This window comes from Bubalus kerabau, chromosome 23, assembly GCF_029407905.1.
Source record: "Bubalus kerabau isolate K-KA32 ecotype Philippines breed swamp buffalo chromosome 23, PCC_UOA_SB_1v2, whole genome shotgun sequence".
NCBI classification, from domain to species: Eukaryota; Metazoa; Chordata; class Mammalia; order Artiodactyla; family Bovidae; genus Bubalus; species Bubalus kerabau.
The window spans coordinates 37,561,504-37,612,069 of NC_073646.1; the positions used below are offsets into that span (position 1 = coordinate 37,561,504).

Here is a 50,566-nt window from a genome sequence, read left to right on the forward strand (position 1 = left end):
TTCCCTTCTTACAGACACAGTGTATTTATAAGATTCAGTCAGGACTTCCAGGCAGTTACCAGATTCCTTTTCCTGGGCTGAGTCACTCATTCCCACCCTGAGTCACTGGGAGTACTGGATGCTGCTCATTACAGGCCACCCAGACTCTGGATGATCTCCCTGGGCCAAACTCAAGCTTATTCACCTGGGAGTTTGTACATCCTGGGAGGTAGGAGGGCCAGTCTATGATGGGGTGCAGAAGGCTGGTTCTGCTCCCAACTGGGATCCACTCGGATTACAAATCTGTCTCAGGTTCCCTGTGGGATTGGGCTCCACAGAAACCACATCTTCAACTCAGCTTTCCCTTCTGCCCCACTCAGGTCCCTGCATCCCTTTACTTGAGATCACTCTCCGTATTTGTGCCAGAACCCTCATATCAGGTTCTGCTTTTAAGGAAGCCAACCTAAGACAGTGACCGAGTCCAGGCTAATGTGCGCACAGTGCCATTCAGCTGAGGGGCACAGAGGTGTTGACGTTCAGCCCAAACTCTGTGGTCTAAGTGATGTGAAGACCACATTTACCCAAAGCCACTTGTCCTCATCTGCCCAAAGCCGCTGATGAGTCTAGACTCAGCCCTGGACAGTGCTGGGATTTTAAACTTAGGAGCTCCAGCTTCAGAGGCACCCATCTCTCAGTTAAGAGTGTGGTGCTGCCTCCTTATAATAAAGTAAGACAAAGAAGACCAAGGTGAGGGATGGGGAGAGCTATATAAGCCAAAAGGTGCCCTTGGGACCACCAGCCTCAACAAATAATCACAAACTTATGGAAGAGTCTATTGAAAGATCTATTTTTATTATTCATCTCAGAGTAAATTGCCAACCTGATAATTCACACCCCCGTATCACCCACAAACAACATCTCCTATGTGACCACAATATGACCTCCAAGTCAGGAGGTTAATGCACATCACTACCAGCTAACCTCAGAGCCCCCAGGCCCCCAACTGCCCAACCATGTCCTTATAGCAGAAGGACCCAGATCCTGAGCTACATTAGGATGTCACCTCTTTGAAGTCTCCTTCATCTGCTACATGTTCAGTCCATTTCTGGTTTTCATGATGTTGCCTCCTTCAAAGATTCCAAACCAGTTACAAACCAGGAGGAGAATGCTCCCCCGCTTGGGTTTGTCTGACTCTTCAGATTTCCTGCCTCCTTGGCAGGATTATCACACAGGTGAAGTGAGTTCTTCTCACTGTGTCCCATCAGGTGAAGCGCCAGCAATTTATCCCGTTCCTGATGCTGCTATCTGATCCCTTGATGAAAGTGGTGTCTGCCAGGTTTCTCCGCTCTGATGCTCCCCTTTCCCTCTATAATTAGTGGGCATTTGGAGCAGCAGTACTTTGAAGCTATGCATTTGCTCATGAAGTTGCAATATATACATATGTACATACATACATACATATACACATGTACATACACAGCCCCCTCAGCTTGGCCCAGTGTCCTTTCAACACGTCCCCCTCAATGTTTACATTTCCCTGCTTTCCAGCCCAAGATGGTCCATCGTCATCACATACGTTTCCAACCCTGGAATCAGCCTTTTCTCTAAGGATCCCTGGTCCATTTCAGTGGAAAATGATATTTATAATCCAAGGTCTGGGCACAAGGTGTGCTTGTGGCTAAGAAGGTGTCTCTGTTTCTAACACACAGTAGTGAAAAGCAGTAGGTATTATGTGTTTCGTAGCTACACAAACATAAACACATACCTACTTGTCTCTATCTGTATCTATCTGTCATCTATCTGTATGGAAAAGCATGTATTTACCTGATGATTCAGTTTCAATCCCTGACCAACAGGGTTTCTTCTAGTTTCTCCATCTCCGAACCAGTGACTCCTTCTCCAACAGTGAGAATGTTGTCCTCCAACATCTTTTATATTTATTACTTGATCAGTCCTCCTTTATGACCCCAATCCATGATACATTCCTTTCCACTGACAATGGCCCCTCATCCTATGGGCCACCCCCACAAGTGAGCATTTTGGGTTCCTTCACCCGTGCCCGGCTGCCATCCCTGTGGACACCCTCCCCTCCCTACTCGGTCTCTGACTTAGAGCCACTGTCCTCCTTCTCTGGCCCCACCCTGACGTGTGAGGCTGCCCACCTTCTGTGGCCCACCTTTGGGTTTAGGACTGGATTGTCCAGGAAGAGACGGCAGGCAGGGGAAGGAGAGGGGAGGGAAGGGGCAGGACAGGGAAAGGAAGGGCCGTGTGCAGCTTCTGACCCCACTGAAACTGACCAGTGCGTCTAGCCTTTCTCCCCAGTCAACCATCTTTTATTCCATGTTTACTGTGTTAAGATGGATGTGAGTTGAGGGTGGAATACAAAGAGGTATGGAAAATATGTGCTCCAAAAAAAGGTAGATTTAAACTAAAAGGGTAGATTTAAAAGGTAGATTTCTAAACACTGGGCAAAGTCATAGTCAATTAACTCTTACCTATTTAATATGTTAAGGTGGAGTTTTGAAGATGGCCCCACCCACCAGCAATTGTGATAGTCAAAAAGTATCTGGTCACTGCATTCCCCAGACTGAGTTGTGCACCTCCACCCTAACGTGCACATAGGCATCAGGTGATACTCTTGTAGACAGATGCTTATTGTCTTGCTCAATATGTTTTATTCAGCATATTCAAAATAAAATTTGTGATATAAATATCATTCCAGTCCCCATTTTAATTCTTATTTTCATTAAAGTCTGTTGATAAGATTGTTGAGAGATCTTCATTCTGATCAGTGCTCAGGAGGAGTAGATAGTACTAACTGGGGTGGATGGAGAGTGTCCTATGAGAACCTGTGAAGTTGAGTATCTGGCGTTTACTAATCACCTCCTTTGTATGGCATGTAGTATATAATAATCCAGGTAGGCAGCGAGAAAGCTAAATGATTATGCAGAATCCCTACTCGCCATCAAGTATGTAGGTGAAGCCCATCTTCGTTTATTGGTTTTATCAAAGTAGATCACGTCTCTGGTGTTCTGAGATGCAGCTTCCTTCAAAATCAAAGTGAAAATCCTTAGAGAAAGTCAGGCTCCACTTGTGGTCCCAGGTCTCTGGGCACAACCTTTAGAATAACAGGTTGTTCTGGCTGCGTAAGTCCTTGAGTGTATAATTTCAGGGGGATCTGCAACAGTTAAACAAGCACATGAGACCCGATGAATGAAGCCCTGCTAACAAACAAAGAAAGAAAGCAAAGCAGACAAGACACTGCTTTCCAAACGTCGGGCACGACTTAGCGGCAACAACAACAGCAACAAAGCTTTTAGCATGATATATACTGGATTTTTTTAAACTACCAGTTCAATATGTTTAGTAGATACAAGGGCAGATAAGGGGACAGCTAAGCTGTCTGTATTTCCTTAAATGAATTTTAATAGTTTACGTCTTAGAGAGGGTTGGTTTATTTAACATATTTATAAAACATGTGGGAAGAAAGTTGCTCACAGTATTCCCTTATCATGTCCTATCAGAATTTAACTTCCACTTTTATGGAGATATAATTGATTTATAGCAGTGCCTATATTTAAGGTATACAGCATAACGATTTATTTATAGAGGTCATAAAATTATTACCATGGTAAGTTTTATTAACACTCATCATCTCATATAGGAAGAAAAGAAAAAGAAATAAATACTGTTTCCCCTGTGAGAGAAGTCTTAGGGTGCACTCACTTACATCACACAGAAATGGTAACAACAGTCACTGTGCTTTGCATGACAGCCCTGCTGCTGCTGCTAAGTCGAGTCAGTCATGTCTGACTCTGAGCGACCTCATAGACGGCAGCCCACCAGGCTCCCCCACCCCCGGGATTCTCCAGGCAAGAACACTGGAGTGGGTTGCCATTTCCTTCTCCAATGCACGAAAGTGAAAAGTGAACGTGAAGTCGCTGAGTCTTGTCCGACTCTTAGCGACCCCATGGACTGCGGCCCACCAGGCTCCTCGGTCCATGGGATTTTCCAGGCAAGAGAGCTGGAGTGGGGTGCCATTGCCTTCTCCGCAACATATGCTCTGCTGCTGCTAAGTCACTTCAGTCGTGTCCAACTCTGTGCGACCCGATAGACGGCAGCCCACCAGGCTCCCCCATCCCTGGGGTTCTCCAGGCAAGAACACTGGAGTGGGTTGCCATTTCCTTCTCCAATGCATGAAAGTGAAAAGTGAAAGTGAAGTCGCTCAGTCGTGTCCGACTCTTGGCGACCCCATGGACTGCAGCCCACCAGGCTCCTCCGTCCATGGGATTTTCCAGGCAAGAGCACTGGAGTGGGGTGCCCTCGCCTTCGCTGATGACAGCCCTAGTGCTCATTTATAACTGAAAGTTTGCACCTTTTGACCACCTTCGTTCAATTTTGCCTGCCTATCTTTGATTCTTTATGTTTATTCTGAGCTGTGTCAAGAGGGATAGTGATAACATTCATCCCTCATTCATTCCACAAAATACCTATTTGAGCACCTATTCTGTACCAGGCTTGATACAAAGTCAGGTTGGCCTGTGTTCTTTATTGATTTAAATTTTAAGTAAAAATACCGAGTATTTAAAATGTACCAGATTCTTAGGTGTTATGGCAAAATTTTTCCATCAATTTTACTATACAAGCAGTGGCTGAGACCTGCTGTCAGAAGAGCCTCTCTAAGTCCTGGTGGGGAAGAGCATCACTGAAAAGTCATGATGAAAAGTCACTGCTCTCATGATTGTGCACACACTTCCTTCCAGTGAATTTGAAACCAAATTTAAAATCTTTCTTCCATTCAGTGCATGGTGTGCAGTCCTGCCACACTAACTGCATTGGCTCCAGACAACCTTTTATAGTGGGGTCTTTATGAAGCTGCTGACTTAGCCCTCCAGGGATGATTGACAAGTAAAGGTTTCAGGTGACTCCAAAGAGATTCTCTGGCTGATAGAATAAGTTAGCCTTTGAATTGATTACATACCTAGATATATAGAGATCCATCAGTTAAAAATGGAGAAGGAAATGGCAACCCACTCCAATGTTCTTGCCTGGAGAATCCCAGGGATGGGGGAGCCTGGTGGGCTACCGTCTATGGGGTTGCAAAGAGTCGGACACAACTGAAGTGACTTAGCAGCAGCAGCAGCAGCATCAGTTAAAAAACAACTCCCAATAAAACGTTATTAATGCAGAAAGTGAATTGCTGACCTGTGTTTCTTTACAAGGTTTGAAGGAGAAGTTCTGAAGGATTCTGATGAGAGCAAGTTTTATGTTCATGATAGCAAACCTCATGCCAAGGCAGTTTCGGGGTCCAGTTCCAAAAGGCAGGTAGACGTAAGGATTTATGCTGTTCTTGTTCTTCTTACTGAACCTGGATCCACAACAGTACATGAAACAAGTGAATGAAAGAGAAAAACCAGAAGAGCTGCAGGTCTGAGGTTTTAACTTAACTCTTGGACCTGTAGCATAAGGAGATTTCTGTGGGCTGGTGACTGAACACTGCTGTGGTGAGAAAGATAAGTTCCACTCCCTGCACCCTAAGGAAGCTTTCACTCCTGTTGAGTTGAGGTATTGGTTATTTAAAGAAAACGTATCCTTAAACTCTAAATTTACATTCAGGGTGGTGACATGTTCACTCTCTGAAAGGCAGTTAGGAAATGAATCTGATTGAAGGAAACATGGGTTCCCATCTCCAAGCACACTTACGTCACTTGTGTGCTCATGGGGGAAGGAAGCAGGAGAAACACCTCTGAGTATTTAAATTGTTATATTTCAACTGCTTTCCCTCATTTCCCTTCCAATCTCCATGTGTCATTATCTCTCTACCTCTCTCTGCCATACACAAAATGCTTAGGTCAGTAGAATTCTGTTAGCATGGGATGCCAGGCTACTCCAGATAATCACTGATTTCTTTGTCTATCTGTTCCACTAGCCTATAAATTCCTTGATGGTTAGACCTCTGTTTTATAAAATTTGACTCCTCAGGATTTTAATATGTCAAGGAAAAATGCATATTTGGGGAAAGTGATAATAGCATTGTGGTTACATATATTTAAAAGAGTCCTTATTTTGTAAAACATTATGTAAATTTACAGACAATGTGACAAAATAATATGGAGATAGAAGGGCAGCAGTGTCCTGTGAATGGTGCAAACATGGGTTGATGCTTCTTAAGCAGGGAATAGACACATACAGATATACATTGTGCAGCAGAAACGAACACAACTAGCAATATACCGCAATAAAAATGTATTTCATAGGCTTGTGCCTATAGGATATACTTGTATATGCTTCAAATACACCCACACTTGTGTATATTTGTAAAATTCTCCATAATAGGCTTTTGTAAATATTTGGTTTCCCGCTCCATGGCCCAGTCCCTGACATACACAGGTAAGCACTAAATCTCTGCTTGACGGCTGAATGAATGAAAGGGAAGTACGGTGAGTGGTCTCCGTTTTTAGTTTCTGGATGCTGCAGGAGGGGGAGCTGCTGAGCTTGAGGGAGAAACAGAGTGTCCCTGGTCCAGAACAGGGGACTTGGTGGACTCTGACTCTTCTATCAACAAGTATTGTGTGTCACTACTATGGGAGAACTTGGACATCGGGGCAAACAAGACAACCCTTGGCCATCAGGGTGAAATGAAATGACAACCCATAGTCAGGGTGAAACGAAAGTCCAGATCCCAGCCAGTGCCCGAAAAGTTCATTCCAAACCTTGATCCCTGCACACTAAATGGGAGAGAATCAACTCTATCCAGAGTTCAAGCTGTGCCCAAACCAGACCTTCGCTCCTAATTCCTGAAAAGGATACTCAACAGCTCTCCAAGGAGGAAGTTTAGACATCTAGAGAGCAGAGGACTTCTCTTTGGAAAGTCACCAAATACTGAGACAGAAGGGAGCTGGCCCAGGTCTGCACCCAAGACAGAACCAGGGCCCCTGGGTGCTCCTCCATCCTCAGTGAGGCTGCTTGAACCACAGGGATGAGACCTCTGGTCTCCAGCCTGTGCTCCCACAATAGTAAGAGGAAACAGCAGCCAGTGTCTAAAAATAAGGAATGTGGGACATGTGTGAATTCAGAGAGCTAGGAGAGAATAGAGAGAAAGGCTTAAAGGAAATAAAAAGCCTATACACCTGAAATAAGACAGTAGTAAGGTAACTTATGGAATATGCATACAAACATATGCACATAGAATATTGTTTATAGTTTATTGTTAAATAAATCAAGCCGTTTAGAACTAAATAATATATAAGAATACCACCCAAAGTTTCAAAAATCTATATATGCATAGAAAACTGTCCACAAGGACATACATTATTAATGAGGCCTTATCTTACTGTATTAGTAATAAAGACAGCTAATAATTTTCTTTTTTCTAATCTAGTTTGGATAATTCAACTCAAACAATGAACACAGTTAAAGAGAAAAGTCTTTTAAACAATAAAAAGATATACAGGTAAATGGTCGCATGGCCACCCATTTGACACCTATAATAAGAGTTGTCAGAACTTGCAAGCACCAAAAAGGATGAGGTAGGTGTCTCTTCTCCAGGGTCTTGTACCTTTCGGGTCGGAACTCCTCAGGCTCTGGCCAGAGCTCTGGGTTGTTGTGAAGAACGAAGAGCGGCACCAGCACCGTTGTCCCTTTGGGAATGGTCACCCCGTGGATTTCCACATCCTTCTTACAGACCCTCTCGAGTCTCCCAGCAATTGGAAACATTCTCAGAGTTTCATTCACCACCATGTCAAGATACTCCATCTGCACCAGGGCATCATAGGTGGGAGGGGCCTTGGAAGAGAAAAACAGATTTTGATAAATTAAGATTTTGGATCAACCTTCAACTCCATCGATGCAGTCCTATTGAAATGTTAGGTGCTCCAGGGAATAATTTAAATCGATCAAGGACATTTATGGACATTTTAGTATCTATCATGTCCTTTGACCTCTCAGGGGCCCATTGAGATGTAGAATAGTGAGGACTTGGAAGATGTTGGGACAGTGCCCTAACCAGGGCTTGAAATCCTGCACATTATCATGCAGTGTATTTCTTTCTCAGGAGAACAAATGTGAGCAATAGACTAAAACCCTTACTCTTAAGTGAAATAGGCCAAAATCACTGTTTCTTTTTGAAAGTGAGGCATGTAAGGTACATGTAAGTACCAAGGAAAGAGAATGTGTAAAAGAGCAAATCCCCTATTCAACATGAAGGTTCTCAGTTGAAGGCTCCTGACTGCTCATTCTTTTCGTTATACGTATACAGTTTGCAAATACTACATTAAATGAAAACTCTGTAAATAATTTGGAGAGAAACGAATTCCTTTCTAAACCAAATCTGCAAATAAAGAATAAGACTGAGTGCTACCAGCAACACAGTTTCAGTTCTAGAGGAAATTACAAGAGAATCAGAATCCTCAACTCCACCCTCTGTTGCTGGAAGAGTCCTCTATTGTCCCTGCAGGTGTGACCAGAAGGTTTGAAGGTCTAAATAAGCCACTCCAGCCCCAGGGGCCAGCTTTCTTCATACCACAAAGACCTCCAGTTTTTGCAGATATCTGAGACTAGTGAGGGTGGTATGTGGCTGTCACGTGGGGTTATATTTAAGGGGCAACATTGTGGAGGATAGGAGTGGCTCAAGAGCCAACACCCTGGATCACAGCTTGACTTGATCACCACCAGGTACACGACTAGTGTCTGGAAGTCTTTCATCTCCCTGTCACTCAGGTATCTCATATGTTACATGGAGACGGATGGAGCTGACCCTCCATAGGGTTGTGTGGCAGAGACACTCACTGCTCACCCAGCATCCCATGTATTCCCCATATTTCCCAGGCCATCTGAAGTTATGGGAAACCAACTTTGCCAATGGGCTGTGAACTGAGGTGGTTATGTCAGTTCAGAGACAAAATATTTGAAAAGTCAGTGAGCAACTCTCAGGTCCCTATTCCCCAGATAACAAGAATGTTTCAGATAAAGCAGTTACAAGAAGGTGGAGCCTTAGCCTGTATCCCCAAGTGACTCTGTGGAGCAGAACTGTGTACTCATTCCTCCACTAACAATCCATGTTGGATGTGTAGATGTGGGTTAAAAGTAAACCTTTGCTATGAAAGCCCCTGAGATTTTTAGGCTAATCTGTTGCTGAGGCGTAACCTAGACTCTCCTGACTAAGACTGAATTTTATGAAGGTTAGATTCATTCATAAATGCAAAGTGTTTAGATAGACATAGATAGTAAGAAGTAAATATTAGCCAATAGTGGTGTTGTTATCATAAGTATTATTATAAAAAGAGGAGACCACAATGCTTTAACTACTCTCTGTCTCTTAGTGACTTTTTCATCTTATTGCACCAAAAATAATCCCCAAATAAGATTTACCATAGAAGACACATCATCTGTAATTTAGGTAGGCACTACTATCTATCCTTATCTTGTATCTAACTCTGTGATTCCCTCCCATTCTCATTCAGGTTGCTCAGGTGGCACCTTGAATTAGTGGAAAGGTGGCTAGTGTGATGTGAGCAGCCAGTTTGAAAGTCACCCACAAGATTGGGCTTCTTGATCTTGACACCTACCATCGCCCTGAGCTGCAGACATGTGGAATATGAGACACGTGTAGAACATGTAAGGAGCTGTGTCAGCCCAGCTAGTTAGCCATGGCTAGCCTAGATCAGCCAACACCCAGACCACAGCAAGTCCGGCTATAGTGGTAAAGAATCTGCCTGCCATCAGGAGCAGCAGGAGACACAGGGTCAATTCCTGGGTTGGGAAGATCCCCTGGAGGAGGTCTTGGCAACCCACTCCAGTGTTCTTGCCTGGAGAATCCCATGGAGAGAGGAGCCTGGCAGGCTACAGTCCACAGGATTGCAAAGAGTCAGACACGACTGAAGCAACTTAGCATGCAGCATGCATGCATGCAGACACCAGAGCAATAGATGTTTACTGTTAGACGCCACCAAGATTTTGTGATTTGTTAACATGGCATACGGTAATATGTGATATGCCAACACCAGCATTTTTTTTCACAGTACCTACATTCCTGTGTGTGCAAGGCATTATCTATGTTTCCCCTTTGTTTTGTACACTTAGATCCTTCTTAAACAGCACAGGTAAAAGATTTGAGGCTTATGCTTTCGGCAAATATGTTCAAGGAGCAGCAAGAAGGCATTTTTGCTAAGGCTTCACCTTCTTCCTCTCTCTCCAGGTATCATCACTCACCTTATTGGGGAAAGTTGCATCAATTTCCTCCTGCAGCTTCTGCTGGACATCAGGGTGAGTGGTCAATTCATATATAATGAAGGAAAGAGTACTGCTAGTGGTCTCATAGCCACCAAAAATAAAGATAGTACTTTGGGCCACGAGTTCTATGTCAGACAGAGCTAAAAGGAGACAAGAGACATTTTATATTATATGAAACACATTGATATAAAACATCATAGTTTAGATGATGAGAAATCAAATGAAACTGCCAAATCCTTATGGGGAAAATGTAAAAGCAATTAGAGTTAAACTGGGAATGTTTTGTATTCTCAGACTTCCGAGGGAGGGGAAATACGTATACCTATGGCTGATTCATGTTGTTGTATGGCAGAACCCAACAATATTGTAAAAAAATTATTCTCTAATTAAAAAATAAATAAATACATAAAAAACAAGAAAAAAGCAGAAATTGTTTTAATACAGTTTTCTCACTGTCCATAATCCCTGCAGATGGTAACTGCAGCCATGAAATTAAAAGACACTTGCTCCTTGGAAGAAAAGCTATGACAAACTTAGACAGCATATTAAAAACAGAGATATCACTTTGTCGACAAAGGTCCAAATAGTCAAAGCTTGGTTTTTTCAGTAGTCATGTGTGGATGTGAGAGTTGGACCATAAAGAAAGTTGAGAGCCAAAGAATTGATGCTTTTGAACTGTGGTGTTGGAGAAGGCTCTTGAGAGTCCCTTGGACTGCAAGGAGATCAAATCAGTCAATCCCAAATGAAATCAGTCCTGATTATTCATTGGAAGGACTGATGCTGAAGCTGAAGCTCCAATACTCCGGCCACCTGATGCAAAGAACTGATTCTTTAGAAAAGACCCTGATGCTGGGAAAGATTGAAGGCAGGAGGAGAAGGGGATGACAGAGGATGAGATGGTTGGATGGCATCACTGACTCAATGGACATGAGTTTGAGCAAGCTTAAGGAGTTGGTGATGGACAGGGAAGCCTGGTGTGCTGCAGTCCATGGGGTCACAAAGAGTCAGACATGACTGAGTTACTGCACTGGACTGATACTATTCTTGGCTCCCTGCTCCTGACTATGCTGCCTCCCCAGTAACAGAGTTTGGTAATTTCAAGAGACAGCATTTTTGTCTAACAAACGCAGTGTAATCAGTGTGTCCCTTGGAGAAACCTTAAAGCACTTTAGTTATAAGTAATATGGGGCCATATTCTCTTCCAGAATAATTTAAATTACTCTAGTTAAAGTATAACTTGATTCTTTGATAGATTGTACAAGGGTAAGGCCACATTATGGGAGAAATTAAACTATCTTTTATCTAAATATGTTTGTAGGAACTCCAAAATCACTGCAGATGGTGATTGCAGCCATGAAATTAAAAGACGCTTACTCCTTGGAAGGAAAGTTACGACCAACATAGATAGCATATTCAAAAGCAGAGACATTACTTTGCCAACAAAGGTCCATCTAGTCAAGGCTATGGTTTTACCAGTGGTCATGTATGGATGTGAGAGTTGGACTGTGAAGAAAGCTGAGCGCCGAAGAATTGATGCTTTTGAACTGTGGTGTCGGAGAAGACTCTTGAGAGTTCCTCGGACTGCAAGGAGATCCAACCACTCCATCCTAAAGGACATCAGTCCTAGGTGCTCATTGGAAGGACTAATGTTGAAGCTGAAACTCCAAGGTCACCTCATGCGAAGAGTTGACTCATTGGAAAAGACCCTGATGCTGGGAGGGGTTGGGGGCAGGAGGAGAAGGGGACGACAGAGGATGAGATGGCTGGATGTCATCACCGACTCGATGGACGTGAGTCTGAGTGAACTCCGGGAGTTGGTGATGGACAGGGAGGCCTGGCGTGCTGTGTTTCATGGGGTTGCAAAGAGTCGGACACGACTGAGCGACTGAACTGAACTGAACTGAAGAGAACAATAGATGGCTCTTTCTAGTCAAAGTGTGTTCATGGACCAGCAGCATCACCAACATCTGGGAACTTATTAGAATATCAGAGACTCAATTCCAAACTAGAACAATGGAGTCAGAGTCTGGCTTTTCATAAGATGTGGTGATTAGTGTGTAATATTGGCTAAGAAGCATGGATTATACAATTGACAGGCATCAGGCAACAGAAGACCTGAGGCACAAGTCTTCTCAGGGTGATCTCAGATAGGCACAGAAACTACAGAGACAGACTAAAAGCCAGAAGAGCTGTGAGTGAGCCTAGTCTAATCAATGGCATTAAAATACCAGAAGGAAGGATGGGTCTGTGGAAGGACACTGGTCAGTGTGCACCATAGAAAAATGGGGTCCAGAGAGGGGAATTAGCAATGCTGATTCAATCCTGGCCTGAAGGTCATCTTCCTCAGTACACGCCCACTGTTTACTCTCCTTTATGCTCAGCAAAAAAACCCTTGTAATTATAAATAGGTCTCTCTTTTCAATTTCTCCTGAGAGACCAAGCATGGTCAGTCTCTCAGCTCTTTGATGGGACTGAAGTAGGACCTTTGTTACTTAGAGCACTCAAATCAATGTAGTACCTGCCCCAGCCAAGCGAGTCACAACAAAAACAATAGAGAATGAGTGGAAGAGAGATCTACAAGGTTCTGATTGCCCCATGATGATTTCTGTGATTCTATTGTGGGTAAATTCAACTATCAAATTCTTTCCCCCAGTGAGCATAAACCCCATGATACTCCAGAAAGTTTAAAGCTGTACTAATACGTGGCTATTTAAATTCTAATCAAAATTAAATGCTATACTTCAATGGCAATAACCACAGGTTAAGTGCTCAATAGCCACATATGTCAAGTGGTTACTATATTGAACAATGTGGACACAGAATACTCCTTCTTCACAGAAAGATGTATTGGACCATGTACTTACATATCTAGATAGATATTATAGATTGAAGTAGATTTAAACATAGTTTTAGATATATTTATAGTGGCGTGCTGGCATCAGCTCATTCTTGTTTGATCGAGCCTCAGGAGTCCCCCTGGAAATCCTCAAGCATCTACCCCCATAACCAGAGCCTGCCTACTTTACTACTTTGTGCTCTCACCTACACCTCTGACTTTACAGGGGGCTGTCCCCCACCACCTCTTTCAGAGAAGGAGTTAATTTAGAGCTCCAGTTAATAAAAACTCCTGGGCGTGACAGGAGTGTTTCAACCTACAAACTCCTCTGAAGGTTCTCTAGCCTGCCTGACAGGCTTGTCTGGCCACATGTGATTGCTCACAGCCTCCCAACCGTGAGAGGCACGAGATGCTTTAAACCTTCTAAAAACAGTTCTTTAGAGAAGTTAGAAAACTATTAGTATAAGTATAGTGGGCTGATTAGAAATTGTATTGGTGAAGGGTTTTTCATTTGTTGAGCCAATGTTTACTGCTAAGTCTCCACATCCCCTGCCCTTATACACGTTAATGAATATATAGAATAAATAAGTATTAACCTTTGATATTAATCACGTTGGACCTTAGGCTAAGTAAATTCTTTCCTTAATTAAAACCCACTACATCCCCACCCTATAGGAATGTAACTTTATCTGGTACCTTCGGAAGGTGGTGTCTGTTTTAAGAATAATCACCCCTGGAGAAATAAGTGTCCTGGTTGACTGACCGCTGTCACAAGGAGAGGGTCATAAATTGTCAGCAGGCCTCCTGGCCAGAAGATGATGTAACACCCCTAAGACCTCTGTATACATTTGTATGAAGCACCTGACTTTGATAAAAGTCAGGACTGCTGACCCCGTGTGACTTTTGCATAACGTCTCAGTGTATAAAAGTAGACCATGGAAAATAAAGAATTGGGATCAGTTTCTCAAAATACTGGTCTCCCCATGTCGCACTCTCTCTCACTCTGGCTGAGTCTCCATCTGGAGCGCGGAACCCGCCATGCTTACTAATTATGCCTGGGCTTCTAAGATCTGACCGGGGAGGCCTCAGTGTCTCCTATCCTTCGGGAGAACGGAAGGACGCCTGCGGCCTACGTAAGTGGTGCAAGCTTCTTGTCTTGAAGTTTTATTGGTTTCCCGCGTAAACCAAGCTACTCAGCCTCTTTTCTCCACTGAATTTTCCTACTGAGCTATCCTCATTCTATTACTCTTTACATCTCTAATTAATATCTAATTGAAGCTATTGTGTCCTGATCCTCGCCGACACCATCCCCGCTTCAAACTCCCTGGATCAGCTGGGGCTGGACCCCAGCATTGCTCCAGAATAAAATTTTTAAAATTCAAGAATTTTGTGACATGGTCGTCAAATGACTGATAGCTTAAAATTTAACGTGTGGGAGTGATTATGGTAAGGGTAGATATGGAACTACTTATGCTCACTCTCTTGTGTAAAAATATTTTATGTTCTTAGCTTTGTCCAGTGGAAAGATCTAGAAGCAAAGAATCCCTAGAGGCAATGAATCCCTACAGGCAATAAGCATTCCTAAGATCCTAGATTGTGACTTATAAATACCACTTTTCAATAAAGGGAACTAGAGCTCCTTTGAAAAAACAGCTGATTCCAGGGCTACTCAGGGGTAGGAGAAGCCTGGATTGTCTTACATCAGAAAGTGAGGAAGTTCTTAGAAAAAGATACTTTAAAGGACAGTGGAAACTTGTATGCACTGATGGTACATCCTTACGCATTTGCCAAAACCCATGGAATGTATAATACTAAGAATGAACCCTAAGGTCAGCTATACACTTTGGATGATAATGATGCATTAATGTAGGTTCATTGATTCTAACAAATGCACAACTCTGGTGTGGTCTTTTGATAGTGGGGGGAAGACTGTGTGTAGTTGGGGCAGGATGTATATTGGAAATCTCTATACTTTGCACTCAATTTTCTTATAAAACTAACTATTCTAAAAATAGCCCATTAAAAAAAGATTTAAAGTGAAGAAAGGAGAAAAGAAAAAAGAATGTACGGTCCTACTTGAAAAAGCTCCAGTGGACAAACCAGAAAGAATTTGAGAATCAAAATGAAAAGTGATGTAAGAGAGTACATGAGATCATGCTATATAAATATAGATGAACAAGTAAGCCAACAAGAGAGAATGGAGAGCTTCCCTACAAAAGAACATCAACTCATAAATACAGAAGAATGATGGGATCAGAAAGTCATCGTGTTATAACCATCATGGTAACGATGGTTTCAGTCAGAAACCACCCATGAATGATAAAATAAGTAGGTGACAATTTGAAGAGAAACAGTGTATTTCCAGTCTCACAGGCGTCTCTCACAAGTCATTTATTAATTACAAAAGGGAAAAAATAATCTCTAGAGTAAGCTTGTAAATACAACCTTAGCCAAGAGTTCCAAGTTACGGGCACCAACAGTGGGGCAATGTGGATCTGGAGGAGCCTGAGAATTGATATTAGAACAAAGCTCCCCAGAGGTTCAGCTGTAGGTGATCCACTGACCGTGACTCACTTCTGGGCCTGACATCCTTGCCATACTTGCCCTTTCGAGCTCTGAACAAAGTTGTGCCTGGAAACTTCCAGGAAGTACCACAGTCTACTCTTTCTGCACAAGTGTCTTTCTTCCATTTGGCAGAAATTCTCACATGCCTGGAAAACTTCTTGCACATTTTGAGAGCCGCACCCTACCTATACGCCTTCCCATAGTGGCCCCCATGAAGCTCTCCATGGTTACCTTTATGGGTGTCAATTTCTTTGGAATTCTGAGAGTTAATCATTAGCTGAAGTAAATCCACTCGATTCTGGAAACAGAAAGAGAAATCAATTTTAGAAATTACTTGTGAAGATAGAAATAAATCAGGAGTGTATATTTAACTTCTTTCCTGAAAACATGGCCCCTTAAAGAGCAAGAGTCTAACTAATATTGCCTGAGTCCTCAGTGAACAAAACCACCCACCTACAAATCTTAGAGACCATGATGCTTCCCTGAGAGAAACCCAGGCATCACGTCCCACTGGTTTTTTGCCCTCACTCTCTCTGATCTTTGGTTTCTTTGACTTTTGAAACAGCTTCTTAACCAGATAGTTATCTGCTGTCTCTCCTGTCACACCTGTTTGCTCAGGAACAGGTCCATGGCTTCAATCCTTTTTTCCCCTTCAACTTTAACTCTTAATGAATGGATACACAAATCAACTCCCTCACATTGCATAGGTCACCAGCAGATTTTGCAGAAGCATCTACAAACTCTTGACCCTCCCAGGACTCTACACATTCTTTAGTGACATCCTGTAACCAGCCCATCTCTCCTAACCTGCAGACAACCTTGTGCTGGCCTCATGGCATCATGAAGGCCAAACTGGGTTAACCCACTTGTGGCTTCATTGGCCAGAGAAGACGCCTGCTCACTTCAGACCATGACAGGGCTCAACTTTTTAAAAGACTGCAATCTATCAGGCATCTGATGGAGTCTTTCATCTGACAACTTATAAAATATGAGGCTTGGCATTGAAGTAATTCTTTACCAAGCTAATATTTGGTAAAATATCAGTAAAATTATTTTTAATCAGTAACTCTTATCCCTCATATACTAATTAGCATGCTTCTCTGGTTCAGTAAAAGAACCACTGAAGAACTCTCTGGTTCATAATCTTATTTTCTTCCCCATCCTTTTCCTCTTCCATTGCCTCCCCCCCCTCAAATTTTAGAACCATCCTATTCTATACTCTATAGTTTTCTACCTATCTTTCAAAAATGCAAAGATGCATAGAAGTCATATGTATACAGCTCAATAAATTATTAAAAAGTGAACACCCACTTGTAACCACCACCAGACTTTACCGTTTGTTTATCTGTGAGGCGACTTTCTTTAATCTTCTTTACAGATTTTGTGAAAAAGTCCACAGTACTTTTTGGAAACAGAGTAATGTTTAATATTTCAAAAACTGGGTTGAGAAATGGAAATAATACTGCAGGGAAAAAGATAAAAGGAAGTTTGGTGAAAATGCAAATTTTACTTTGCATTTAGCAAATATAGTTTACCTTTAGCAGATATAATTTGCTCTACCAATCAAAAGAGTAAAACCACCAGGATACTCAATCATGACCCATTGCCTCTAGACCTTTGCTCAGACTTCCAAGTCAATGACTGATCAAGGCCAAATCCACATCTGGGGCCCATCACTATAGTAGTGAGATCAGTGGTTCCCTCTGCATCTTTGGACTGACCAAAGAATAGGATTACATTCTGGAACCTCATAGCCTTTAATTCTTGGACTAGCATCTCTTTGGATAAAGCAGACCAAAACCTGTTACTTCAATTAATTGTGCAGTTTAAAAAAAAACAGTCATGATCAAAATAATACAGTATGTGTCTTTCTACCACAATGGAATAGAATTAGAAATAATAGCAGAAAGACAATTAAGAGATACACAAATATGTGGAAATTAAATAACACACTCCTAAATAACCAATGGGTTGTAGAAGACATAAAAAGGGCAATCAAAAATTGCTTTTAAATGATTAAAAATGAAGATACAGTATATCAGATCTGATGGGATGTAGCAAAAAGCAGTGTTCAGGGAGATATTTGTGGCTGTATGTTTAGATATTAAAAGAACAAAGATCCTAAAACAAGAACCTAAATTTCCACCTTCACACTCTGAAAGGAGGAGCACAAACAAAACTTAAAGTAAGTAGAAGGTGGAAGAAACTGTAATGAGTAGGAGATTAAAAAACAGTGGAGAAAGTCAGTGAAACTAAAAGTTGATGCTTCGAAAGATTTTTTTAGCTAGACTGGCCAAAAAAAAAAAAAAAAGAAAAGAAAAAGAAAAGAAAATACTCAAATTGCTAGCATCAAAAGTAAAAGAAGGGAGATTACAAATGACATTTTAAAAAGTACAGGGACTATAAAGAAATCTTTGTATACTCAATATCTTATAATAACCTATACTGGAGAAGAACTTGGAAAAGAATATGTGTTTGTGTGTACATAGCTGAATTACTTTGCTGTACACTTGAAACTAATGCAATACTGTAAATCAACTTTACTTCAATAAAAAAGTAATCTATGAACAACAGTATGACAATAAATTAGATCATTTAGATAAAACGGACAGATTCTCAGAAAGACACAAACTGCAGAAAGTGATCCAAAAAGCAACAGACAATCTGATATACCTATTAAAATGGACAAAGTTTGAGTTAGTTATCAAGAAACAGCCCACAGCTTGGTGAAGAAAGGCTCAGGTAGAGGTGGTTTCAATGGTGAATACTACCAAATATTTAAAGGATTAGCCCCATTTTTAAACAAACTCTTCCAAAAAAATAGAAGACACTGGAGCACTTCCAAAGTGTATGGGTTTGATACTAGAACCAGACAAAAACAGCCCAAGAAGGTACAGACCAACATACCTTATCCCACGGATGCACAGATCCTCAACAGAATACTGGCAAACTGAATCTAGCAACACATCAAAAGTGATACACACCATGACCAAGTGGGGTTTATCCCAGGAATGCCAAGTTGTACAATAAACCATACCAAAGGAATTAAAAAAACAATGCCATCATCTAACACATGCATAATAAGCATGTGGCAAAACCTAACATTCCCTTGTGATAAAAACACTCAACAAACCGGAACAGAAGGGAATTTCCTCAACTTGATGAAAGTCGTCTATGAAAAACTAAGCTAACACCATACTTAATAGTGAATGGCCCAAATGTTCATCAGCTGATGAATGGGTAAACAAAATGCGGAATGTCCATATAATGAAATACCATTTGGCGTACAAAGGAATGAAGTACTGATATGTGCTACAATTTTAGATTACTCATGATAAATGAAAGAAGTCAGCCACAAAAGACCACATATTATATGATTCCATCATATCTAGCGTCTAAAATAAGCAAATTTGAAGTGACAGAACATAGATTGAGAAAGTGAAAGTCGCTCAGTTGTGTCCGACTCTTTGCAACCCCATGGACTGTCCATGGAATTCTCCAGGCCAGATTACTGGAGTAGGTAGCCACTCCCTTCTCCAGAGGATCTTCCCAACCCAGGGATTGAACCCAGGTCTCCTGGATTGCAGGCAGATTCTTTACCAGCTGAGCCACCAGGGAAGCCCAAGGGATAGCTTAAAGCTAAGGGGGAGTGGAAGGTGATAGGTACAGGGCTTGAGAGTTGACAAAAATTGGCAGCCGTGATGGTTGTGCATATGTCTCTGAGAGTGCTAAAAACCTTTCTTTTTCAATTGTGCTGTTATAGTTGAGATCCAGCACTGTGTTAATTTGGGCACAGCGTAATGACTAATGAATGACTTAACATACATGTATTTTAAAATTAGCCCCATTAGTTTAGTTAGCATTCCTCACCTGATATAGTTACAGTTTTTTTTTTCCCCTTGTGATGAGAACCTTTAGGATCTACTTTCTTAGTAAATCACAAATATAGTAAATCACAGTAGTGTTAAGTGTACTCATATTGTACATTATTCTGCCAGTACTTTTATGTTGTTGCTGAAAAATCACATCTTTTGAATACCTTTATTCAATTTCCCACCAATCCAAGCCACTCCTCTCCTAACAAAAGAAATCTGATCTTGCTTTTATATGAGTTTGGTGTTCTTCTTCTTGTTTTTTAGTTTTGGGTTTTTAAAATTAATTTATTTTTAAAAATTTTGGTTGACTGGGTTTTTGCTGCAGCCTGTGGGCTCAGTTTTCTCTGTGGTATGTGGGATCTTAGTTCCCTGACCAGTGATTGAACTCGTTACCTGAATTGGAAGCAGATTCTTCACCACTGGACTACCAGGGAAGACCCAGGGTGTTTTTTTTTATTTTAATTCTATATAAGTATTCACCTTTCTCTGTTTGATTTATTTCACATAACATAATACCCTCAAGGTCCTTCCACCTTGTTGCAAATGGCAGGATTTTCTTCCTCTCCTGGTTGAATAATATTCAATTCTGTGAATACACACACACACACACACACACACACACACAGATATAATATTCAATGTGTATACTGAATGTTGTATATAACTTCCATGTCCATTTCATTTGTTGATGGATAGGTAGGATGTAAAAATGAATGAATTATACATTTCACACTGGTGTATTATGTGGTATGTGAATTGCATCTTATTACACCTATTATTTAAAAAAAGATAGATGAAGGAAGGATTGAAAGAAGGAAGGGAGGGAGGAAAGGAGGGATGAAAGAGGAATAAAGAATAAGAAATAAAGTAGTTCACATACTTATTGAAAGAATGAATGGATCGAAGGGTCTAAATCTTAAGAGGTTCTTGCTATGTTCCACAAAGGGATCGTGTGGGTTGTTGAGGGAATCAATATTCACTCCAAATGCTGTGCCAGTAATCACATCCATGCTGTAGGCTCCAAACATGCTTAGTAGAGAGAGAAAAACATGTTCAGTTAAAATCAACACCTCTTTATCCTTGTCCAACATGTGCAACAAGAAATACACGTAAAATCCGATGCCCAGGCAGACAGGAAAAGAGCCACACTCTCTCAGAACCACCTGCTGGATCATAGAAGAGTCTCTGCTACTATCTCTCACTCCTGAGGTGTATATGACATGTGAGTGATGCAACTGGCCCTACGTTAGGGAGGTGGGGACATTAAGGCAACCTAGACCCCCACCCCCTGAATTCAGGGATCTTGTCATAGAGAAAGACACACACAATCAGACAGGAAGTACAGTAATGTGTTTTGACTATGGACAATAATGAGTGTGTAAGGACTGTGTTTGAGTAAGACAAAGTGTGGAATAATTAACTTTTCCTGGGGAGTCAAGAGAAGGGACATTGACCTGGGTCTTGCTTCACCATAAAACCTGTACTCAGAGCTGATTTCCCTTTAGCACATTACCTAACAGCAGTGCCCTGTTCTGAGTTGCCAGGAACATCATCCCTCCTTGTCTCACACTACTGCTAAGGCTCCTGGAAGACCTGTCTTCCTCAACCCCAGTGTTCTGTGGTTGCCCTGAGGGAAGACTCATTTCTGTGAACTATAAGAACTAAAACTGTTCTGAGTTTAACAAAAATCCTTTCAAATTGACTTAGGGAATCCCATGGCTAAGTGAGCGTATGTCCTCAGCTTCCCTGGGACTGTCTTCCTTTATATCTGTTATTACAGTATAGTTGTTTTTTAAAAGAAATCTCAGTTTAGACAACAAAAACTATGGTTACCCCACCCATAGTCTGTACAGGGCCTTCTCTCTTTTGAGGATGAAAGAAGAACAAATAGTGATGAATAATTAATATTTAGTATTTTCTGTAGGAAAAGTGTGAAGAGATTTAAGTTGTTTCAAGTTCAATACTGTAAATTTACTGCCCAATGCACTACCTGCCAATATATACCAAGAGCCTTCCTCTGCCACTGTTTCACACCCTCTATACTCAGTACTTTGGCATGATAATGTTCTCCTTTCAAAACTGTTTATTTTAGTCTTCTGGAATATCCATAAAGTCATAGTTAAGATAAGCTCTTTATGGCTCATGTACACAAAAGACACCTTCTCTCCTGGCTGCCCGGCTTTCTTCGATGAGATGCCACTCGTTCTGGAGCGGCCCGTCAGGTTTGTAACACGACCTACTTCTGTCTATTCACTAGATAGACACAGCAGTTGGAACTTGACCCCATGGTAGGCAGTGAGAAGCTCTCAGTGGAGCTCAGAGGACCAGCAGCTTCATCCCTACTTACTCTTTCATGTTGACAGGACTGCCTTTCTCTGCTTCCTTCCTCAGGTTCCTCACCAACATATCTCCATACTGGCCAATGATGGGGAACATCTGGACATTAAATATATCATCACATGAAGTTAAATGTGGAGACTCAAGTCCTAGAAGGACCTGGCTTTCCTAAGCATGGAGTAGTAACTGACATTTTATAAAAATCTTAAAAATGTCTCTCTAGGATGTAAAGACAAAAGACCAACGTTAAAAAACTCAAACTCAGCAGACTCCTCTTTGAAAAGAGACTATGATCTCGGTTTCTACCTGTCCCTAGCGTCATTCCATAAGTTTCTAATTGAAAATCCTCTTCTTTTCTTACCTCCTTGAGCTTTCCGCTGGTGAAGGCTGGAGACAGCAACGTCCGTATTCTCTTCCATTGTTCATCCCAAGCCAGAGAGATGGCATATTTCATAATTCCCATTGGACCAAAAATCTAGTCAAAAGCAAAACATATTTATCCTCTATAAGTTTTAGAAGTCTCAACAGTTGTGGAAGATTTCTTAAATAAGGATCAATTATTCAGCTAATATTTAGTGACTGTCTACTTAGTAGCAGACCCTATGCTAAATGCTTAATGAATATTTATCCAAAATATCTAGGTTTCTGTGGGTGTGGAGGAGAGACACCCAGCCACTTGATGTGGTTTCCAAACTTCATATTTCAGTATCCTATTAAGTGAAAATGACCCATGTAGTATAGAAAGGGTTTTCCCAAAGGAATAGGCAGGAATAAGACCTAGTTCATCCTCCCGGTCTGTGAAGAGTACAAGGGAACTAACTAGTGACAGAAAGCTGATAGCTTTGACAAACATATGTTGTCTCAGACCAGTTCTTTCTTTACATGTCTACAGCATGTGGATTCAAAACATTTCTTGATATGAGACTTTTTAAAAATAAAAATAGAGGAGGAGCTAAGATGGTGGAGGAACAGGACGGGCAGACCACTTTCTCCCCCACAAATTCATCAAAAGAACATTTAAACGCTGAGTAAATTCCACAAAACAACTTCTGAATGCCGGCAGAGGACATCAGGCACCCAGAAAAGCAACCCGTTGTCTTCGAAAGGAGGTAGGAAAAAATATAAAAGACAAAAAAAGAGACAAAAGAGGGAGGGATGGAGCTCCATTCCGGGAAGGGAGTCTTAAAAAGAGAGAAGTTTCCAAACTCCAGGAAACACTCTCACTGCCGAGTCTGTGCCGAGCCTTGGAAGCACAGAGGGCAACATAACAGGGAGGAAAAATAAACAAACAATTAAAACCCACAGATTACGAGCCCAAATGGGCTCCCCCAGCGGAGGAGCAGCGCAGATACCCGTCACTAGCAAGCGGGGGCTGGGCAGGGAGGCGCAGGCTGCATCGCTTAGATTAAGGATCTGGCCTGAATGCCCCGAGCGCTATCTGAGCGAACTAATTTGGGCTAGCAAACCAGACTGTGGGATAGCTACCACGCGGAAAGCCAGCCCTAACCTAAGACATCGCCAGGCCCGCGCACAGAACAAAGGACTGGACAGAGATAGCCGGCTGCAGACCACCCCCTCCAGTGACAGGCAGCCAGAGCTGGAAGTGGGCAATCGCAGCCCCAGAGAGACTACAAAACTGTAAGCAGGCTTATTTTCTAACTAAGACTTCTTGGTGCTCTGGACGGTCAACATCCGCCTGAGAAGGTGCACCGGTTGTACACCCAGAAAACCGAGCGACGGGGAGGCGATAAGTCGCAGCAGCCCTGCTCGCCAAACACCTCATCACCTGAGCTGCTCGGACCTGGGAAGGGCACAAAACACAGGCTCAACCGAGTCTGCGCCTCTGAGGACTTCCCGAGTGCCTGAACCTGAGCGGCTTAGACCTGGGAGGTGCAAGCAGCCCAGGGCTGGCTGCGGATGGATCCCAGCGGAACAACCTAGAGCCTGAGCAGTGTGGCCAGGAAGGCTACACGCGCGGTGAGCGGGGGCAGGCCCAGTGTGGCTGAGGCACTGCGAGCAAACGCCAGTGTTATTTGTTTGTAGCGTCCCTCCCTACCCACAGCACGACTGAACAAGTGAGACTAAAAAAAAAAAAAGTGTCCACCACCGCCCCCTTTGTGTCAGGGTGGAAATCAGACACTGAAGAGACCAGCAAACAGAAGAAGCTATAACAGAGAGAACCGCCTTGGAAGCGACAGGCAATAGATTAAAACCCTGTCCTTAGTACCGACTACATACGAAGGGGGCTATAGATCTTGAGAAATAGAAGCCGGACCAAGGAACTAGCAGAAAATGAACTGACCCCACAATACCCACAATAACACCAGAGAAAGTCCTAGCTATATTTTTACTATTTTTACGATCATTCTTTCTTTTTTTTTTTAATTAAAAAAAAAATTTTAAGACCTCTATTACTCCTTTAATTTTCACTTTTATAACCTACTATTACTTTGCAAAAAAAAAAAGACCCTATTTTTTTTAAAGCAAACTTCATATATATATATTTTATAATTCTTGTGACCTTTTTTTTTCTTTTTCTCTTTCTTTTTTTTTTTCTTTTCTTTAACATTGTATTTTTTAAATTCCAAACTCTACTCTAGATTTTTAATTTATGCTTTTTGGTATTTGTTATCAATTTTGTACCTATATTTTCTTTATAATTTTTGTGACTTTGTTTGTTTTTTTTTCTCTTTCTTTTTCTTCTTCTTTTCTTTAACATTGTATTATTGAAATTACAAACTATACTCTAGATTTTTAGCTTTTGCTTTTTGGTATTTGTTATCAATTTTGTACCTATATTTTCTTTATAATTTTTGTGACTTTGTTTTTTTTTCTCTCTCTCTCTCTTTCTTTTCCTTCTTCTTTTCTTTAACAATGTATTTTTGAAATTCCAAACTCTACCCTAGATTTTTAATTTTTGCTTTTAGGTATTTGTTACCAATTTTGTACCTTTAAGAACCCAATCTTCAGTACCCATTTTTTACTTGGGAGCGAGATTACTGGCTTGCCTGCTGTCTCCCCCTTTGGACTCTCCTTTTTCTCCACCAAGTTGCCTGTGTCTCCTTCCTAACCCCTCTCTACTCTACCCAACTCTGTGAATTTCTGTGTGTTCCAGATGGTGGAGAACACTTAGGGAACTGATTACTGGCTGGATCTGTCTCTCTTCTTTTCATTCCCCCCTTTTATCCTCCTGGCCACCTCTGTCTCCTTCCTCCCTCTTCTCTTCTCAGTATAGCTCCGTGAACATCTCTGAGCGGTCCAGTTGTGGAGTGCACATAAGGAAGTGATTACTGGCTAGCCCGCTCTCTCCTCTATTGATTCCACCTCATCTCATTCGGGTCACCTCTAACTCCCTCCTCCCTCTTCTCTTCTCCATGTAACGCTGTGAACCTTTCTGGGTGACCCTCATGGTGGAGAAACTTTTCATCTTTAACCTAGATGTTTTATCGATGGTGCTGTATAGAAGGAGAAGTTTTGAGACTACTGTAAAAATAAGATTGATAACTGGGAGCAGGAGGCTTAAGTCCAAACCCTGACTCCAGGGAACTCCTGACTCCATGGAACATTAATTGACAGGAGCTCATCAAACGCCTCCATACCTACACTGAAACCAAGCACCACACAAGGGCCAACAAGTTCCAGGTCAAGACATACCAAGCAAATTCTCCAGCAACACAGGAACACAGTCTTGAGCTCCAATATACAGGCTGTCCAAAGTTACTACAAAACCATAGACATCTCATAACTCATTACTGGACACTTCATTGCACTCCAGAGAGAAGAAATCCAGCTCCACCCACCAGAACACCGACACAAGTTTCCCTAGCCAAGACAAGCCACCTGTACAAACCCATACACAGTGAGGAAGCTCCACAATAAAAATAACTCCACAAACTGCCAGAATACAGAAAGGACACCCCAAACTCAGCAATATAAACAAGATGAAGAGACAGAGGAATACCCAGCAGGTAAAGGAACAGGATAAATGCCCACCAAACCAAACCAAAGAGGAAGAGATAGGGAATCTACCTGATAAAGAATTCTGAATAATGATAGTGAAATTGATCCAAAATCTTGAAATCAAAATGGAATCACAGATAAATAGCCTGGAGACAAGGATTGAGAAGATGCAAGAAAGGTTTAACAAGGACCTGCTACTGCTAAGTCACTTCAGCCGTGTCTGACTCTGTGCGACCCCATAGACAGCAGCCCACCACGCTCCCCAGTCCCTGGGATTCTCCAGGCAAGAACACTGGAGTGGGTTGCCATTTCCTTCTCCAATGCATGAAAGTGAAAAGTGAAAGTGAAGTCGCTCAGTCCTGTCCAACTCTTAGCGACCCCATGGACTGCAGCCTACCAGGCTCCTCCATCCATGGGATTTTCCAGGCAAGAGTACTGTAGTGGGGTGCCCTAGCCCTAACAAGGACGTAGAAGAAATAAAAAAGAGTCAATATATAATGAATAATGCAATAAATGAGATAAAAAATACTCTGGAGGCAACAAATAGTAGAATAACAGAGGCAGAAGATAGGATTAGTGAATTAGAAGACAGAATGGTAGAAATAAATGAATCAGAGAGGAAAAAGGAAAAACGAATTAAAAGAAATGAGGACAATCTCAGAGACCTCCAGGACAATATTAAACACCCCAACATTCGAATCATAGGAGTCCCAGAAGAAGAAGACAAAAAGAAAGACCATGAGAAAATACTGGAGGAGATGATAGTTGAAAACTTCCCTAAAATGGGGAAGGAAATAATCACTCAAGTCCAAGAAACCCAGAGAGTCCCAAACAGGATAAACCCAAGGCAAAACACCCCAAGACACGTATTAATCAAATTAACAAAGATCAAACACAAAGAACAAATATTAAAAGCAGCAAGGGAAAAACAACAAATAACACACAAGGGAATTCCCATAAGGATAACAGCTGACCTTTCAATAGAAACTCTTCAAGCCAGGAGGGAATGGCAAGACATACTTAAAGTGATGAAAGAAAATAACCTACAGCCCAGATTATTCTACCCAGCAAGGATCTCATTCAAATATGAAGGAGAAATCAAAAGCTTTACAGACAAGCAAAAGCTGAGAGAATTCAGCACCACCAAACCAGCTCTCCAACAAATACTAAAGGATGTTCTCTAGACAGGAAACACAAAAAGGGTGTATAAATTCAAACCCAAAACAATAAAGTAAATGACAACGGGATCATACTTATCAATAATTACCTTAAATGTAAATGGGTTGAATGCCCCAACCAAAAGACAAAGACTGGCTGAATGGATACAAAAACAAGACCCCTACATATGTTGTCTACAAGAGACCCACCTCAAAACAGGGGACACATACAGACTGAAAGTGAAGGGCTGGAAAAAGATTTTCCATGCAAATAGAGACCAAAAGAAAGCAGGATTAGCAATACTCATATCAGATAAAATAGACTTTAAAACAAAGGCTGTGAAACGAGACAAAGAAGGTCACTACATAATGATCAAAGGATCAATCCAAGAAGAAGATATAACAATTGTAAATATATATGCACCCAACATAGGAGCACCACAATATGTAAGACAAATGCTAACAAGTATGAAAGGAGAAATTAACAATAACACAATAATAGTGGGAGACTTTAATACCCCACTCACACCTATGGATAGATCAACTAAACAGAAAATTAACAAGGAAACACAAACCTTAAACAATACAATAGACCAGCTAGACCTAACTGATATCTATAGGACATTTCATCCCAAAACAATGAATTTCACCTTTTCCTCAAGTGCACACGGAACCTTCTCCAGGATAGATCACATCCTGGGCCATAAATCTTGCCTTGGTAAATTCAAAAAAATTGAAATCATTCCAAGCATCTTTTCTGACCACAATGCAGTAAGATTAGATGTCAATTACAGGAGAAAAACTATTAAAAATTCCAACATATGGAGGCTGAACAACACGCTGCTGAATAACCAACAAATCACAGAAGAAATAAAAAAAGAAATCAAAATTTGCATAGAAACAAATGAAAATGAAAACACAACAACCCAAAACCTATGGGACACTGTAAAAGCAGTCCTAAGGGGAAAGTTCATAGCAATACAGGCATACCTCAAGAAACAAGAAAAAAGTCAAATAAAGAACCTAACTCTACACCTAAAGCAACTAGAAAAGGAAGAAATTAAGAACCCCAGGGTTAGTAGAAGGAAAGAAATCTTAAAAATTAGGGCAGAAATAAATGCAAAAGAAACAAAAGAGACCATAGCAAAAATCAACAAAGCCAAAAGCTGGTTCTTTGAAAGGATAAATAAAATCGACAAACCATTAGCCAGACTTATCAAGAAACAAAGGGAGAAAAATCAAATCCATAAAATTAGAAATGAAAATGGAGAGATCACAATAGACAACACAGAAATACAAAGGATCATAAGAGACTACTATCAGCAACTATATGCCAATAAAATGGACAACGTGGAAGAAATGGACAAATTCTTAGAAAAGTACAACTTTCCAAAACTCGACCAGGAAGAAATAGAAAATCTTAACAGACCCATCACAAGCATGGAAATTGAAACTGTAATCAGAAATCTTCCAGCAAACAAAAGCCCAGGACCAGATGGCTTCACAGCTGAATTCTACCGAAAATTTAGAGAAGAGCTACCACCTATCCTACTCAAACTTCCAGAAAATTACAGAGGAAGGTAAACTTCCAAACTCATTCTATGAGGCCACCATCACCCTAATACCAAAACCTGACAAAGATGCCACAAAAAAAGAAAACTACAGGCCAATATCACTGATGAACATAGATGCAAAAATCCTTAACAAAATTCTAGCAATCAGAATCCAACAACATATTAAAAAGATCATACACCATGACCAAGTGGGCTTTATCCCAGGGATGCAAGGATTCTTCAATATCCGCAAATCAATCAATGTAATACACCAATTAACAAATTGAAAAATAAAAACCATATGATTATCTCAATAGATGCAGAGAAAGCCTTTGACAAAATTCAACATCCATTTATGATCAAAACTCTCCAGAAAGCAGGAATAGAAGGAACATACCTCAACATAATAAAAGCTATATATGACAAACCCACAGCAAACATTATCCTCAATGGTGAAAAATTGAAAGCATTTCCTCTAAAGTCAGGAACAAGACAAGGGTGCCCACTTTCACCATTACTATTCAACATAGTTTTGGAAGTTTTGGCCACAGCAATCAGAGCAGAAAAAGAAATAAAAGGAATCCAAATTGGAAAAGAAGAAGTAAAGCTCTCACTGTTTGCAGATGACATGATCCTCTACATAGAAAACCCTAAAGACTCCACCAGAAAATTACTAGAACTAATCAATGACTATAGTAAAGTTGTAGGATATAAAATCAACACACAGAAATCCCTTGCATTCCTATACACTAATAATGAGAAAATAGAAAGAGAACTTAAGGAAACAATTCCATTCACCATTGCAACGAAGAGAATAAAATACTTAGGAATATATCTACCTAAAGAAACTAAAGACCTATATATAGAAAACTATAAAACACTGGTGAAAGAAATCAAAGAGGATACTAATAGATGGAGAAATATACCATGTTCATGGATTGGAAGAATCAATATAGTGAAAATGAGTATACTACCCAAAGCAATTTGTAGATTCAATGCAATCCCTATTAAGCTACCAACGGTATTCTTCACAGAGCTAGAACAAATAATTTCACAGTTTGTATGGAAATACAAAAAACCTCGAATAGCCAGAGCTATCTTGAGAAAGAAAAATGGAACTGGAGGAATCAACCTGCCTGACTTCAGGCTCTACTACAAAGCCACAGTCATCAAGACAGTATGGTACTGGCACAAAGACAGAAATATAGATCAATGGAACAAAACAGAAAGCCCAGAGATAAATCCACGCACATATAGACACCTTATCTTTGACAAAGAAGGCAGGAATATACAATGGATTAAAGACAATCTCTTTAACAAGTGGTGCTGGGAAAACTGGTCAACCACTTGCAAAAGAATGAAACTAGAACACTTTCTAACACCATACACAAAAATAAACTCAAAATGGATTAAAGATCTAAACATAAGACCAGAAACTGTAAAACTCCTAGAGGAGAACATAGGCAAAACACTCTCCGACACACATCACAGCAGGATCCTCTATGACCCACCTCCCAGAATATTGGAAATAAAAGCAAAAATAGACAAATGGGACCTAATTAAACTTAAAAGCTTCTGCACAACAAAGGAAACTATAAGCGAGGTGGAAAGACAGACTTCAGAATGGGAGAAGATAATAGCAAATGAAGCAACTGACAAACAACTAATCTCAAAAATATACAAGCAACTCCTACAGCTCAATTCCAGGAAAATAAATGACCCAATCAAAAAATGGGCCAAAGAACTAAGTAGACATTTCTCCAAAGAAGACATACAGATGGCTAACAAACACATGAGAAGATGCTCAACATCACTCATTATCAGAGAAATGCAAATCAAAACCACAATGAGGTACCATTTCACGCCAGTCAGAATGGCTGCGATCCAAAAGTCTACAAGCAATAAATGCTGGAGAGGGTGTGGAGAAAAGGGAACCCTCTTACACTGTTGGTGGGAATGCAAACTAGTACAGCCACTATGGAGAACAGTGTGGAGATTCCTTTAAAAACTGGGAATAGAACTGCCTTATGATCCAGCAATCCCACTGCTGGGCATACACACCAAGGAAACCAGAATTGAAAGAGACACGTGTACCCCAATGTTCATCGCAGCACTGTTTATAATAGCCAGGACATGGAAGCAACCTAGATGTCCATCATCAGATGAATGGATAAGAAAGCTGTGGTACATATACACAATGGAGTATTACTCAGCCATTAAAAAGAATGCATTTGAGTCAGTTCTAATGAGGTGGATGAAACTGGAGCCTATTATACAGAGTGAAGTAAGCCAGAAAGAAAAACACCAATACAGTATACTAATGCACATATATGGAATTTAGAAAGATAGTAACAATAACCCTGTATATGAGACAGCAAAAGAGACACAGATGTATAGAACAGTCTTTTGGACTCTGTGGGAGAGGGAGAGGGTGGGATGATTTGGGAGAATGGCATTGAAACATGTATAATATCATATATGAAACGAGTCGCCAGTCCAGGTTCGATGCACGATACTGGATGGTTGGGGCTGGTGCACTGGGACGACCCAGAGGGATGGTAGGGGGAGGGAGGTGGGAGGAGGGTTCAGGATGGGGAACACATGTATACCTGTGGCGGATTCATTTTTATATATGGCAAAACCAATACAATATTGTAAAGTTAAAAAATAAAAAAAAATAGAATACATCAAAAATAAGGAGTCTATTTGCTATTCTGAAGAAATGTTACAATTGTATGAAAATACTTTTTTCTTCTGTTTTCCCCCCAGGAATAGAAAGAAAAGGAAAGATATAATTCTGTTTCTCAGCTTGGGACAAGCTTATCAAGCCAAATTGCTTGAGACATTTTTCTGTATTCCAAATATTCTGTTTTAAAATTGACACTTCCAACACCCATTCATGATAGAAATTCATAAACTAGGTAGAGAAGAAAACTTACACAACATGATAAAGAGCATTCTACACACACAAAAAATCCTATAGCTAAAAGCACATTAATGATGAAATCTGGAGTGATGTCACCAAGATGGCAGAGGAGACTCCAGTTTCTCTCACCCCACAAATAACAATTAGTGCTAAATAAATGAAAACAGGTCTAAGAGACCTCAGGAGTCCAGAAGCTTCAGCAACATAGCAGTGAAAAAAACTTGAGAATAACCCACAAACTGGTAAAGAAAATTGCTTCATTTTGCCTGCATCATCCTGTCCCCCAGGCCAGACTGCTCAGTGCCAAAAGGAACCTCCCCGGCCTGAAACAGTTCTCCTTACTGGAAAAAGGACAGCAGGGTGAGTTATTAGTTTCCTCAGCCTTTCAGAACACTGCACAAATGACTGCTTTGGATTCACCCCACCCAGAGACTAGCAAAGCTGAGATATCCAGAGACAACTAGGAGCAAAGAAAGAAGGGTAGGGGTTGTCAATGTCAACCACACAGCAGGAGTGACTGGGCTTCTCTGTATCCTGCTCTGCAAAAAACCCCCAGAACCTTTACTATGAGGAAACCAACTGCCAGCACAGTCACTGAAGACCCCTGACAATTTTGCTGCTGATCGCTCCCCAAGGTTCTACATCAGCAGACTCCAATGGCCTGAGTCCTGTCTTATCCCTCCGCCCCCAACAGAGCTGCTCCAGCCAGTGACGTCCTGAGATCCAGGACCCACACCAACAAGCGAGTAGCTGCTCAGGTGCCTGGAGCCAGTCTTGACTCCTGTCACTGGCCGACAATGCCACACGTGCGTGTAGCTCGTCCCTGCGGCTACATGAGTGCACACTGACTGCCCAGCACTCAAAGCTGCTTCTGTACCCACACTTGACCCAGTCCCAGCCACTGACCCCAGTCCTCGTGCTGGGCATGTGCCTGTAGTCAGCTAACACAGATGAGCATGCCCCCCAGTTCTGGCTACCACTCTGCTTGCCCTGGTCCCTTAACATTGGACTTGGGTGTGCTGCTGAAGACCTCAACCATCCCAGAGCCACCTCAGACTCTCCAGTTATTGGTGTCAAATATCATGTAGTTGGTGGTGTTCTGGACCCAGCTGCCAGAGCCAATCATTTTCCCTTGGAATTGGACCCACCCCCCCACCCCCCACACTTGGCACCCAATGCCACTAGACTGATGGCTTCAGCACACTTCAGTGTGTCCCACCAAGAGTAAAGGTCTTCCTTATCAAACTTAGTTGATTAAGCCTAGAAAGAGTAACTGCTTCTCCAAAGACATAGACACCATTGAAAGATAAGGGATCACCAAGAATCAAGGAAACACGATACAACCAAAGGAAGATAACAACTGTCCAGTAAGTCATCCCAAAGAAATGAACATCTACGAATTGCCTGAAAAGGAATTCAAAATAACTGTTCTAAAGAAATTCAGAGCTACAGGAAACACAACATGTGTGCTACGTGTGCTGAGTCACTTCGGTCATGTCTGACTCTTTGAGACCCTATAGGCTTTAGCCCGCCAGGCTCCTCTGTCCATGGGATTCTCTAGGCAAGAATACTGGAGTGGGTTTCCAGGCTCTCTTCCAGAGAATCTTCCCGAACCAGGGATCGAACCCCTGCCTCTTATGTCTTCTGTATTGGCAGGTAGGTTCTTTATCACTAGCGCCACCTGGGAAGCCCAAAGGATAACAATATACCCAAATTTTCCAAGTACAAAAATGAAATGAGATGTTCACCAAAGAGATATTAAATTTAAAATGTACAAAATTTGAAACTTTAGAATATAATGATAAATGAACTAAAAAATGCAACAGTTACAACAGCAGACTCAAACAAAGAGAAAAACAGAATAAATAAATAAAGGAATACATTGACCTTACAAAAATAAAATTTTTTGCTCTTCTAAGACCCTGATAAGAGGAAAAGACAAGCCACTCACTGTGGCTATAAATGAATAGTTAAAGAGGGAACCTTGGGATTCTCACATGGCACAGTAGCACAGAATCTGCCTGAGAATGCAGGAGACATAAGAGACGAGGGTTCAATCACTGGGTCAGGAAGAACCCCTGCAGGAGGAAATGACAACTCACTCCAGTACTTTTGCCGGGAAGATTCTATTCCACGGCCTACAGCCCCTGGGGTCACAAAGAGTCGGACAGAACTGAGCACACACATACACGCGGAGGGAGCTTACGGGGATGGAAGGTTCTGTACATTTATTGTGGTGGTGGTTACACAAAGCTGCCTCTATGATAAATTTCCATAGAGCAACACACACACAGACACCCTCCCTCACATAAAATGAATTCACATAAAACTGATGAAATCTGCATAAGCACCGCGGATAGTATCAGTGTCAACCTCCTGCTCTGATGTACTCTAACTATGCAAGTACTAACCATCGAGGGAAACAGGATGAAGCGTATAGAGGACAGCACCTTCCTGTATTTTTTCTCTTGACAGCATCTTGTATACTTAAAATTATTACAGAATAAGCATTTAATAAGCAAATAAAATTTAAACTTAAAGAAATGGATGCTTACCCTCCGGTTTGTGAAGACAGAATAACATTCTTTCACTAGTACTGTTTTGATTATATCAGGATCTGTGATAGCCAACATAGGTTGTCGACCTTCATAAAACCTGTGTAAGGAAAGGAGATCTAATTAAATTTACTGATACAGATTCCCCAGCTGGAGCCACACTGTAAGTCCAGACTATCATTCTGATATTATTATAGATAATCCTTACTCCTAGAAATTGTGATTAGAAATAACATTAGAACATTTGTTTGGTCTAAGTGTTATGTACGTGGGTATTTCCTATACTATTCTCATAACTTTTCTAGGTTTAAAATATTTCAGTATCAATGAGGAAGTTAGCTTAGTAAATAAGCCAAGAAAATTGTCTAAGAATGAAAAAACAATTAATTAGGGAGAGCACCCACTAATTTTTGAAGATATATCAAAAGCATGAAAAAGGCACATGAAACTTGTAGACACACTGACCATAAATATGTGACAATTGTCTGCAAACAGAAAGATTTGGAATGCTCCACAAGTGATAATAGAACTGTAAAAGATTTTTCTATTCTCTAAAATTTGCTTACTTTATAGTTTACTTTAAAGGAAATTATTAATTTTTAATTAATTTAAAAAAATAAAAAATTTTCTTCTCATTACTTATATTTATTCTTCTGCATGGGTCCCGTGGGCCTCAGGCTCCATGTAGGTGATATCTATCAGCAGCTCGGCAGGCCCACATTTGACCCACCTACCACACAAAGCTGACTCCTCAGATATGACACGTCCCAATTTGGCCTGATCTCCTGACTGTCAGGATGCCTGTTCATGGGAATGGGCCACTGGCATGAGGTTTACTCTGAGTTATTTACACTATCTTCTGGCATTCCCCTCCCCCCCTCCCCACTATCAATCATTTGCAATGGCTAGAACAAATTGGAAGATTTTCTACAAATCTCCTATTCCTCCCTTGACTTCACAGATGAATTTCAAATGGTTTTGTGATCACATGTAAAATCGCTGAGAACCACTGCACTTTTTTCTGCCCATTTCCAAAAACCATTCTAAAACCCAGAGGGTCTAAGTGGGTGTCAAGAGCATTTAGTGCTGAAGCAGTGACAGGAGGGATTGAGGAGGCACTTAATCAGCTCTTCCACCTGACTGACCATATTACTTGGATGATTCCCTTCTTCCCATCGTGCTTTTTAAACAACACCTGGGTGGAGAAGGGCTAGTGTTTTGGGTGACCCTTTATGTTCATGATGTCACTCCAGCCTTAGTATTTCTTTGACTACCAGTTACAGTTCAGATTCCTGGGCCCCACCCCAGATCATATTGATTTGGTGTACTGATGAGAGGGGTCAAAGTCTGTATTTATAACAAGCTCTCCCAGGTGGTCCTCATTTAAATCCAAGCATGAGAACAATTTTTCTAAGGAGAAAACTGGGATCTACCATGAAAAAGTGACTCCACCCGGAGCTCACAGGCAGTAAAGGTTGAAGGGGCAGTTGCAGCTGGGCCAGTGGTGATCCAGTGCTATGTATTCTTCTCATTCAATCACATTTCCCTTCGGCGCCATGGCAACTCAGTAGGGCCCTATGGTTTCTGAGGACCCGATCAGAGAAGATGAAGAGGTCCAGAGAGGGAGGGCCTTTTTCAACTTGCTTTTGGCAAAGAAGCACCAACGACACCTCTCCTGCTGCTCTCACCAAACCTCCAACAGATCCTAAAGTACGTCAGCCCATGTGACACACTCTGGCTTAGATATACCCCACATCTCTTCAAAGTCAGAGAAAAATACTAGATAAAACAATAACTGCAATTCTATTGGAACATCTTGGCTGAAAATTAAAAACAAAACAAAAAATACCCTCCATACTTGTACAGAAAGGAAAAAGATGAGCAGAAATGGTTTCCCATTCTTATTACCTGTAACCTCCAGCTCTTTTCCCAAGAGAACATATTAAATCCAAAATTAAAAAAAAAGATTCTGTCTTTCAATTTAAAGTGAATTTCAATTTAAAGTGAATCCTAAAGAAAAGGGTTATAAAATGCATCTATGGGCATATATTAGAATGTTCTGAATAATGCATATTATGCAATTAAAGGTAACATTAGAAAGGAAAATATAAAAGGGGAGAAGAGTGAGATGCTGGACAGAAAGTGATGCTAGGAGTCTCTGGGCCTCAAAGTCTGGAGAAAAGTGATGACCTGTGATTCTCCAGACCTGATTCAGCCTATGGACCTGGTGACATCTGGGATCCCTGGTAGAACAAACCTCCAAAAGCTTTAAAATAAATGAATTTATCCTAAGAGGCTCGGGACTGAGCCTCTCCTCCACACCACAGGGGGTGCCTCATTATAACAAGTTTATTCAATGGAAGCTTCCAGAAAACTCACCCCCACATTTTCCCATACTTTTTAAAACACTGATTGTCAAACTCTGGAATACCCTGCAAAAAGAAACAAAATTTGATTATTAATCTAAATGTACCGAAACCTACCTCTTTGGGGATAAAAATGTTTGAAACATTTAATAAGGCTTACTGTTTTCATGGGTAGTTGGAGGGAAGTTCTTATTCAGAGATGTCTCAGAGGAAATAGAGTGCATATTGGAAACAGAAATCAAAATAACTCTTGCATCTTCTCTAACTACTATAGACACTAATTGCTTAACTTGCCTGTGAATACTAAGTACTTCCTTGTCTTTGGTGAGAAAACTGAAGCTGAGGGAAAGTTAGAGTGGCCTGTATACACTTGCATCTCCTGGTTAAACATACTTTTTATTTATCTCATGAGCCCTCTCTAGAGTTTTAGCAGAATTACACGTTAAAGACACAAGTAACCTTTTTCATCCAGCACATTTAAATAACTCTAAGGCATGTGTGTTGAGTGAGAAAATAAGTGAGCGAATGAACAAGTGACAAGTGGACTTGCCTTCTAGTTTCCGGCTAACACAGAAAAGACGGGGAGAGGTCGCAATTACAAAAATGACACCACCAACTAAACAACGTGCCCTGAATTTTCCCTTCTGCAACTAAAAAAAAAAGCCACCTTTCTGTCATTAAGTTTCTGCAGTGATGTTTGATGGTTTAACTATGGAAATGAAGGTTTCAGAAACATTGGGCATGGAGGACATCTACTAAGGAGTCATTGGGAAAGATAGAAAATAAATTATTGCTTTTTTAGAAGGAGAAAAGTTCAAGAGTTCTTAGGCAGTAATGAGACAATGAAGGCCTCTGTTTGGAGAATCAGTATCTGAGAAACAAGCCTCTTGTCTGCAGGAAAGTAAATCTGAGGCAGAGAATAGCCTGCAACAGAGCTCTGCCCCTGGACATCTGTACATAGCTCATGGTCTTCAGTTAATATCAAGGCTCAGTTAGAATTCACAATCCATGTACTACCTAGTATATTCCATTGAGTTAAACTAAATTTCAATAATTTTGTCAAGTCATATACTTTCTAGTGATTTTGTATATGTGATTCTGTCTTTTTCTTTTTTCAGAAAAAACCTCCATAATATATTTCGTGGTTAAATATCTGAAGTAACTAGAAAACCACCATCTTGTCTCTGTTAAACCTAGTCATGGCTCAGATATACCCCAAAAGTGCTTCCTTTGGATACACAGAGGTAAAGCAAAAAGCTCTTGTTACATTCCTCTAACTGCAGAAGACATCAGGGCTAGCAAAAGTGGAGGAGAGCCAGGGAGATAACTGCAGGAATTACCAGATAATTCAAGTATGTGCAAATTACCTGCTAATGAATTTTTTTTTTTAAACCATCAGAGCCACCAGAGAAGCCCCACTGAATACACAGGCTGCCTGAAAAACTGAAGTTACCAAACAATCAGGGAGGAAGAAAAAAATGCAACCCAGAGCTTCTGCGACCATTAGGAAAGTTCTGACTTTAGTGCATAAAGCCTAATGAGTCATGCCTGGGCACCTTGTTCAAGCCCTCCTCCTAATACAATGAAGCCTGCGTCTTAATGGGAAACCTCACCTGGCAGGATGCAAACTCTTCACGGTCTGCACAAGATGGAACATTGGGTCCTCTGCTGAATCAGCCGAAGAACCTGTCTATCTGACTGAGACAAAATATGAGGATCCTGACAGCTGAAAAGAGGGGTGTGTGGTACACTTGGCTATGTGCTAGGTGGGGTGCGCGATATCACTTCTGGAAAGTATAAAGCCTCAGAGCTTCCTTCTGAGGAGGGACAGTGTTACTATGGAACTCAGCTGAGGTTTGCAGCCACGAGAGTCAAAAGAGGGAGTTTAAACAACACATACCTTGTGGTAAGCCATGGTACTTCCAAAATAGGGCACAGGTCTTGGCCCAGGAATCCCCAACTTCTTAAAAAGTCCATATGAATAAGTCCCATATCTATAAAGGGAAAAAGAAAACCAGATCACAGGAATTGTGGAATAAGTCCTGGAGCTGGTCAGTCACTGAGAACTGGAATCGTCGAAATAGGGAGGTAGCATGTAGGTGATAATAATACCAGCAACTCCAAAAGTGATGTTACTTTCGCTCCTCTTATCCTCGCCCACCGCTACTTACAACCCGTAAACAGTAATGGTGATTAGCTAAAAGCAGCTGAAGTCTTCGTGGTTTTAATCCTAGAGTGGATACTTGATAAATTTAGTAACTTGACTTTTAGATGATTTGGAGAGTTTCATTCTAGGTAGGAAGTGGAAATTTATGCATTTCAATAATGAGATTTTGCTTAAATTCATCCACAACATCACACTTACTGTGAGCCCATTGTGACATCGTTCTTAAAATTTGCATGGAGATTTTTATGCTTCTCTTTCCCCCTATGTCCTGACCACATTTTAGGGTTTAATTCTTCTTAATCTATCTTCACAATCGAGTCTTAGGAATAACAGTGTTCTTATTTCTGTAAAATACAAACTGCCTTGTGCAATGGTTGTCAACAGCGGCTTCCCCGGCAGTGTACCGGCCTGGTTGCCCTAAGGGACCTTGGAGCCAGACTTTTCCAGTGGACATTTCATGACTGACATGCTGGCCCCAGTCTAAGCTCCAGACAGGTATGCATCGTGTCTTTGGAAAGCCCCAGGGCACAGTGGCAAGGGTTCACATTGGCCGAGTCATAGTGTCCATACACACCAAGCTGCAGAACAAGAAGCATGTGATTGAGGCCCTCCGCAGGGCCAAATTCAAGTTCACTGGTCACCAGAAGATCCATATCTCCAAGAAGTGGTTTTTTTCCCTAAGTTAACTACAGATGAATCTGAAAATATGGTGGCAGAAAAGCAGTTCATCCGGGGTGGCTGTGAGGTCAAACACATCCCTAATCGTGGCCCTCTGGATAAACGACAGGCCCTGCACTCATCAGAGCCTTTGTGCTGTCCCCTCCTTATTCATACCCATCAATAAATCCTACTGTCTTATTTTTTAAAAAAGGACAAACTTGTCAAGACTTCCATTGGCATCATGGAAATATAAGCAACTTTCAGCTGTACTCAAGTCTCTATTGTCAGGCAATTTGGTGGACATGCCCTACAGACAAGGCTGATTGACTTTACTGTCACTGAATAGGACTGTATAAGTGAAACAATGAATAAAGGATCCATTTCCAGACCATTCTTACTCAAATGATATCTGGCCCTCCAACCTGTGACACTCACCTATAAACTTCAGTGCAAGGCACACTCTTTTTGGGGGGGGGGTTTGTTTTGAGATGCTCAATCACAGATTGGTTTGTTTACCTTCTCTGTGCATCAACTCTCAAAAAGCCATAAAGCCTGGCGCTTTCTATGGCTGGTATACCTGAAACTCATCTTCTCGTGTCCTGTGTGGAATCTCACAACACGGGGTGTGAAATCTTGCAGGTCTTCTCAATCTGGTGTTTCTGAGAACTGGCAGAGTGGAGGACAAGAGGGGTTGAGGGGAAAAGTTGCTGAAAATGATTTTAATGTTCAAGTTTGCTAGGCCTCCCAGGCTAACTCTGTAGAGGCAAATTAGAAAGGTATGACTGAAAATCGTGCTGTGTATAAATGGCCCAACATTCCCCTCCAAGCACTTTTAGCTAAAAGTGGGCCTTCCAAACTTCAGGTACTTTCCTGCAGTGAAGAAAAGAGGTATTGTGCAACACAGAATAAATAAACAGAAGATATTCCAGAATGTTTAATTTCTTCTATGAAGTTTACCATTTAAGGGCTTACCAGTTCCAAATATTCTGTTCAAATCCACCAGATCTTATATGATAATGTGGTAATAAATGTGATAAAGTAAACCCAAAATTGCCTGAAGGAAACTGCGCTTGAAGATGCAGCAGACGCACCTCGGCCAAGCCCACCTGGATGTTTGGATCTGTCCTCCAGGGCAGGTGGTGGAGGTACGGACACTTACTCTCAAAATGGGGATGACGAGCTATTTCCACCCCAGTTCCTTCCTTTGCCATCACAACAAGAGCGAATCAATTTTCCTTCTGCACTTCCAATGTGTTACATAAACTCTCAAATTTATGCTGATGTTAAAGCTCTCAGAGAGGGGAGGAATAGCTGAAAGAAATGAATATAATTTCAAGGTTTCTGCCAAGTCTCCTCTCCACTAAAGATTTCTCACTTGGGGGTAGGTAGTTCTGCATACTACAGGTTGAGGGAATTGAGTCTTGGCAGGGAGTGCCACAGGAAGGGCATATAAAAAGGGGAAGAGCTGATCTGAAGGGTGATCAATCTCCAGCTCTGGGTGACCAGGTGCCTTGTGTAAATGACATCTGGGGAGGGAAGGAAGGGAGCAGGAACCCCTTGAGTGACACAGGGGCCATTCCTTCAACACTCTTTATGGCAGATACTGAACCAAGAAGGTGAAAATAAGGAGACAAACCCCAAATTACTTTATGTCTCCAGGATCCCCAGAACTAGAGAAGGGGAGAGTACCCCAGTGCACAGGGACTAGTTTCTTTAAATCTTGCCCTGGTGGATTCTGGTTGATTAGTCTGGGTCTATGAAAATTAGTAGTCTATCATCCCTGGGAACAAATAAAATCACTAAACTCTCTGCGAGAATGCTTAGTTGCTCCATTGTGGCTGAGTCTTTGTAGTCATAGAAAAGACTGTAACGGTAACTGCCAGGGCTGGGGCCGAGGGTTGGTTGCTTGCTCCTTCACAGACTGAGTTAAGATCCATAATAACCCCATTGGTGTCTGTAGCACCCATAGCTTAAGCTACTTTTGCTCCATAAACTAATCCTCAAAACACTAAAGGGAAAGTGGGACCTCATTACCATGCAAGTCCAAGGTTGCAGAGGAGATCAGACTTTACAGTTACTCACACATAGAGGAGCACCAGGCTGGTAGCTAGGAGAATCCAGGTTTCCATGGAAAAGCTTGGGATCAGCTCCATGGCCCCTTTCTGCTGTGATTCCCTCCTCTGAGTTTCTTGTCAGCTCTGTGTGCTACTCTTCACTTGCTTCCTTTCACACTCTGTGATGATTCAATGCAGCAATGAAATGTTTATGTGCTGGGAAGTGGGTAGAGCTGGAGCTTCAGCCAGTGAAGGAATATCTGGGCTCCACCTGCAGGCCCCTTTCTGCCTTGATAGTTGAGAAAGCATTATGGACATTACACTTTGACCTCCCTTGTGTTCATATTCTCTGGGAATTCAATAACAACTCAATCTGTGTTATCAGTAATTTCAAAGGTTAGGAAAACTCAAATAAAACCACTGGCAATAAATATCCTCTAAACTCTCCTTATCTCTGTAACTGCCTGAACTTTAATACTTGAAATCATTCAAACAAGCTATGTTTACAAATCTTTACCCAAACACCTTCCTCAAACTTGATACCCTTGTTTCCCTATAAGGCATCGACTCATCCTTCAAATTCCAGCTCAGAAAGAACGTGGTTTTGAGACTCTGCTAACTAACCTCCTTAAACAGGAATAACCACTTCCTCTTCTGGGCAACTGTATCCCCTGCACACAATTCTATTATGGTTCTAATATTCTCCAGAACCACTGTTGATTTCCACATCTATTCCCCTTAACGTATTGAGACCTTGGTTATAGCCTGAGTAAATGTCACCATGTGTTCCTGGTTGGTAGCAGAGTGTTTCCTGCAGAGTGAGAGTCAGAAAAGTTGGTGGACTTGAGTTGGTGTAGGCTGCAGTCCATAGGGTTGCTAAGAGTCGGACATGACTGAGTGACTTCACTTTGACTTTTCACTTTCATGCACTGGAGAAGGAAATGGCAACCCACTCCAGTGTTCTTGCCTGGAGAATCCCAGGGACGGGGGAGCCTGGTGGGCTGCCGTCTATGGGGTCGCACAGAGTCGGACACGACTGAAGCGACTTAGCAGCAGCAGCAGCAGCAGTAGGAACCCTGGGCCTCTGTGTATCTGTTTCCTGTGGCTGTTTGGTGACCACATCATCTCCCAGGATCAGTAACCCAACAAGAGGAGCTGGCTGGCCTTGGCCAGCATCCCTGCACATGCAGGTGGATCCATCAGGATGCTGTTGACAAGAGGGCCCAGGAGGAGAGGCAGGACACGGACCATGTGGTGATGGCTGCACCGATGGCATCGATTCAGGTCTTCAGTGCACAGCAGTTACACAGATTCCTGACCAAAGAATGACCCCTCTCCCTGGAAGGGCCACAAGTCCAAGATCAATGGGTATGAGGAGAGTGAAGTGGAGAAAGCAGCCAATGACCAAGTGGACCTCCAACCTCCCTATCCACTAGGGATGTGGCATATAGACACATAGGAGTCCATAAAGATGACATGATGGTTTTCTACAGGGCAAAGGGGGTGGTCAGAGTAGTTGCTTACCTTTCATTGATTAGATTGAAAATTATTAATGGGAAGCAAAGAGTTAGATGTCAGTGGCATCTGTGACCCCACCCATTCTAATGGGAGAAACAATTGGACTGGGGATCTGAAATATACACTGGTCCATTGTCTTCACTCTGATGAAATCCTGTATCCCTTTGGCCCGAGAAGCTCTGAATTATATGAAAAATAAAACTTCAAAAGTTCTTAAAATTCAATAGAAACAAAGAACATTTCACCTGTGTTTGTACACTTCCTTCTCCCTTCATCTTTTCTCATTTTCAGTCCTTTTAGAGAAAGTGATATTCAACTCTCACCAATACTTTACATCCTTCTGGCCTGAAAGTCCCCAGGCTGCCCAACGCTGGCCTGAGTGGGTGGATGTCTCACTGGTAAATTGCAGTAAGTCCCAACTATGGCACCTCCCCTTTGGATTTCCATGGGACCTTGTCATGCAGCATGATGTTTCTACCATCAGAGCTTATCAACTTTTGGTTCAGACTTTTTCCCAGAGGCCCATGTTAAAATCCGTAGCTACCACTGGAAATACAATACCTGAATATACCTATTCACCCATTCACTGATGCAAGGCCAAGTGTGTGAATGTCAGATGCAGATGTTGTGCTGGACTCTGGGCCAGAAACCGTTATAGTCCCCTCCCCTGGGGGAAGCCTCCAGGAGGAGGAAGTGAGACACACAAGCAACCTCAGTATGGGGCATACCTTTGGAATCTCTGGGATAATGGAGCCCTACATACAGGTAGCAAAGGAGAGAAATGGATGCAAGCTTAGTGCCAACAAAGGATAGACATGGGAAGCTGGAAGATGATCCCCAGGAAAGGTAGGGTCAAAAGTCCCAGGAATTCTGATACATTACTTCCTTCTTCTGGTGCCTTTTTTGGGTCTGTTAAGTAGGGTCAAGACTTAATCTCTAGTTTACACATGTAGAAACTGAGGCCTGGTGACTGCAAGTGGTTTCCACAAAACTTCCAATCAAAATATGTTGTAAAGAAACTAATGTAGAGAAAGATTAGCAAGTCTACTGCTGCTCTAAAATGCCAATATTCAAGGTTTGCTGTTTCATGATGAGGGTCACTATGTGTAAGAGTGAGACCCCAGGCTGCAACAGAAACTGCTTAAAATTCTGGCTCCTACCTCCATGACTACCCCTGCCCAGGTGCTCCCCAATGGGTCTTGAGAACCAGGGACTCCATCTCATTGCAGCAGAGACAGGACAGGTGCAGGTCATGAGGATCCACCTCTCCATGTCCTCGACTGAGAGGCACACAAAATACACTCAACATGGCACGTTGGGGTGTCATCTGATAAGTACTGACAACTTAATTGACTCAATTAAACTAAAAGCCTTTCTTATTCTTCTGGAAACAAAATCATTGTGGAACCTATATGCCTTCATCTTCCCCAAAACACATTCTCAGTTACGATGACTTTTCTCACTAACCCAAATAGGACCATATGCTGCTCTGTTTACCTCAGGGCCTGGTCTAGCTGGTTGGAGTCTATCCCAGTGGTGACAGGCTAGTTATTGTTGAGGACTGAAGTTTAGGCAGTGTCATGTTCTAATTCCTTGGGCAGCAAGGAGATCAAACCAGCTAATCCTAAAGGAAATCAACCCTGAATATTCATTGGAAGGTCTGATGCTGAAGCTGAAGCTCCAGTACTTTGGCAACCTGATACAAAGAGCCAACTCACTGGAAAAGATCCTGATGCCGGGAAATATTGAAGGCAAAAGGAGAAGGGGGCGGCAGAGGATGAGACGGTTGGATGGCATCATTGACTCAATGGACATGAGTTTGAGCAGACTTTGGAAGACAGGGAGGGATAGGGAAGCCTGGTGTGCTGCGGTCCATGGAGTCACACAGAGTCAGGCCTGACTGAGCGACTGAGCAGCAACAACAATGTTCTAATCAATGCAAATGACGTTGATCTGCAAGGGGGAATAACACAGGGCATATTTGTGCCCCTTCATTCCACAGCAGGGAACACCTAACTTTAAAATTCTCATATACTAAGATTGTTAAGGAAGAGACATGTGCCTGAAGAACATGCCACACTCCATGGTAATCTATTCATAACTATTAATTTAATTGTTGCTAAGAACTGTGGGCTTCCCTGGTAGCTAAGCTGGTAAAGAATCCACCTGAAATGCAGGAGACCCTGGTTCAATCCTGGGTTGGGAAGATCCCCTGAAGAAGGGAATGGCTACCTACTCCAGTTTTCTGGCCTGGATAATTCCAAGGACTATAGAGTCCATGGGATCGCAAAGAGTTGGACACAACTTAGTGACTTTCCCTTTCTTTCACTTTCAAGAACTGTGAAAAACATTAGTTCAAATATCACAAGAAATAGGCTAGTTCCTAGGAAAACATAACTGATCAAAATCAATCCGAGAACAATAGAAAGTTAAATAGTGAAAAAAAATCATAAAATAAAATTACGTGGAAGATCTTCCCACAAGGAAACTTCACATCCAGAGAGTTTTACAGTAACTGTCAAGGAACACATGTGCTTTAACTTGCTTTCCCATAAAAGGGGAGCCTGAGATACAGACTATCTTATGAGAACTTTGATCCAGGGGTGGAGGGTGGAGGAAAATAGGAACAAAGCATGGAAGGAGAGTCTATACAATTCATTAACCAACCTGGCCAACACTTGGTATCAAAGGCAATCAACTTTTTGATCAACAGACCATTTTCTGACAGGCCATATGACTACTACCTAAACAGCAGCCCATCCAAGGGAAGGAAGGGAGAAGAGGGCATCCACTGGTTTCCCTTTCCCTTTGGGTAAATGTTCCTCCCACAGGGAAGTAATTCTCTTAAACTTCTGTAATACAGATGAATTGCTAGGTTGAGAGGCACAGTCAGGCTTCACTGCACAAACTCAGTTGGATTCATGCAAAGATGGTCCTTGTGGTTGTTGCAAGAATAGAGACCAGAGCAGGTACACTACCTGTCTATGCTGTCTAGCAGATTATCCCCAAACATAACCCCTTGAGACAATGAGCATTTACTATGTCACAGCTCCTTGGGTTGGGAGGCCAGGTGTGGCTACCCTGGGAACCTCTGGCTCAAGCTCTCTCATGAGGTTACCGTCCTGCTGTCAGGCTGGGATGTGTCTCATCCAAAGTCTCAACCAGGGAAGGCCCCACTTTCAGGTCCTCCAGGTGGTCTGGCAGGGGTCAGATCCTCAGTTCAAGGACTCAGTTCCTCGCTGACTGTGGCCCAGCAGCCCCCTCAGATCTTGGCCACTGGGGTCTCTCCATAGGACAGCTCAAAACATGGCAGCCACTTTCCCCAGAGTGAGGAGTGAGAGGGGGTGCCCAAGATGGAAGTCGCAGTCTTTTTATAACCTAATCCCAGGAGTGGCATCCCATCCCTTTGGCCATATTCTATTTGTTGGAACCAAGTCACCTGTCCCAGCCTCACCAGTGAGACGGGGTTAAACAGGTGCATAGCTACTACAAAGGACACTTACCTAGGTGGGGTGCACCATGCACGCAGACACCTCCAAAGGCATCAGGAGGATGGGAAAGGTGGAGATAAGTGGGATCTGGAGCCTCTGTAGGGATGGGTGGGCTTCCCAGAGGTGACACCGCTTGCAGTACCAGGGACAGAGCAGAATTTGCCTAAGAGGAGAGGAGAGAGGGCACGCAGGCCGTGAGAGTGGCCCATCTTATCATCATTACCATTGCTGAGTGTGTTTGTCATTTCTTGGTTGCAAAGCACAATGTCTAAATCAACCAATTTTTATTACTGCTAATCAGATCACAGGCCAAGTTAGAGATCCTGTAATTCTAGGGCCAAGGTTCCACCCTGGACAGCTCAGTAGGGAGCTGAAGGCTGTGCGGGACATCTGGGATAAGCCACAGGGCTTTCTGGTATTACAGTGACCTGTCTTGAATTTGTTAGGGTACAGTCCTGAGATTAAAAATGTTTACCAAGGTGACCCTGACTCGGCGTAAATCCACCATTCGGTGCCATTTAGCACATTCACGGGGCCATGCCACCACCTCCTCTGGTTCCAGCACACTCCCGTTCCACCAGAGTGCACTCCTGAGTCCATAAGCCGCTCCTCCCACTCTGTCCTCTCCCAGCCCCAGGCCACCACTCATGTACATTCTGTCTTCATGGATTTGCCTCTTCAAATGCTTCATATGAATGGAATCATGTAATGCGTGGTCTCTTGTCTCTGAATTCTTTCATGTATGCATTTTTACAGTTACTCTCTCTTGCACCACGTATTAGTATTTCACATCTTTGATGACTGAAGAAACAACTATTGTATGGATACATCACGATCGGTTTATCCATTCATCCACTGGTTTACCTTTTTCTGCCCTTTGGCTATTGTGGAGAGTGGTGTTATGAACATGCAGGTGTATGTATTTGTTTGGGAAATTGTGTTCAGCCTCTTAGGCATCTAGCCAGGACTGCAGTTGTGCAGTTATACAACTAACGAATAGCACAGTCCATAATTCTATGCTTAAATACCTGAGCAGCTGCCAAACTGTTCCACAGAGTTGCTGCACCTTTACATCCCCACTGGCAATAGATGAGGGTTCCACATTTCCTCTACATTGTCACCAACACTTTTGTTTTACCCTTTTTTTTAAACATAAGCATCTTAGTGCTTGTGACATAGTAAAATTTCTGGGATTTTGACTTTTTGTAACAATCTTAGTTAATAATCTGAGAATTTGCCAGAGGCAGAGATGGCAAGTGAAGAGTGTGGTTGGGAACCTGGTCCACCAGGTCCCAGAGGCTTCTCTGAGCTCCGGGACACCTATTCTCTGTACTGTGTACACAGGCATCCACAGCACGTGACTGATGTGCAGGCCGTGGGTGGATTATTTAAACCTGCTCAGTTGCCTGACCTGTAGAATGAGGGTTAATAATTATGTCTTTCGCTTCCTATAGGAGCCCAGATCAGACCAGACCCTGATCTGTGACCTGAGGGGCTTGGGGCCTGAACCTGCAGGTCAGAGTCCTGGTGTCACTTGGGGAAGAGAACATGTGACCTTGCCCATCACACTCCTGATCCTTAGCAAACCCTCTAGAAATGTTCACTCACAAGAGCTCATATGAGTTCAAGTAGTAGCCAAAAAGGACAAGCATTATAAAGTAAGCACAAGTTAGGAACTGTGTTGTTTGTTAGCAAAAGGAGACATGAGTTCAAGTTGTAGTTGAAAAATAAATTTTAAAAAAAGGCTGGGAGTTTGCTGACTTTACCTTTTTTTTCTTTACCTTTTTTCTTTACCTTTTTCATTCTTATTATGTTTAAATGTTTCCTTTCCCCTCTGCTGTGTGAGGAGCCACTGAGTCATAAATGTTCGGGATATTATTTCCTGGATTCTAATTGAGGCTGGGCAGGTCTGTCCAGCTGTACGAGCTCAGGTCCCTGAGCAGGACTCCAGCTGCAGATTCTCCACCCACCACACAGACACATGTTATCTATCTATATCTATCTGTCATCTCTCTATCAATATCACCTATCTCTCTGTAGTGCATCATCCAACTAACTAGCTATCATCTGTCTACGAAGAAAAGCAAGGATGTACACTGATACACGCAGTTCCAATCTCTGACTCCACAGGGTTTCTGCTGTTTTCCCCTTTCCTGGACCAGGGACTCCCTTCTTTAACAGGAGAAACCTGTTTTCCATTGTCCGTTGCTGCTGTTCAGTAGCTCAGTTGTGTCTGACTCTTTTTGACCACATGGACTGCAGCATACCAGATTTCCATGTCATTTACCATCTTTGGGAGTTTGCTCAAACTCATGTCCATTGAGATGGTGATACCATCCAACCATCTCATCCTCTGTCGTCCCCTTCTCCTCGTGCCTTCAATCTTTCCCAGCATCAGGGTCTTTTCCAGTGAATGGGCTCTGGGCATCAGGTGGCCAAAGTATTGGGGCTTCAGCTTCAGCATCAGTCCTTCCACTAAATATTCAGGATTGATTTCCTTTAGGATTGACTGGTTTGATCTTCTTGCTGTGCAAGGGACTCTCAAGAGTCTTCTCCGGCACCACAGTGCAAAGCCCTCAATTCTTCGGCACTCAGCCTTTTTTATTCTCCAGCTCTCACATCCATACATGACTACTGGGAAAACCATAGCTTTGACTAGATGAACCTTTGTTGGCAAAGCAATGCCTCTGCTTTTAAAAATGTTGTCTAGGTTTGTTGTAGCTTTTCTTCCAAGGAGAAAATGTCTTTTAATTTCATGGCTGCAGTCATCATCTGCAGTGATTCTGGAGTGAAAAAAAATAAAGTATTCACTATTCCCATTGTTTCCCTATCTATTTGCCATGAGGTGATGGGACAGATGCCATAATCTTGGCTTTTTGAATGTTGAGTTTTAAGCCAGCTTTTTCACTCTCCTCTTTCACCTTCATCAAGAGGCTTTTTAGTTCCTCTTCGCTTTCTGCCATAAGGGTGGTGTTATTTGCATATCTGAGGTTATTGATATTTCTCCCCACAATCTTAATTTCAGCTTGTGTTTCTTCTAGCCTGGCATTGCACATGATGTAGTCTGCATATAAGTTAAATAAGCAGGGTGCCAGTATACAGCCCTGACATACTCCTTTCCCAATTTTGAACCAGCCCATTGTTCCATGTATGGTTCTAACTGTTGCTTCTTGACCTGCATACAGATTTCTCAGGGAGCAGGTAATGTGGTCTGGTATTTCCATCTCTTGAAGAATTTTCCACAGTTCCTTATGATCTACACAGTCAAAGGCTTTAGTGTAGTAAATGAAGCCAAAATAGATGTTTTTCTGGGATTCTTATGCTTTTTCTGTGATCCAACAGATGTTGGCAATTTGATCTCTGGTTCCTCTGCCTTTTCTAAGCCCAGATTTTATATCTGGAAGTACTTGGTTCACATACTGTTGAAGTCTAGCTTGAAGAATTTTGAGCATTATTTGCTAGCGTGTGAAATGAGTGCAATTGTGCATTTGAACATTTTTTGGCATTGCTCTTCTTTGGGGTTGGAATGAAACTGACTTTTTCCAGTCTTGTGGCAACTGCTGAGTTTTCCAAATTTGCTGGCATATTGAGTGCAGCACTTTCACAGAATCATCTTTTAAGATTTGAAATAACTCAGGTGGAATTTCACCACCTCCACTAGCTTTGTTTGTAGTGATGCTTCCTAAGGCCTACTTGCGACTTCACACCTCAGGATGTCTGGTTTAGGTGAGTGATAAAACCATCGTGCTTATTTGGGTCATGAAGATCTTTTTTGTATAGTTCTTCTGTGTATTTTGCCACTTAAAAAGTGTTTCTTTTCTCTCCTTGCTATTTTCTGGAAATCTGCATTAAGATGGTATTGGGTGTATCTTTCTTTTTCTCCCTTGCCTTTTGCTTCTCTTTTTTTCTCAGCTATTTGTAAAGCCTCCTCAGACAACCATTTTGCCTTTTTGCATTTCTATTTCTTGGGGATGGTTTTGATCACTGCCTCCTGTACAATGTTACAAACCTTGGTTCATAGTTCTTCAGGCACCATATCAGATCTAATCCCTTGAATCTACTTGTCACTTCCATTGTATAATCAAAAGGGATTTGATTTAGGTCATACCTGAATGGCCTAGTGGTTTTCCCTACATTCTTCAATTTAAGTCTGAATTTGGCAATAAGGAACTCATGATCTGAGCCACAATCAGCTTCCAGTCTTGTTTTTGCTGACTGTATAGAGCTTCTCCATCTTTGGCTACAAAGAATATGGTCGATATGATTTTAATATTGACCATCTGGTGATGTCCATGTGTAGAGTCTCCTGTTGTCAGAAGTGGGTGTTTGCTATGAAC

The 50,566-nt window shown here is 41.9% G+C and overlaps 1 protein-coding gene and 1 pseudogene across 1 annotated transcript; one reads left to right on the top strand and one right to left on the bottom strand.

The window, feature by feature from the left end:
- Nucleotides 1-2,713: 2,713 nt before the first annotated feature.
- LOC129637740 (cytochrome P450 3A28) lies at nucleotides 2,714-41,319 on the bottom strand. Its single transcript, XM_055562002.1, has 13 exons — nucleotides 41,249-41,319; nucleotides 38,240-38,333; nucleotides 36,353-36,405; nucleotides 33,974-34,073; nucleotides 22,184-22,297; nucleotides 21,833-21,921; nucleotides 20,366-20,514; nucleotides 16,945-17,072; nucleotides 15,842-15,908; nucleotides 10,189-10,349; nucleotides 7,538-7,764; nucleotides 5,185-5,347; nucleotides 2,714-3,157 (listed from the first exon to the last, which is right to left on the bottom strand). The coding sequence occupies exons 1-13, from the start codon at nucleotides 41,317-41,319 to the stop codon at nucleotides 3,050-3,052; spliced, it is 1,524 nt and encodes a 507-aa protein (XP_055417977.1). The 3' UTR covers nucleotides 2,714-3,049.
- Nucleotides 38,851-38,945, top strand: LOC129638268 (uncharacterized; annotated as a pseudogene).
- Nucleotides 41,320-50,566: the final 9,247 nt, after the last annotated feature.

Bases quoted from the DNA above. Each gene is read 5' to 3' on its own strand.
- LOC129637740 (XM_055562002.1), bottom strand. From the start codon at position 41,319: ATGGAGCTGATCCCAAGCTTTTCCATGGAAACCTGGATTCTCCTAGCT. The intron at 7,765-10,188 runs GTGAGTGATGAT...TTCTCTTCCAAG, and splicing joins ATGCAACTTTCCCCAATAAG to GCCCCTCCCACCTATGATGC. The intron at 3,158-5,184 runs GTCAGCAATTCA...TAACTGTTGCAG, and splicing joins AACCTTGTAAAGAAACACAG to ATCCCCCTGAAATTATACAC.